Source organism: Saccostrea cucullata, unplaced genomic scaffold (genome assembly GCF_032062105.1).
Source record: "Saccostrea cucullata isolate Sc308-1 unplaced genomic scaffold, CSIRO_AGI_Scuc_v1 ctg1607, whole genome shotgun sequence".
In the NCBI taxonomy this organism is placed as follows: domain Eukaryota; kingdom Metazoa; phylum Mollusca; class Bivalvia; order Ostreida; family Ostreidae; genus Saccostrea; species Saccostrea cuccullata.
In genome coordinates this window covers 116-72,204 of record NW_026918816.1, presented here as the reverse complement: position 1 = coordinate 72,204, position 72,089 = coordinate 116, and the positions used below count along the sequence as shown (strand labels likewise).

The window sequence follows — 72,089 nt, the reverse complement described above, 5'->3', positions numbered from 1 at the left end:
CTAAACTTATATAATGTCATTAATAAGGTACTAGTATTCTTATATATACATGCAATAGATCTCGCTTCTTCTTGAATATGTATTTAGAAAAAAAAATCAAGTTTAGATACGTTTTGTTACCTATTTTTCTATTGATTCACGCTTATATGATTTAAAAAAAATAATAAGTTGTGAAATTCCATTCAACTCCTTACGTGTACTGTATATATTCAATTATTTAAAAAAAAAAGATTACTTCCAGCCACTTGCATAACGCTAATTTATGCGGTTTTCCTTGTGTCACAAACAGCTTCTCTAAGATAAGAGGTATAACTCTAGATTTAATTTGGTGCAAATTCTAAATTTTGCTAAATTACTATGACGCTATCTACTAAATGTTGTCTAATTTTTGTGAACTTATTTATGTTGGTGAAAACAAGGGTTCACTTCATAAAAGATATTCAAACTATTTAAAAACTTTGTTAAAGGTTAAAGGTTCAGCGGGTTTTAAAATTCAATAAATAAATAATCATCTTTATCTTTACAACTGATCCTACAAAAACCAAAGTATAAAACCTCAGCAATGTAAACAATATTTGTATTCATATTATAGGGTTATTGGACTCATGGCTCGTGTATTTGTTCAGCCAACTTGTGCCAATATTCACTAATATAAGTTCAATAATTCCTTTATTATATATCTAAAACATTTCCTCATATTTTTAAGTATCAGTATTCAAATTAACGCCTGTGCTGGACGTGTTCAATATCGCGTCAGTCTGATGACCCCCGAGCATTATGATTTGCTTTCTTAGGTTTCAGAGGGTTTAATATGTACTAAAGTTTTATTAAGTGTTTCATTTTGGTGCAAATAATAAAGAAATCTTACCGAGATACCACTTTCTATATTTAATTTAACTCAAAACTATTGATGAACACACATTACTACTGTTTACCTCAGTGAAGAAAATACAATCTAGCAAAATGTGTATCAAATTAGATCTATCTTTTAAAACGTTTATAATTCATGATTTGATAACGGATTTTCTAATAGGTGTTGCAATGCAGCTTGAAATCAATTTAGATCCACGGGCAGACCGCTCCACCTGAAGAAAACACCAAGAGAATAACAACTATTAAGTATGTAGTGTAGAAATCATTTTTTTTTCTACAAGTTAAATACAAGGTTTTCAAAATAAATAGTTAGTACATATTTTTAATCCACAAAGCTATTGCTCCAAATGTGTATCCCTTCTCGCGCAGATATTGATTGATTGAGTCTGGCAAGCTTTTTGAAAAGATGTTACTTGTGTCTAATTTCATGTCACAAAAGGTAAAAGGCTTTTATGAGACAAGAAGAATAACTCTTCCTGATTTTTTTTTTTTTTGAGAAGTTTATTTTAACTTTCACACAAATTACACAAATATGGAAGAGACGAATACATAAATACATATGCAAATAAAGCAAAAAACAGAAACAAAAAAATAATAATAGAAGCTAGTGTGAAAGTTTATGTGGAAAGAGAGGGGGGGAGAAAGGGGGAAAGAAAGAAAGTGAGCGAGAGAGAGAGAGAGATGATAGGGCACACACTTTATTGAACAGCTAGCGGAAAGAAAATTTTAAAGTTTTTCAAATATTTCCTGCCAGTGTCTTTCAAATTCATCATATTTACAATTTTTTAACAAAAGAAATTTTTCTACTCTAATTCTTTCAGTAATAACATTTTTCAAAGTCTCAATGTTTAATTTTATAGTTTTGGCATACTTACTAGCAAAAATATATTGTTTTATGATCAAAATAAGTAGATTTTCTAACTTGTAGGAGTTTCTGTTTAAAAATTTACCAAATAAAATTGATTGTCTATCAAAACAAACAGACTTGTTTACTTTTTGCAAGATCCATTCTTCAATATCTAACCATATTTCTTTTACAGCAGAACATTCAACAAAAAAGTGATCAATAGTTTCAATATCCTTCTCCCAGAAGGAGCATAATGGTGAATCAATAAGTCTTAATTTAAAAAGATGGCAATTAGTAGGAATTATTCTATGAAGGATATGGAAATAACGAACAGTATTCAATCTCAACGTCCATTAAACAAATATACAAAATAAGAGCGGAGCAAACACGGACCTCCGAAACATCAGAGATGGGATCAGGTGCCATGGAGGAGTGAGCATCCCCTGCCGACCGGTCACACCCGCTGTGTGCTCGTTGTCATAATCAGGAAATAACGGAAAAAATCCGTGGTCAATTCAGTGTATAAATAATGGACTAACAATTGGTATGAAAAACGTCAGTCAGCATTATATTCAATGATAAATTGTATTTGCTGACAAGGTCATTGTATCGACCATAGAATTTACGAAATGATGACTTTAAACGAGACTGTTGATATCTATGTAAGATTTGGAATTGTAACCATTGAAGTTTTGATTCTTGGGTTGTTTTGAAAGGTAGCTCAAAAATTTTTTCCCAGTATTTTTCACTAAATTCTTCCCCATTTACACTCCATTTTATAACTGAAGTTATATTGCCCTTTTTATTTCTAATAAGAACATTATACATATCGTTACACCCTTTTTTACTCTTTAAGAAAATTTCAAGGCTGGATGGAAGCATCGTTCTAGGCATTGGCTTTATTTCATAATTCTTAAAACATGATAGTCTCTTTCTAATTGCTGTTCTTAGTCCGGCATATTCAATATAGTTTGTATTTACCTTCAAGTTATAATGAATAAAATCAAAACTGTAAAAGTTTCCATTTAAATCTAAGAAATCATTGATAAAAACAAAGCCCGAATTTAAGTAACTTTTGATGAAAATTGACTGGCCACCAATGGTAACTCCTGGATTATGCCATATGTGTTCTTGGAGAGGACTTAAATCTGCTATAGCTTTAGCCTGATTTACTTTACACCAGCTAGAGAAAACATCTTTCCGAAACTTATTTTTCGTGGTACTACTCAGATTCTTAATAAAGTCAATTCCAAACAGCCAAAGATGATTTATACTTATTCCCAATTCTGCTTCAAGTAATTTTAACCCATTTTGCACTTGAATACATAACCCGCCTTACCCAACTAGATTTCTGAAGTAACAAAATTCTGATAGTCTATCATTTTCAAGCCCCCAAATTTATGCTCTTGAATAATTACATTTTTCTTAACTTTATGATTTTTATTATTCCATAAAAAATTATACAAGTCTTTTTCGAAAGCACTCATGACATCATCATTAGGGTTTGGTAAAGTGAGGACAAGATGATTTAGTTTAGGAATTAATAATGTTTTTATTACAGTCAGTCTTCCAATAGGAGTAAGTTTGAGAGCTTTCCATTGTAACATGTTTTTTTTAATTTCTTCAATTTTTAATTTGTAATTAATATCTACCATCTCATGTAAATCAACAGAAAACTTAACACCTAGTAAATCAAAGGATGTAGTACTGGGATCAAACTTCCATCTTGAGTGATGAAAAACATCTTTTGAGAATTTTTTACTTCCAAGCCAGACTAATTTAGTTTTAGAAAAATTTATTTCTAGACCCGAGATTGATGCAAAATAATCTAACACTGTTGTAATTCCATCCAATGAGCTTGCAGAGCCATCAGGAATAACAGATGTATCATCTGCATATTGTGACAACTTGTATTCTTTACCATCAATAGTTATACCTTTAATATCCTTATTTTTTTCTAATTAAAATACCTAGAATCTCTGCACAAAGTAAAAAAAGGTACGGTGAAATAGGATCACCTTGTCTACAACCCCTTTCAGGGTAAAAGTACTGAGACACTATCCCATTTCGAATAACACAGGACTTTATATTATTATAGAAACATTTTATCCAATTTCTAATTGACTGACCAAAATTGAAGAAACAAAGTGTTTGATTTATGAAGTTCCATGAAATGGTATCAAAGGCTTTTTCAAAGTCGATAAACATTAAGAGACCAGGTATATTTCTTGACTCTGCTTGGTGCATAATATCATATATTAATCTAATATTTTCGCCAAGAAATCTACCTTTAATAAATCCTGTTTGGTCCCCATGTATTAGCTTATCTAAGAATTTTTTAATTCTTTCCGCAATGCACCCTGAGGCTAATTTATATACAACATTTAAGAGGCTAATAGGCCGCCAGTTTTTTAAAGATTGTTTTGGCTTACCAGTTTTTGGAATACATGTTATTACCCCTAATTTGTTTGGTTCGGAAAAAGTTTGTTTTAAGTATGAGTCATTGATTGCTCTTGTAATAAATGTGCCAATATCCCTCCAAAAAAATTTTAAAAAATCACATGTGAATCCATCTGGACCTGGGTTTTTATCATTTTTCATCTGTTTAAGAAAGTTTAGAACCTCTGATTTTGTTATAGGACCCTCTATACTTAGAGCTTCTTCAAAAGACAGCTTTGGAATATCATTATATTCTGACAATTTTTTGCTGTAGTTTTCATTTTCAACAATTTCTCTTTTTTTATATAGATTTTCTGTTAAAAGAGAATTGTTAAATTTCCAAAATCCTTTACCTTTAATAAAGTCATTAATTTTCAAAGACATCACAACTGGAGAATGGTCGGATCTGTAACTGTTTTCATATTGAACACTACTAACAGAAGGGAGCAAAGATTCAGATATAAGAAAAAAAGTCTAGTCTAGCCTGTTTTAAGGGTGTCTTTTTTCTCCACGAATAGCGCCTAACTTGAGCGTAGTTTTTACGAAATATATCTTTTAGATTCAAATTTTCCATTAAATTTATAACTTCCAGTCTCGCTTTTGGATTGTTCAAATTTTTATAGTTCATGGAATCTAATTCCTTATCTAAAACTAAGTTAAAATCGCCTGCTATGATTATTTGTTGCAACATGTAGATTTTTTCAATCTCATTCATCAAATTAGAATAGAAAACGGGTGTATCAGAATTTGGCCCATAAATATTTACAAGTATAAAGTTCATACCCTCAATAGTACAGTCCATTATTATGTAATTTCCATTTTCATCGCTTAAATGTTTGTGGATATCTAATTCGCAATTATTATTAAAAAGAATAGCAACACCACGCAAATTAGACTTATACGAACTTAAAAATGCCCGATAGCCCCACTGTGTTTGGATAAATTTTTCGTCACTTTTAACGAAGTGTGTGTCTTGCAGAAAATAAACATTATAGTTCTTTTTTCTTAAAGTATTAAAAACATCTAATCTTTTATTTTTATCTCCAAGACCCTGGCATTTAACTGTAAGTATATTTAGATTATTTATCTTTTACCGTAATCGTACAAAAACATCAATAAAGAATCGAATGAATGCCCAATGTAAAGGAAAGATAGGAAAAGGGGGATAGAAACATGGAAGAGAGATAAGGGTGCATATTTACAAACAAGGTGAATGACACTAATTGGCATCAGTCTATTGATCGTATTTACTGATGGAGAAAGGAAATTTGTCAATCTGCATTTACCAAATTATGTTAAATTAGATTTTTTTTAATTTTATATGACTGAGGTTGCAGTATAAGATTTTATTTTTCATGATTTCTAAATGCATTACTTTTGGGAGAGAAAAAGGTGATATTATTAAAACCAATTGTACATGAAATGTTAAAGATAATCACAATCAAAAACATTTTAAACATGTTAAATGTGTATGAAATGTGTATTACAAAATTTACAATCAACATGCCTATAATTTCATTTTATGTTTTTTTTTCCAGGAAACCCTGCACATTTGCACCTGTACAGAATGCAGTTCATGCCATATGCTGTTAGAGTAAATGATGAGAGATGTTCAAACCAGTTTCAAAGAGTCCTAAGTCTGAAATCATGGTGCTTTTATTAAGGAGATCAGTGTTTGTTTTCTGTGCATTGTTGACATTTGTAGAACTGTTCGGTTTATGACCATCTCTCTGACAATAACTCTGACATTTGAATTTCAATTTGAGCGTCGGTTAAGAAAGCCAAATTATATGCATGTAAAACATTATACAAGTGTAATAAAAATATTGATAAACTTAAATTTAAACAAAGTTCATGTACATGTATCTGTGATCTTTGCATTGAAATTCATAAATGCTGTACATGGATACTTTTAATGACTGTCTCATGGTAATGGAATATTAAATTGTTAAACATTGTTGAGGAATCACCTTGAATAAAAATATTGTGATCTTGATGAAGTACATGTATTTTTCCTCATTTAAACACTGAACATTTTAAGATCAATGGTCAAGGTCAAATTCAAAGTTAACTGAAGAATGTGTTATAAATGCTGTAAGTACTGTGAATTCTTATGCATGTTTTATAAGATCTAAGGAATATGTGTGGAGCATTTTAATATTTCTCAATCTGACACTGATTAACATTCAAGATCGAATGCCAAGGTCAAATACAAACTTGCTTTACTCAAGAATGAGTTATACATGTAAATACTGTGAATTTCTGAATTTCTCATGCATGTTTTATAAGATCTTAGAAACATGTGTGACCTCACTACAATATTTATTAATGTCAATCTGTCAAGCAATATCAAATTTAGAAAATATATTCTATTAAACATAAATTATTAAATTTTCACACATAAAAAAAATTGGAAATTGAAATACATTTGTACGGTGCTGAGCTGACCATAAACTGATGAGAAACTGAAGTTAAATGAAAAAAATTAACATTTAGATTATCTTGAATTTAGCAACTATATATTTTGCATGTTTGAAAAATATCACATATAATAGATGATGAACTGAAATTTTAAAAAAGAATAAATTATGAATTTAAATAAAAAAATCACACAATTAATATTGAAATTATAAGACAATTTCACATTTAAAATGTTTAATATGTGAAAGTCAAGATATTCTAGATTTACATTTTGACTTGTCTTTTTGGTTTATGGTCTAGTCATATCTTCTTTTTCAGAATTTCATACAGAAAAACCTGTTACACAGGCACAGTTAGACTATACATGTACATGCATGTTATTTTCATGATGCTCAGTTAAATAGGAAAAAATGAAATTTTACATGAAACATATACTTAAACATTATTACCGTATAGGCCTATGATTTTTAAAAATAATTAATTATAACACGCCGGACGCAAGTCGCGATCCCGGGTCTCCCGATCATTGTTAGAAGGAAAATTAAAACACTAAGTATATTTTTCCTTAATTCCTCTGGTAGGCCAATTTCTTTACATATGTTTGCAAAATCTGTACTTGTCCACGTGTAATTACGATCTGTTTGTTAACATTAATTTTTAACATGGTAATGATAATTCGTAAATTTAATTTGTGCGGTCAGTCAGGAATTATGGAATGCCGATCTCAATTATTTTTCTCCATTAAAGTATACAACATTTGAATGAATACCATAACTGTATTTGATTTTTTTCCTGGTAATTCCTTTTTTTCGTTTTGTCAAATTAATTCCTAAATATTAAAAAAACTGAGAGTTGCAGGATAAAATAGGATAGGATTAGACTGAAATCACAGGATAGGATTGTGGATGCAGGATTCACGATAGGATAGGATAGAATTGTCAACTTATAGGATAGCAGCACTGTATCTAGTTGAAATATATAATTTGATATTAAAATTAAAACCCTTCATGTATTTCAGCAAAACACCTTAATTTTGTAAAGGAAATAATAAAAACCACATTAGAATGTTTTAAACATTGACAGACTGAGATTTTAAAGCCCAATAGTAAGGTCAACACCTTTGTGTCTGATTTGCTACTTGAACAGATATTAGGAGTAAATTCATGCAATGTAGGTCATAATTAAATTTCATTCAACTGAAGTGTTGATTTCAGCAGAGTATAAAGGGGTATAATTCATACAATATCTACTGTCATAATCAATATAAATTATTTTCTCAATCAATCATGTACGAATAAATAGACGAAAAAAATCAATTGCACCGTTTTGATTTCTAGATAACTTTAAATTAATGTCAATCCCTGTGTTTCATTGAATAAATAAATCATTCTCAAACAGTTCTGAATGTGTGTGAATGTTTGTATTTAATCTTTTCGAATAGAATTTTGTTTTATTTTTGTTTATGTCTGTTTTCTTAATTCATTCAACAAAGCTGCACGTGTAATACACAAATATTGATAGAAATCGGTTAATACCGTCGCTGTAAGCATTTAATATACGTGACACTCTTTATTTTATGAATGTGACACCCGTTTTTTTCTTTACGTAGATAATAAACCTGCTGAATTGAAGTTTTTATATTCATATAAAGCAGAATTTGTGCAAAATCTTATGCGTGAAATAATGAAAACACGTATTGTGGCCTCCAGCTTAACATTCAGATATATCTACGACGTAAACAATGGTAATTTCCATTCCTACGTAGATACGATATTTTCAGATGATCTTGAGACAGATGTGTTTCATACTTGGATATTTCACTTTGAAAATCTATCAAGTTTTATGATGACTTTAACTTCTCTATCGTCAACTTCCGTTACTTATGCAGCAATATACCTTCATCACCTGCATGTGGACTGTATATATCTCAGTTGATTCGATACGCAAGAACATGCTCTACGTAAGAACAATTTTTAAAACAAGGTAGATTATTGACAAGCAGGTTGATGAAACAAGAATATCAACAGTAAATAAAAACTATATATAAAATACATATAAAAATGGTGACAGAGAGATTTTTGACACCAACTGGAATCAGTGGAATCAATTCTTTTTTTATAAAATGAAATAGTTTTTTTTATTTATGTAAAGGAATTAACATGCCATCTCTCTCTCTCTCTCTCTCTCTCTCTCTCTCTCTCTCTCTCTCTCTCTCTCTCTCTCTCTCTCTCTCTCTCTCTCTCTCTCTCTCTCTCTTACCCGACATAACCGACTTGTGAGGAATTGGGCGCATGGAATACATTGTGGGGAAAGTGCTTCCGTATTACAATTTTATTAAAATAATAGACAATTTTTATGGAAAATAACTATATTACTATAGACTCTCCTTTATAATCCTAAAAATTACGTATCTGTCGTCTCAGTATGTAATCAAAAATTATGGGGAATGTTTTTTATCACTCATTCTTATGGGGAACGTCATCAGAACTCCTCTGGCTTTACTGTTGGATTTAACAATTATATCATTCTTGATGTTTTTGAACATTTTTCTCCTAATCCTCTACTTATTCGTGGATACAGTTTTACATAGACATGTGGTATTTTGATGTATAGTCTGTTTAAAATCGCTGAATAAATTTTTAACACTGAATAAATGACGTCACAATATTTACGAAACTCGTTACATTGAACATCGAGCCCGATTCCAATGTTGTCCACAAACATGCAACGGTTTCTATATCGAATCTAGGAACGGACTGGAAATTGATTAAGTTCATTTATATTTATGTAATAAAAGTAAAATAAAAGGGGAATATATCAAGGATGACAGATAAACGCTGTTGAGTTTTTCTGCATTATTTCCAACTATAACGAGACCTTCATCATGTTTATATTCTAGGATACAATGACATTTTTCAGCGGGATAGGAAGTGTGCATTAAGTTTCATTTATTATTTATTTAAAATAATTTAAAGGTAACAAGTCATCATAGATAGTGAATTTAAACCCATCTACTCCTTCCTTCCCATTTTTTTCCGATCCAACATTTCCACAATTTAAATAAAATAGTTCTTGTCTTTAGCTGAATCGTTTCTCTCTTTTACAAAATGGTACTCTAGTTCATTTCTCCTTTAAAAAACATATTTGTAAGATAATAAACGAAGTCCTCAATTGATCGATGAATTAGAGAGATCAATAAATCGTTTAATTCAAAATTATTTGTTAGCAGCATTTGTTGAGTTCAGTATATCAATTCATTTTCCAGCTTAAAAATTGTTTCATAAATTTTCAAAGTCAGAAGTTATATTTTTTCATTCAGTAAATCAATCTGACATTGTCCCCACGTTACGCAGTTGGGCGTGTTCGTTTGTGGGTGAATGGGCGTCGGAAGCAAATTGAAAGTGGGATGGCTAATCGAAAGTGGGGGATGGGGCTAAACCAACGAATAAAAGTAAACTAAAAAAATAATAAACCCCATGCAATTTTCAATGCTTATTTTATGTCAACCTTTGAAAAAAGTGTGTGTGTGTGTGGGGGTGGGGGGGGGGGGGGGCTGAGCCTCCCTAGCCCCCACCCCGGTTCTGACGCATATGGGTGAGTGACGTAATTAGCATCGTGGGATCATTATCGAATACAGTTCTCTTTGCGAGGGGATACTCTTCCTTGTGGTGGCCTTGTCTTTTGGTTTATAGCGCAAGGACAACGACATCATTTATTTCGTTCTGTGTATATAAGTGTGTTTTTTTTAAATTTTATAATACTTACCATGTGCATTGTACACAACAAGACCTTCCAAAATACAAAATTAGGCTTTACCTCAACCTGATTCTTAGAGTTTCAACCAGAGAGACCTAAGTGCATGTATGGAGCCCCATTATTAATGGGAAAACAGTACTTTTAATTTTCAAAAACATAGGATTTTCCCGTCAATTATGTCAAAATATTATTCTATAAAAAAAATTAAATTTTTCTTACGTACCGAGACGGACCAAATACAGTAAACCGTATATAGAGAAATACACAGCTCGCAAGATAAGAAACACAATTTACAAACAAAAAAAGAGACAAATAAGTATTATTTTGAACAATACATATGCAAGCACTATGTCAGAAAGATGTTTCCCTACTAGTATCTCTAACCTTCACTGCATCCTTTTCATTGAAGATAGGAACCAAATACTAGTAACAGGCCGGGGGGGGGGGGGGCATTCCCTGCCCTCACGTGGAATCTTTCAATGTTAGTTTGATAGTTGATAGGATGAAGGCCTTACTGTAGTGATCAGTACTATATTTGATTTGCATATGCATTGTGTGACACTTTTGTCCAGTGGAGTGATGGTATATACCTTATGCCTACATGTATCTTTATTTTGTGGCGAGGTCAAATACGAAAAGGATCTCATGACCTTTAATGACCTTTAAAGATCAACAACCAGTCTCTTAATAGTGGCCCTAAAGTCATTTTTTGTGAAGCCAGTTACAATATGATGAGCGGTGTCGATATTGTAATGTTAAATTTTATTGACACTTATGGTACTTATTCACTAAATAAATTAAATTAACGCCTTTAAATAGAAAAGAAAAATGCATGAACAGTTAAGCTTCGTTATCTCGAAGCTGATGGGACCATCGATCGGCTTCGAGCCGTCCGGGGGTTCGACATATTCAGGGTTATAATTCAAATGGACTTCAAATAAACAGGAAGAAATTTAACATGTCAAAATCCTCCTTGTTTGAAATTTCATTATGTATTCTACCACTTTATATTCCATTTATCAATAGATTGTTTTTAACAACGTATACTCTTTATAATTCTCAACATTCTATTATAAACTTTGTTATTATAAATAAAAGTATTATCCTTCTATTGACCGATTAAATCACGTGTATATACAATGTATTTAACCGGATATCATCTATGCATTTAAGGATCACTGTCTTAGTATAGTATGCCAGGGCATTAACGACTGTGGGGAACGTGGGATAATCTGCATGACGGACGAAGTATGTTTCCCACTATTGTTGATGTCCCAGGCATGCTATATTAACTAGACAGTGATTCCTTATAATTTCATTGAATTGTGAAATAAAACTGTAGATTTAGATTTTTAATAAGTGGACATAGATTTAAATTACCCAAGGACCCCCATGCCAATTTCAATAGTCCTTTGCCACTGAATTAGAAATGTGAATATTTAAATTTAAACCCGTCCAGGATAATGAAAATGTAATTTTATCAGATTGATACATGTAAAATTGGTTTAAACAAATTTATTTTAGCATAATAAAATCAAACGCAAGAAATCCGATCACCTTTGTCTAGCTTATAGATAACGACAATAGGTTGTGAATCGGGTCCTTCGTTGGATAGCTTTCCAGGTACCACGATGGTGTGGTTTGTAGTATCTGACTAGCTTTACTATTATAATCAACATTCATTTGTTCTCTCAAAAACCAAATGTATGGTACAAGAGGTACATATACTAATCTCAGCGAGATGGGTAGATTACATATACTAGTATACATATTTACAATAATTATGAGCGAGAAGAAATTACAGGAGGACAGACAATGTCAAAAAAATTGGAGATATATACACTTTACAAAACTTCTAAGTGTTCACTTTTATAAATGTATTTATGTATGATATTTTCAAATTATTACAACAAATGAGTCCTCTCAACAATTATAGAAAGAAAAATAAATATAACCGATGAAAACCAATGATACATGACGAATCTTAAAAACAATAAATCCTTACTTTGTGGCACGTGTTTTGTATAATTAGTAATTTTTTGTGAACATAATCACAATTTAAAAACTGTTTTCACTAAAAAACACAAAACATTTGCAAAATAACCATTGAGAAAGAAGGGAGAGCCGTTAGAATGTTGATATCTGGACCATCTATGCACCACGTTTTACTTACTTTTATTTCAGTGTTAAGTTGTCCTTGATATAACTTTTAAAAATTAACAATCCGTATCAAATCCCATTTAAACAACATTTTTTGATAGGCTGTCCGTCTTTTTCATCGCCAATTTATCACAATTTGAAAGTTTTTGACCAAACCTTAAGTGACTTTGTTCTTCGTCTGAGGCCAAACTTTTGCGTCACACCAGATTTAAACACAGTTATTAAGCATGAATTTACGAAATTCTTAATTGTTTGCATTTTTCTTTAAAACTTAAAAAATGTTTGGTGAACACTTAGAAGCTTGGTTCAGTGTATACACAATTTTCGTAAGAATGCTGGATCAGTACTTGTCATCAAATAACAGAATCTTATAACATTTGGATGTACATACAGTGTTTCTGCAACAACAAAATCTTTTCGAATACTACATAATGCATTATATTCCAGTAAATATTGAAATCCGTCTCCTATCTGATTATTATTACACAAATTGCACACTCTTTCATTTCTTTCAACATTATTTCATCTACCCATCTCTATTGGAAGATGATGATAACTTGTTCTTAATTTTGAACTGATAGTTCTAAATTTTCTTGGTAAAATAGTTGAGTATTTTTCACATTCAAACTTTGTTTAAAAAAATTTATGTGTAATACCTTTACTGAAATTATTCAAATCATTATATAATTTCTGTAAAATCCGGTCTTTGAGCTTTTGAGCTACAAGGTTCGGGTGCGCGTATCATTACCACTACATTTAAGAAATTTTCATTACCGCTTCATAGACATTACCGAAACAAAAACGTTGTATTGCCGCTACATATAGAATTACACATTACCGCTACATTGTCTCTTTCGCTAACCTGCCACTTATGAGTGTACAGATTGATTTATTTAAGTATAACATATACAAGCATAACATTGGCGGATCCAGAGGGACGGGGATTGGAACCGCGGCCCCTGTATTTTTTGCCAAGTGGAGAGAGAGAAAGAAAGAGGGGAGATAAACACGGTTTTCGATAATAGATATTTGTACGTCTAACTTATGTATTGAATATTAATAGACAGATTCTCACACATTTAATTTCCCCCATTCACTTCACTATTACTTCTCTATGAGAAATTGGTAGAAAATAGTCTACTTATTTTTATATATTTTATATATGATATGTAACATGCGAGGTTTAATTTGATATTAGATTCCCGCAATCTGTGGCTGTATTGGCTATATATGTACCGTTTTTTGATCAAATATGTTTTGAAGGAACTAACTTGAAATTCTTTGTTTTAAACCCCAGCCGCACCCACCTCCAAACAAGTTTTTTTTTCAAATTCCCAAAGAAGAAAGTTCTTTGTACTCTTCGGAAATGCTGCAAATCCATTCAATTTTAAGGCTTCAGTATATAGTTTTTGAAATGTGTTTTTTTTATTCAGACTGGGGGTACAGTATCTTTTCAAAGAAAAAGGGGACGTAAACAAAGTTATTATTTACCACAACCTTAGATCTTTCCATACGTGTGTGTGTTTGAATATTTGCTTGAGAGTAATAAGGAAGGGTGTGTGTGTGTGGGGGGGGGGGGGTGGTGGTGGGGGTAATTTTAATATATATTTTATTTAATAAAGCACTTCAAATTTTTCAAATCAAGCACTGTTCATGGATAAAACACTCAGTCTTCACACTGTCTTTATACAATCAGTAAAACCCCAGTAGCATTTCCAACAATCAACAGCCGACGAGTTTTGAAGCAAAAATGAGATTCTTCGGGTGACAGTCGTCAGCTCATCGGCCGTTATCTTGGCCGATTTTGACTTCTTTTTTTGTCGGCCAACCAATTTTGTGTCCATCGATCGGTCCAAGTTATAATTTTTCTGCGTCATTGGCCAATTTCTTCAATTGAAGTTATCCGTCGACCAACCTTCGATCATCGTCCGACCATCGGCAGTCAGTTTATTAAGTCGGTCGTCCGTCGTTCGACAATAAGAGTGTTCAAAATTTCGCACGACTGTGAAATCAAACTGTAGCTCAGAGCTCAATGATAGGGCGACGATTGGTCGACTTGTGAATATTTAACCTCTGAAGGATACATAACATGAACAAAATTTTGATGCATGGATTGATATATTTTTGAACGAAAATAACATAAACAAGTTGCTGTCCTTTAAAAAAACTACAATACGTGGACCAAATGCATGTGTTTCTAAACGAAATTCAATTCAAGACAATTTCTAGGTTAAGTGAATATTCATGTAGGTTCGTTCACTTCTTTATAATGATCTGTCTACTCTGACTGATCAAAAGTACTTACATATAGCAAAATTGTTAAATGTTATCTCCGATTGGCCTAAAAAGTTTTGTCATTTTAAAAAATTGGGCTATTTTAACCCATAACGGCTGGGACTTTACATCTAATCTGGATTTATTCAGAAGAAATCTATAATTGGAAAAATATATCTGATGATACACGTGAAGCACAGCTCTGTAGTACGCAGATTTTTTTCAGAGCCCCCCCCCCGCCCTCCTCCACATGGAAAACCGTTGCCACAAGCCTGTATCAAGCTGTATTTGGATTGCTGTATAGATAATTATTTTTGCAAGGCTTGATGCACAAAACAAATGCCGAAGAAGACTACTTGTAATTCTATCTTTTCTAAACCTAGAACTATTCGTTGAATGAAGTTCTTAATTCAAGGTGTTATTCTATATTCTTATAGCCGACAAGACCAGAAGAAACTAGAGGCACTGTGAGCATGAGCTCACCAAACGATACCCCGCCTCCCATATGGTTATAATGGCAAAGGTCATGTTTTTGAGGTGGCCGGAAAACCCAAAATGTGTGTCAGATCAAAAAGCAAAAATACGAGATGTACAAAGGCAATGTGTAATAAAGATTCTGTGAAAGTTTCATAAAATTTCACTCAGCAGTATAAGAGGAAATGCGGATAAATGATGGGTACCCCAAAGCGTAACAGACACTCACAGACGGACGGACATACCGATCACTGTTTACCCTCCCACTTTTCAAGGGGAGGTATAATTGGTGTCCCGAACAACGGCTTAAATGTGACCTAGGCATAAAGCTTTGACTGTCATTTGCCAAACCTACTGCTGTATTGTAATTTCCCCTATTTCATGTAAACTGTAAAACGTGCCGAATTTTTTGTGAAAGTTTTGTGATTGGAACTCGTACTTCACACCATGCTTGGCTGATTCGATGTGTATCGGTGATATTTTAACCTATAAGAAGTAGCGGTAATGATCGGTTGAAATTTTGAAAAAAATTATAGCGATAATGAGTTGAAATTTTTGGCGTTGTAGCGGTAATGTTGAGCTCCCCAAGGTTCAATGTGTCGACTTTAATTACACAGCTGATTCCATAGACAACTAATGTCATTTTTGTAAATGAGAAATAGCAGATGACCAAGAATATGTCTTTGGGGTACACGAGCTTTAAAGGTACTAAGACACAAAATTGAAGTTACATGTCTAGAGAATTTTCTCAAAGAAGATGGGCGAACAAGGCGGGCAGAATGCCTATAGTGTCAGATATTAAGAAATCATATTAAATATGTGAATTGATCATTTAAATTAACTTATAATTATTGAAATTTTTGAAATTATGAGAAAAAAAAACTTTTCTGAGAGAGAAAACAAACCTCGTAAAAAAAATTTCTTTCATAAAATTATTAGATGGTATTCGTGGGATTCGAACCCCTAGCAATAAAAATTCGACGTATCAATAGCATACTGCTTTGATACTAATGCGTTAAAGCTGAACACTTCTCATAAATAGGCACTGTCAGACGGGTATATAAACCGTTCGCTTTCGTTACACCCGACTGCACACTCGAAAATCGCGGCCGACATGTAGTATTCCTTTCGTGGTCTTAGATTTTTTGCGTTTATTTCTTGTTTTTAGGTGCATTTTCTGTTTGTAAATAATATATTGACCTGCATTTTCCTTGATATTTTTGTCCTGTTTCGGAAAAAATGCGTAAAATTTGATAATTTCATCGATATTGAGTAGCACGCTTTGTAAGATGTACGTCTGCACTCGTCGGATCTCTACAGTGAAATACATTGAACTGACTAGCGATCTGCTCCTTATATACGAGTTGTAGGGATAGCGTTGAAGAACGGGAAATATGGCGGACTATGCCTATTTACGAGTAGTGTTCAGCTTTAACCACTATACTACACCGCTCATGGCGATTTGAGGCATTTAAATCATGTTTGTAATATGACCCGCGACTAAATGGACTTGAAGTATTTGTCGGAAAGATGCTAAAGTTGTGTCATAAAAGTATACTTTTAAGGTATAGTGGGTCTTCTCTCCATGTTTTTGAAAACCAAAAAATGTGTATTTTATTGCACACTTTTAGGATCATCTCTCAAAAAAATGGAGAGAAGACCCACCCATATTGAAAAATTTTGTTTAAGTATGAGAAAATGATCGTTTTTGTTCTTTTTAGTGTGTGTAAGCTTTTTCATAGGCAAATATTTTCAGTCTATGTAAGATTTTTGTAAATTGTAGAGATTTTACATAAAGTATACTTCAATATTAGATGAGATATGACATAAAATGTGGATATAATTGAGATTAATTTTTCCCCCTTCTTATCTGTCGCGCTATAGGCATTCTGCTCGCCTTATATGCCCATCTTCTTTCTGTATATTATCACTACATATATATTCAATTGCAATTTAGCTTTTCACATGAAAATACAATAAAAATCTTATATCATCTCAGAATTATTGAAACTTCGAACTTGTGGACTGGTTTGATTGACATACATGTATCCTCCCTTACTCACATTTTTTTAAATTTCATTCTTAATAATTATGAAAAGTGGCAATTTTGTTGTGTATTAATGTGTATTAATGAAAAATATCAAACTATTATCCCGAAAATTCAGAGTAGATATGCTCGAAAGCAAAATTCCCTCAAAGTACATTGTCAGTCCTTGTTCATTGGTGTGTACCGACTTTACCAACTGAACACACCCGGTGAGTCGTAAACTTTAACGATAACAGAGCTCGTTCAAGGATGAATTCAATCTACTATGAATCTTAGATCTAGATCTGTCTTGACCCCCACCCCTTTTTTTTATTTGTCTGATCTGCTTCTAACATGCATTAAAGTATAAATATTGCGGTCATACGAGATTGATCGCCGGTTGCAAGCTAGCTCAGTTGGTAGTGGACTTGTCTAGAATATTTCGAGGATCCGGATTCAAATACTATATCGCAATCTTCTCCACCATAATTTTTTTTCCTTACTCGTTACATATAACTTAATTATGTCAAACAAAAGACAGTTCAATGGAGTGGAAAGAAATTGTGTTTCAACATCGATCTAGTCTCCCTTTAACAACTAATCAAATAGGGATGGATATCACCAAAATTTTCGTATTTTTTCAAACCATAATATCGCAATATTTTTACAAGCCGGTTTTACAATGATTTTCAATTAATATTCACATTTCTCTCTAAAATGTACGGAAAAAACAACATAATTTCATTTTTTAGTGTAAGCAACTTTGGATGCTACATGTACGATGCCATGTTTTACCTTTTAAAATTTTTACACTTCTATAGATATAATGTAGAAGATTCAACAAATAAATGAATAAGTTCTGGAAATTATAGCTACATGCATGTACCTACAATGTAAATACCGGTTTCTTGGTCTCTGTAACACGATCGCGACATATCAATATTGTAAAGTAGGCTCCCCCTAAAATCCTCCCTACAAAAATCTCACACTAAGGTCAATTTTCCGGGGGGAGGGGGTGTCCTATTCTGTGTAGAAGGTGTAGAGTACAGTTTCCTCGACAGCCACCACTCCACCCCATCCCACCCCTCCAATAAAATATGCTTGAAGGGGAGAGGGGCAGTACAATGTCATTTCTTTAAAATGGTGACCAGATGCATTGAACATACGTATTCGAAGAATGAAAACTTTAAATCTCATTTTTCTCAGCAACTGTCAAGCTATAATTTATCTTTAGAGTTGATCAATATAACTCAGTGAAGAATAACAGAATTGATAAAAAAAAAAAAAAAACGGTAGTCGAGTTAATAAAATGTTGTGCGATCTTGACAACCTGGACATTGCTAAGGAGGTCTCAGTGAGATTTTCAAAGTTATGTATATTGAGTTTATTAAACCTAAATTGCATAAACGTAGAATTCATTAAAGTCAAAGGATAAACTTGCGTGAATATTGAAGAATGAGTTTAATATGCATAACCAAGACGTAAACGAATGGAGGCATACTAGCATCGTCTTACAAGTGCATTTGAAATAATTATGTTCTTTTTTGTCCCCCGCTTTCGCGAAAGCGAGGGGACATTAAATCTCATTCGTCTGTCCGTCTGTCCGTCGGTCCGTCTGTCTGTTCTTACGAGAGGTACATTGTGGGGTAAAATTAACGTATTTTCCAGCAGTGTGGGGTTTTTTGGGTACTGTGGGGTTAACCCCATAATGAAGAGGTCTAATTACGTTCAAAATTACTCTATGAGGTCGAAAAACCTAAAATTAGATTTAACCTCACAAAGACTTTGTCCAAATTTTGGACATGTCCTTAGCCCAAAACGCTCAGACATTCAGAAATATGCTGTTTAGAGGAGTTCGGTAATTGAATCGAGGAGTTCCGAATACCTGAGCATGCGCATATATTTAAAACTAACTGCGCATGCGCAGATTACGGAAGTAGCTGTGTTTGGACACTTTGTATTAGCAGTGAGGAAATTCGGAAACACAAAAAGCAAATGCAGTAAGTCTTACTATTTTGTTGCACCACATTGAAAAAAAGCTTTGTAAATTGTTTGACATGCTTCATACGTACATTATGCAGTTGTAGAATTTATTTAAAGTCAAGGAAAGGACATCTGTAGTGCACATAAACACATACCTATTGAAAACGGGCTTTTGTGAAAAAAATTATAATGAATGCACTGATAGTTCTTTTTTTAATCAGAGGTCTGCAATGAAAATCGACCGATACCCGGGGGTCGGGCTAGTGGTTTTCTGCATGAAGGTTGCCCCGTTGGCCAGTAAAAAAAGATAATATTATTTATACACATGCAATACGTGCAAAGCACGTGTATTTTCACTCGTTTTTTGCTATAAAAATCCAAACCATTTAAATTTTCCATATAACATGCTCCAACTGTCAATAAATCTCCATAATTTAATCCGTATTTGAGTACTACTTGGCTTATTTACTTCCAAAAACGATCGTGTTTTTTCTTAATTCGAATTTTCTCTATATCTATGGTAAATACATGCAGATATCTCATAACATAAATACATGTGATTCTTCCGACGGGAGACAAAATCTCTGGATTTTTCACGCCTGTTCCGCCCCTCCCGATTAATTTTTAAATCTTCCGTGTTTAATTTTTTTCAAATTGAATATTTTTGGCTTTAATTTTATCCTCTTTCGTAGTATAATTGCTCTCTCTCTCTCTCTCTCTCTCTCTTGAATTCATTCTAGATATGTACCAATTGTTTATCTACTCTTGACACATTTACATGTACTTGTAATCGTACCTTAATCTATAGAGAGAAAATCAGAATGGAAAAATGGAATTAACAATGTCACTGCAATAAATTTTCACAGCAAGTAGGCTTTGTAGGAATCAACATGGGGTTGTATAATTAGGTTGTAAAATTTAGTGGTATATCAATTTGATAAATGACAATCAATGTTTATAAATGAGTGCAGGACATTTTAATCAGTTGTTAAAATACCCATTATGTCACATTTTTTTCACATTCGCTTGTGTAATTATGTGCCCGATAATAAAATTCACCTATTAAAGAAATTAAACAAATTACCTTTAGATACGTATATAAAATTATATATCTCTGTTTGTGTTAATGGAAAAAATATAATTGTCATGTAAGATCAATTTGTACTTATTTTTCAAGATCGACGATTGAAAATTTAAAAGAATTAAATCACAATTAATAGTTTTTCCATAGCTAAACTTAAAGAAATTCAGGCTTAAAGCTACATTTTGTAATTTACAATATTAATTCATCATTACTTTGAATATTTACAGTGAGAGTATGTGACTTAGCTAATACAGGGCTATCAGTATTTTCACACCTGTTAGATTTTGATTCCGTGTAGAATTTTTGTCAAAACAAATGTTTTGTATACCATGATTATCTCGTGAATTTCACTATCAGGAGACGATCGATAGGGATTAGTTACACTCTACTGCACTTGACACCTGTGTTGTGTAGAATGATTTTAAACTGCGTAAATACAAATCTTTGGTCAATTGAATAATTTTTTGTGTGTGTCTGCATGTTAGATAGAAATTCTGACAGCTTTATAAAAATAATATGAAAAATTTACCAGACTCTAAAAGCTTCAGCAAACTAGTTGATCGAGGATTAATTGAAGGGGGGGGGGGGGGTTACACTGCTGATCATTACCTGAACATATGATAGTGAAGTTTTTAAATGGATTTTATTGACACTTACTAAAATAAATTTTCATACTTTTAATTCACCATTAAACTGTCTTTTAATTAAAGCTTGTGTATTTTTTCTTATTAAAAAAATAGATAGTAGTAAGGCACATGTATTTCTTCTTGAAAGATACTGTAATTCAATTATCATATATTTGAATGTAACAAAAGAACACTCTGAGTTCCCGAAACTAGTCAAAAATATGTCGGACAATTGTCTTGTAAATATTCAAAATTTACCGGACAGTTGTAAAATTTACCTGACATTAATTTTTTGTATGTAAATTTAACATATTATAGGATTGGAAATTGTGTCGATATAATAAATAATATGTGTAAATAAAAAGATGGCAAATACAGATTAAAAAAAAAATGATTAAAATATTTTCTATAAGGCCTGTGTATGCAGGATTTGACGTCGCCGGGCGTGTGATGACCAACGCTTAATTCATCGTATAAAATTATTATGTCCTTTCTGACAGATTTTTAAAAATTTTTTTAAAAATAAAATCTGCAACATGACAACTCTTGGTTGATTTTTTGGAATTAGTGGGAAATATATGTTGTTTTCCAGGCTTTTTTCTTTGGGATTTAGGATTTTGGTATTTTATGTGCCAGGAAAAATATTACGTTAAATATCAAACTCGTTTTAAAAAGCCTGGAAAACGTCCGATATTTCTGACTAGTTAAAATTTATTATATAACCTCCACACAGTTAAAAATATGTACTAATGATATAAAGATATGCAAATTTATCATGAAAATGATGATTTAAGTGAATTTGTTGTCGTTTTACTACATTCAAGTCAGTCCGCTATTTTTAAAAAGGGGAAAAACGCGCATGTATTTTAAATGCTATCGAATACATTTAAAAAATCCAGAAGTTGGTATAATATTATCATGCTAATAGATTAAATTATAGAGAAAATAATAAATGGTAACAAATTGTCTGTAATCAAGCAGAAATAGCAGGCAACTCTTGCAACCCTGCAAATTCGTCCTTCAAAACGAAAGTAGATTGTTACATTTTTTTACTAGTCAGAACTACAGAGTGCATATATTTATCAGAGGGAAAATATTTGTTTGACAGTGTTTTTAAAACTGTTTTTCCTCCCAGACTTATGGAAATTATTATTTTAATATGTAGCTTTTTATAGTAGACAATTTTACACATTTTATTTAAACAAGATCTGGCGCGCCCCTGACGTTTTTTTTCATTCCTTTAGTTTTGCATTTGTTTATTGTCAGGACAATTGAATTAAATGATTTTGTTAAGATTATATGTAAACGTTATACAGTCTGTAAAAAAAAAACCATATATACATTTTTTGATAAAATTAAGATTTTACCGGTCCGGTTTTGAGTTTACGGGGATCCCTAGTGACCGGTGCGTTTCAGGGAACTCTGAACACTTATGAATGTATGAAGTTTAACTGTTTTGTAGGAACAGAAACATCAGTTTTAGCTAGGCTGAAAATGAAGTGCATGCTCCAATTTGCAAGGGTCTGGGGGCCGCCCTGAGGCCTTGAGTGGGTCCAGGGCAAAGCCCTGGGTGGGGGCCCAGGAGGCGAAGCCCCCGGAAGCTCCTGGATTCTGACGATTTAAACACTCATAAAATCATAAAAGAAAGTTTAAATACATATTTGACAACGTTTTACCATTATAAATAAACCCAAGGAGCAATTATAATTGTAGAGAGACGATTTAAAAAAAAAAGACTTAATTTTTAAGTAATACAGGACATGCTATCGTAGATTGGCTAGTATAAAAATTTTCGGCGATGTTTTTTATCCGCAAAAATTACGAAAAACAAGAATATTACATAAGGTAATAAATAAAATTAAAGTGGCTCAGAACAATCTACTTATTAATTCATCTTATAAAATAAATATTTTTGTAAATTCAACCCTAAAACTTAATTTCATTTGAGAAAATGAAATGCTCAATTTTTCACGGTAGCTGCCATAATGGTTTTCGAACTTACAGTGTCAGTGACTTTATTTTTTTTTTAAGTAGTAAAACTACGCAAGTGTACATGTAAAGAAAATTAGAAGAAACATAACTTTTGATACTACAGTTATAATTTAATTTGTACATGACTGAGAAGGAGTCAAGTCATAGAGTCTCATTATTTTTTTTTCAAAATGATGTGCATGCTCGAGCATACAAGCATACATGGTAGCTACGCCACTGAACATGCACAAAACCTTAAAAATTTGGAATTCTTCTTTAATTTGATATTTTTTAAATAAGCATGGATTAATATATATATACACACATACAAAGGTTTTGTGAAATTGACATGTTTAATTAAATCAACTGTAGTGGTTATTGCTGTTTATTTATTGACCGACTGGCTACTTCTTGGGCAAACTGGAATAAGAGGCCACCTGTCTTAAGTGGCTAGTTTCTGGACTTCCCAAAGCTTAAAACAAGTTTGACTGTATTTTTTCACCTTTTACCAATATAAGAAAGTAGTTCACAGTACATGACAACTATGCTATAAATAAATTTCGATGAATTTTAATTAGTAACTCGGAATTTTTGTATGTGTTATAAATAAACATTTGCTTCTGTATTCCTTTGTAGAGTTCAGATACCACTGAATGTGAACATCAGTGGAACTTTGATGATCTAGGCCACTCTATTGTTGCAGCAACACCAGCAGGCGTCGGACATTCATAAAGTTGAAAGAACAAACCTATGACTTGAACACACAATTTGTGATCTGAATATAGTTCACAAATTTAAGGAAAGCAACTATTAAAGACATCCAGATCGGTGGTTAGTACATGTTATAAGTGCCCATAAAATCAAGACAACAATATTATTTTACAATAAATTAAAACATAACCTGTAAAAAAATTCAACATTATCATTTAGAAATATATTTTACTGTTGTTTTTTTTTTTTGACAGGTATACATGAAGTATGAGTTAAAGACTTTTCAGAAGAACAAGCACAATCCCGATTCATTTTTGCCATTGCCTTCTCCAAATGGCGACATTCAGGACCTGACTTACTTTTCAGAAAAAGAAGATGAATCGATTTTTGAAAGTTAATCTAAAAAGATAACATTTACATTGGTCGTGGATTTGAATTACATTTTCTTGATGGGCAACTAGTTTCAAGTATTTGGATGTCTATTCTCAAGTTACTGCAAACCTTAAATTAACTTCTTGATCATTAGTTAAATGTGAGACCGTGTTAACTTGAAGTAATCATTTTTTGAATTGAGCTATGTAATCTCTGATTACTTATGTTTATGAGTAGTGTTCAGCTTTAAGACAAAAGGATCTTTTATGAACATTGCATTCGGCATGGCGAATTTCTATACATTAACAGTCATAGTTTTCGTCTTTTTTAATTAGCGATCTCATTTTAAATGTGAGAAATAATTATTAAACTGAAATGTACATTTATGTTGTTTGATTTTAATTTTTTGAAAATTATAAATCAATTGCATGTTGGTTTTTTTTCATTTTATTTTAGGGGATGGGAGTGGGGGTGCAGCTCTAAGTTTGAGTATATTTTCCAAAAGGATGTACATCGTTATTTTTGTTTTAAGATCAATTTTAAAATGCAAAATGATGAGATATTAGACTACACTTTTTTTCTTAAAACTTCATTTTAATTAATATATTTTGTTTAAAATAAGTAGCAATAACATGCAAGTTTTAGAGTTATTTGACAACTCACTATATACTTGGGTTTTTTTTTTACATCTATGAAGATTGTCTCAAATTTTGAGGTTTTTTTTTTCTGTGTTCTACATTTATTGACATGTTTCTTATCTGTGTTCAACTTGTCGAGTAACTGAAAAGTTTGATTAATTTTCTTTTTAAAAATCAGGATCATCTCTTTTATTTATTATTATTAATTTACAATGAAATTATGTATGCTTTTGATGCATAATGTACACTTCAAATTCATGCACCAGCAGATTCAAAGGAAAAATTATCATTAGAAATAAGCAGTAAAGATAAAGAGATTATCCAATTTAAAATAGTTTGAAAAATATTTAAAACAAATTTTCGAGTATGTTATCAAAATAGGAAAAAGTATTATGAGTATTGTTTGGTATTTTTAATAGTAAAAAAAAGGATATGACGTACTGGCAATCGCATCATCTCACTCAGGGTCTTTCCGTCAGAGTTTGGAAAAACAAACTCGAATGTATTAACATCACCTGATGTTAAAGGTTTTGCTTTTCTTGTTTTTTTTCAAATATAGGATAGAGGAATTAAGAAGTCCCTTTTATAGTATATTTTATGTAATATCATAGCATTGAATAAAGTCAAACTCCATATTCCACAGATAAAAGGTCTTCATGCATTTATTTCGAAGATCATGAAAGGGGGGGGGGTTGTTGTTGCCATGGCGTCTAACTAATACATTCGAGGTCGTTTGTCAGCTAGACAGAAAGGCTCGAGAAGTTGCGATTGAACATAGTGGGGGTACTTGTTCTTTTATTACCAGTCCCTGGTAGAGTTTTTTGATATTAGAACATACTTGGGGTTTTAAAACACTTTTATTCATATGGTTACTGGTATCTGTTACATGAGAACACAGCGGGGTTGTTTGTTTAACACTCTGAGGTTACTAAGATGTCTGATATTTTCTATCAGAACATATTGTGGTTCTTGTCTAACACTTTGTGGGGTTAATGTTATCTTTTATCTATATAAGAACATAATGGGGTTGTTACACGTTATGGGGTTAGTGTTGTCTATTATCTTTATGAGAGTACATAGTGGGGTTGTTGTCCTAACACTTTATGGGGTTAGTGTTGCCTACTATCTTTATGAGAGTACATAGTGGGGTTGCTATCCAAACACTTTATGGGGTTAATGTTGTCTGTTATCTTTATGAGAGTACATTGTGGGGTTGCTGTCCAAACACTTTATGGGGTTAGTGTTGTCTATTATCTTTATAAGAGTACTTAGTGGGGTTGTTGTCCTAACACTTTATGGGGTTAGTGTTGTCTATTATCTTTATGAGAGTACATAGTGGGGTTGCTGTCCAAACGCTTAATGGGGTTAGTGTTGTCTATTATCTTTATGAAAGTACATAGTGGGGTTGCTGTCCAAACACTTTATGGGGTTAGTGTTGTCTATTATCTTTATGAGAGTACATAGTGGGGTTGCTGTCCAAACACTTTATGGGGTTAGTGTTGTCTGTTATCTTTATGATAGTACATAGTGGGGTTGCTGTCCAAACACTTTATGGGGTTAGTGTTGTCTATTATCTTTATGAGAGTACATAGTGGGGTTGCTGTCCAAACACTTTATGGGGTTTAAGTGTTGTCTATTATCTTTATAACAGTACATAGTGGGGTTGCTGACCAAACACTTTATGGGGTTAGTGTTGTCTATTATCTTTATAACAGTACATAGTGGGATTGCTGACCAAACACTTTATGGGGTTAGTGTTGTCTATTATCTTTATGAGAGTACATAGTGGGGTTGCTGTCCAAACACTTTATGGGGTTAGTGTTGTTTATTATCTTTATGAGAGTACATAGTGGGGTTGCTGTCCAAACACTTTATGGGGTTAGTGTTGTCTATTATCTTTATGAGAGTACATAGTGGGGTTGCTGTCCAAACACTTAATGGGGTTAGTGTTGTCTATTATCTTTTTAAGAGTACATACTGGGGTTGTTTGTCTTATAATATATGGGGTTAGTGTTGTCTGTTATATCTATATAGCATAGTGGGGTTGTTTGTTTAACACTTCTGGGATATTCTTGTCTATCATCTTCATGTGAAAACATGATGGGTTAATTTACTTTGATGCAACAGTTATCCTCAAATAAAAACATTTTTTTGCATTGTTACTGCTATGCAGTTGTTGAAAAATGTTATTGCTATATCCGTTCTAAGTTCTTCTGATAAACAGTAACAATTTTAAGTACTTATAATTAGTTGCCTGTGAAGTTGACTTGATATTGAATAATTAATTTTTAACCCCACAAACATAGATCTTTAACCCCACAAACATAGATCTTTAACCCCACAAATATAGACCTTTAACCCCACAATATACCATTTGTTTGAATTCCTAATGAAACCTCTCAAGTCACCACTCTACTATTAATAACCCCACAAAGCAAAATGATAACCCCGCACCTTCCGTAAAATGCACAATGTACCTCTCAACTGTATAGCTGTCCGTCTGTCCGTCAGTCTGTCCGTCCGTCACAAAAACTTTAACCTTGCCCATAACTTTTGATTTAGTGGAGCTATGATTTTCATATTTCATATGTGTATTCCTTGTGACAAGACCTTTCTTTGGGTACCACCAAATTTGACCTTTTGACCTTGACCTTAGAGTTTCAACTACTTTTACTAAAAAATTCAAAACTTTTACTTTGGCCATAACTTTTGAATGGTAGGTACTAGGACTTTCATATTTCACATATTTATTTTTTGTGACAAGACCTTTCATTGAATACCAACAAATTTGACCTTTTGACCTTGACCTTGGAAATTTACGTACTTATGAAAAAACTATATCCTTGACCATAATTTTTGAACGGTAAGGGCTACGGCTTTTATACTTCACATATGTTATTCTTGTTAGAAGACCTGTTATTGGATACCAAGAACTTTGACCTTTTGACCTTGACCTTGGAGTTTTAACTACTTTTTAAAAATTATAATCTTGGTCACAACTTTTGAACGGTGGATACAAGGACTTTTATATTTCACACATGTATTCTTTGAGGCAACATCCTTCATTGGATACCAACAACTTTGACCTTTGGACCTTGACCTTGGAGATTTACGTACTTCTGAAAAAACTTTAATCTTGACCATAACTTTTAAACGGTAAGAGCTAGGGCTTTCGTATTTCACGTATGTAATCCTTGTGAGAAGACCTTTCATTGCATACCAAGAACTTTGACCCTTTGACCTTGACCTTGGAATTTTAACTACTTTTTAAAAACGTTAACCTTGGTCACAACTTTTGAACGGTAGAAACAGGGACTTTCATATTTTAAATATATGTATTCTTTATGGCAAGACCTTTCATGGGATACCAAAAACTTTGACCTATTGACTTTGATCCTAAAAATAATATCTTGCACACAAAGATACCGAAAGCGGGGGACCACAATTCTTTGAATTTGCTTGTTCTTAACAAAGTATGATTATATTAACAGCAAGACAGTTAAATAATTTTTTTTTCGTAACAAAACCCAGCGCAAATTAAAGAAAATGGGGGGGGGGGGTAAGGGGTGCAGATAGCCTTTAGCGTCAGATATCAAGAAATCACTTTTGATATGTAAATTGCGTATTTAAATTTACTTTTCATTATTGAAATTTATGAAATTATGAGGAAAAAACATTTTCTGAGAGAAATTATATCTCATAAAAAATTTTCATTTTATAAAAATATTAAATAGTATACGTGGGATTCAAACCCTAGGAATAAAATACCGAAATATCATACTGCTCTGAGACTAATGCCTGCTCACATTTCTCGGCCGGTGGCCGTAGACCGGTGGTAATCGTTGGTAATCCGTGGTGTGAGTGATGCCCCAACATCGGTCCACATCGGTCTAGTAGTCCGGACTTACAAAGTCCCAGCGATGCATTGCTAATCATTAAACAATGTCCCAGGGTAATTGGCCGATGTATGTTACAGCGCTTATACATTGGCGAACATCGTTTGTACGTCGGTCGACTATGGGCAATTGTTTGGTCGAACATTGACCAATGATTGGCCATTTCTGTTGCCCACCAATCAACCCTCCGATGATTTTAGATTCAACGGAGACTTTACGATGCTCGGCCATACATCGGCCAATCCTTGAAAGATGTGTTAATGATTAGTGAAGTTTCGCATTTTCGCGCTTCGCCGTCGCATCTGCGCACTTTCCTTTCTTCGCAAATCGCATTTCGCAACTTCGCCCTTGCAACTTCGCACTCTCGCATTTAAGGCGATGGTGCGAGTGGCCCCAGCGGAACACCATAGCAATTGGATCAAATACCATGGACATGTGTTTAAATTAAAAGAGAATATTCAGTCAAATCATTATAACCTTTGAAAAGCGTATTTTGCTTCTTTCCGAACACCAAGGACATTATTGGACAATGAACACCCCTCGAATGTATGTCGCTTAATATAGCCTTAGGCTTTACGCTCCCTTGTTCCTGGACAATACCACAATAAGATTAAAAAAAAACAAATTCAGACTCAGTGATTTCAGGTTTTCTTCATAAAAGAATGGAAAAGAATGAAATAATTTTCTTAAATGGATTTATTAAGCATGTTGGAAAAAAAATGTGTGTGTGTGTTGGTGGAGGGGGTGTGTGTTAGGAAAGTACATTTGCATTCTGCAACGAGTACAATAACCCTGTTTGCTTACATTTTTCAAATATGAATTACGTGTCACCAGTGTGCAATACACATATTTACCCTACTTGGTGTAATAGCTGCTCTCCGAAAAATATATGTCGAATTTACAGACCTGTATGTCAATATAATTATTTTTTCGGAGAGCTACAGTTCTGCAGCTAAGTTTGTAGGACCTTGATACTGTAAACTTTGAAGGTTGTATTCATTTTTCCGTACACAAATTAATCTAGTTTGTTAATGGCATTCTTGTTTATGTTGTGCATAAAACATCGTATTGACCTTGAGAACGACAATACATTTACGACAATACAAATCGAACTTAATGGGACCAAAAAAATTGAAACATTTTTGGATTAGAAATATAGGCATTAAAAACAGAAAAAAAGAATTTCTGACTACCACCTGACATAACTATGGTATTGGAAATATCGGTGTGCGTTGTTGAACATCCCCTAGAGGATTTTTCTCTCGTATGCATGGAGACACAACCATTTGTCGATAGAGGGCAGTGAATTTACATAAACATCTATACATGGCCTTCAGGGCCATTTATGAATGGGAGTCTTTTTGCGTGCATGTCAACACTTACTATGAGGAGGGACCTCGATCGGTTCATACGGTATCATCCGAAGGACCGATCTCCGCGTCCCGCAGTGGATTCGAATCCGCGACTTAAGGACACAGCGCCACGCGGAACACTTTTTGGTTAGAAGGAGAATACATACATTTTCACTTTACGATCCATAGAGCTCCGTCTTAACACAAACACTTAACACCCATGGATCACTCACTTCCCAATTTTGGAAGAGCTAGGGGGCCCCCTTTTTAAAAATTACGAACCTAGATTATATAAAGAATTTTAACCACTGTGCCAGGCCAGTGTAAAGATGTGTAATGATTACCATAGTAATAATGAAATGACGGAGTCATTTTCTAACCACAAAAAACCGAAGAAAAAAAAACAATTTTTAAGCGGTTAGCTTCGCTAGCCGCTATATGGCATGTGTCGGCAACCGGAAACCTCCATAAGGCGCTACCTATCGACATCGCTTTATCGCACGTAACCTTATCCTTCTGCAACCAAAACCGGAAACTTCCACAAGGCGCTACCTATCGACAACGGTAACTTCAGCAAAGCGCTTCCTATGATTTGTATACTAACTGTTGGCGTAATACGCCCCCTGGTGAGAGATTGACAATATGCTGTGTATGAAGAGTGGCTATCATAACGATTATATCGAATTCTTATTAGTATTTAGCAAAGCATTGAAAATAGTACTTCAAAGAACTGAGAATTAGGTCCTTATTACATGTACATCGTGCGATCGCGATTTATAGCAAATGTTAGTTTATTTTTGAAAGTTAAACGATACGGTTATCATTGACAACACTTAGAACACTTACTTTAAAGAACTGAGAATTAGGTCCTTATTACATGTACATCGTGCGAAAGCGATTTATAGCAAATGTTAGTTTATTTTTGAAAGTTGAACGATACGGTTTATTATACAGCAGGTTGAAGGTTATTACAGACTGCAAAAACATAAGCAAATCTCTCGATCGAGTTTGAATTTCCTTGCCAATGTATTAAGAAACACCATTTATTAAGTTAAGTAATAGGCCTACCTGAAAAACGCTTTTATAAAAACACCGAATGCATCTGTAAGTTTGACACTTTTTGTAACGTTCTTATGGAAACAATAGGATTACCTCCACAATGTAACGTTTGTTTTTCTTCCCTTTTCTTCTCTGTCTAATAAACAGATTATAAAAGCTCTGCTCCCAGGGATAAATTCTCTACTCCGTCTTTAATAATTTATAACAAACGATCATAAGGGATCACTTACTTTTAGTTTTGAAAAAAATAATGGGGCACTTAAAGTAGTAAAATAAATTTTTAAAAAAATAGAGAAATATATATTAATTTTAATCAGCATTGTGATCCTCTTCTAAAAATCAACAGATATTATTTTAACAGAAGAATGAGGTATGGAAAATTTTGGCAATTAGCAAAAATTTAAAATATATTCTTAATGCTTATTTATAAGTTTTGAAAATTTGATCAGTTCCTAGGGAACGTATTATTAGCTGTGTAAATACTTTTAAAATTTGAATTTGTCCAATTTGTCGATTATTGTTTTTAGCGGGTGTTAAGAGGCACATTGATAGAAACGAAATCAGTGTATATTGTTTAACCGACATATTGAAGAAAGTGACACTGGTAACTTCTTAAGTTACACTGATTTTTAGTTTACATTTGAATTTTTAAATACTAGTATTGATTGATCAGACAACTTTCCTTTTCACGTTTTATTTGAGAACAATATTGCATGAAGAGTATATGGCAAATATACATTATATATACTTATCTAGACATATTGTGCAAGACTTCTTTTGAATGATTCTCATATACCATTTACTTTATTCGAACATTTACTTGTTTGAAAAGTCAGTAAAGTACATTCCATAAAGTTTGATAATCTTGTTTATTCGCCAGTCTTCCCGTAGAAGTAGTAGTTAATAATATTACTAAACGGAAGTATTCAGTATCTGTATCAAAATTCAGAATGATCAATGATCGATTTAAGAAGAAAAGCTGACACCTGAAAATTCAAGAGATGGGATCCGTTGCCCAGAAGAAGTAAGCATCCCTCGTTGACAGGTTAATAATATAGCCGCGATGAGCCTACACAACTGAAGCTCTCTGATATCAATTCATTTACAAAGTTTCTGCTCAGTCATCCTTTTTTCTCTGACTAGCCAGCTGTAGATCTACACTACTCCAAATCCATTAATCTAAAGAATTTAACTTGTCTTTTTTTTAGTTGTTTGCTAAATTCATCTTCGCTAGTCAAGGGTTTCCGATCCGATACCTACTCTACAATCCTTGGCAGATTTAGTCCTATCAAACGGGAACTTTAATTGCGCCGCCTATCCCCGTTATTGAGTTAAGTCCCTTGAAACTGTATAATATTTGTCCAATGAAAATAGCTGTAACATATGTAAATCAATATGACGTTTGAAACAATATGGCGACCTCCATGCAGCCTGATGTAGAATATATCCTAACAACCTCATACAGCTGTGGGCAGCGAGAACACCTCAAACGTGATAGAAGATATCGTTCTTCGTGGATTTTTTGTGAAAAGTTGACTTTTTTTCTACATGTTGCCGTATCAATGAGCTGTAACATTTGATTGGCTTAAATTGATGCACCTAAAATGCGGAACACGGACTTATGTGGTCCTTTCAATAATTCTTGAAAACATATATAATCAAAAGAAAAATATTTCAAATTAATTACTCCCTTGTTTTTCAGCATAGATTACATCCTAGCTTTCATCCCGTGTAAATATTACTCTTCTTTTGCATAAAACACGAACAGAGACTTTAATTCAGCCGAAAATCGTAGATTAGTAAAAACCTTGCGAAGATTCGGACTTCGCAGCCAATTAAATTCGTTTGCGCGAGTTCTAAAATGTTCCGCTAAATCTGCCAAGGGTTGTGGAGTAGGTTTCAGATCGGAAACCCTTGGCTAGAGAAGTTTGCTATAGTAGGCTTTACAATTACCTAATATCAGATTCAATAGAGCATAAAAGACAATTAAATTTTCAACATCAACATAATTGTTTTCATCTAGAGAACAATTGGATGCCATCAAGAGAGAACTTTTAAAAATGCACTTCCTGTCTTTCAAACTGAAGAAATCTTATGTCAAATTTTGAAACATGCATTTCAATCTAATTAAAATTTATTTATATGTTCCAAATCCGCTTCCGCTTCTGACACATCTAACATCCCATTCGGGGTCACATCAGAGCGACCTTTCGATTATGAATACATGTACAAGTAAACACAAAAACTTTGGCCATGTAAATTCAAGCCGCAGTAAACAATTCTCAAATTAATTCCGTTGATTAATTGATACTGTCTTACGTTGAATTAAAGTAATTTTGGAATAAATTTCATGTATATTTTGCAGTCTGGCATCTTAACGTGGATAATGCAAACGAAAGAGCACAAACTGTACAAGATACCCCACACGTCATACATAACACAGCTTTTGCAATGCATATTTTTTTTACTACAAAACTCCTCGGGTGTTTTGGTTCGGTGTTGAAAACAAGAAACCCATCTGAACTATAAGCCAGGATTTCGGAGGAACCATTTTCTTTGGCTAATCGAAGATTCACTCTTACATGACCCCAAATACTAGTAGGATGTTGTTAGATGTTTGAGAAGCAGTAGTGAATTCGGTACATCTAATTTAAATTAGATTGCATCCATCTGTGACACCAGTTTGGAATGTTATTGGTTTTACTATTAAGTAAAGTATTACAAAGCAGAATGTCTGGGGGTTTTTTTCTCTGATGACATTGGACAAAGATATGCATACTTAAATATCATCATTTTATGCACTTTTTCGATGCATATTAGATGAAAGCATGCTAACCGCTTTTCAGTACTTTCAGTACTTTGATTTTTGTATGCACTACTGTATCTAAAAATTTTACCCCTGTTGAAAATTGACATTTTTTTTCCCCAATAGAGTGTTTGAACTTCAATGTTTAATTCTCCAATATGTCCTCATTCACCAACAGTGGACGTACGTTTAAATAAATCACCATTACATTTGTATATTTCTATATTTCAAACACATTGAAAATTGCAAAATGCCAAATATTAGTTATATTGGTTGGCTGTCTTTTATTCCTTTCAAATTTGGATGTTTGACTGATTATAGACATTGATAGCTAAGACAAAAAAGCGGAAAGATATGCAATGTTATATAATTATGTATATATTTTGGATGATATAAAATCCTGTTAATTAGGTAGAATGTATCGAGAAGGATATTAATAATATCTCGTACGAAGACATACTTTTGGTATAATATATTATGTATTTCCTAATGAAAAAAAGGTGAAATTAATGAACACTGATTCTAAAATATCAACAATCTATTGGAATTCCCATGGGTAACAATTGTGCTCCATTATCAGCAGACCTGTTTTTATATTCATATGAAGCAGAATTTGTGCAAAATCTTATGCGTGAAAAGAAGAAAACACTCGACATTTAGATATATCGACGACGCATTGTCAATTAACAATAGTAATTTCCATTCCTACGTCGATACAATATATCATGGTGAACTTGAGATAAAAGATACCACAGAATCTGGCTCATCTGTTTCATACTTGGATATTTTACTTGAAAAATGTGTTAATGGTAATCTAACAACCAAGCTATATGATAAACGTGATGACTTTAACTTTTCTATCGTCAACTTCCCTTACTTATGCAGCAATATACCTTCATCACCTGCATATGGCGTCTATATAAATTGATTCGATACGCAGGAGTACCTAGTATATTCTCTATGTATGAACAATTTCTAAAACACGGTAAATTATTGACAAGCAAGTTGATGAAACAAGAATATCAGCAATCTCGTTTAAAGACATCATTTCTTTAGTTCTATGGTCGATACACGGCGGGTGTGACCGGTCAGCAGGGGGTGCTCACTCCTCAATGGCACCTGATCCCACTTCTGATGTTTCGCAGGTCAGTGTTTGCTCTGCTCCTATTTTGTATTGTTTTATAGATGTTGATATTGAATACTGTTCGTTATCTCCATATCCTTCTTCCATCAGTTATAAATACAAGTTGCTGTCCTTTAAAAAAGGACTGCAATACGTGGACCATATGCATGTTTTTCTAACCGAAATTCAATTAAGAAATTTTCTAGGTGTAGTGAATATTCATGTAGGTTTGTTCACATTCTCCACAATGATCTGCCTACTTATGACTGATTGTAGTCTCAAAGCAAAGTTGTTAAATTTTATCTCCGATTAGCGGCCTTAAGTTTTGTCAGTTTCAAAAATCGGGCTATTTTGATACATATGCATGTAACCGATAATGGCTGCGACTTGACACCTGTTCTGGATTTATGCGGAAGAAAAACAAAGATCTGATGATGGTTCACGTGTATCACAGCTCTGTAGCACGCAGAAATTTTTGCCCCCCCCCCCCCACACACACACATTAAAACCCGTTGCTATATATAGACCTCTATCAAACGGCATTGGATTGCTGAAAAAATTATTTTGCGAACCTTGAACTAGTCGTTGAATGACGTTTTTCATTCAAGTTGTAAAATTACATGTATTTAAGTTCTTCCTACTTTTTAAAATGCTTGTACAATAGAATCAAAGTTTAGTTTGTACATAAAAGGTATATGACTGTATAAGAGGGAAATTCGGATCCGCCAATGACTATGTAAATGCGATATGTGGATTTAAAAGCGCGATTTGCAAATAATGGCATTTAATTCGAATTCAAATTATTCTAGGTTACCTAAGGTGTTACATGGATAGTTTCGAATAAAGTACCGGTCAAAAAATAGAAAAAATAGTGAAACCTGAGGTTTGAATACATATTATAGGTAATTTTAGTGCTAAATATTTTATGGGTGCATTTGGAGTGAATTGGTGGCCTTGTTTATTTTATTGAAATATGACACTTTAGTGTCACTACTATATGGGATATGGTAGAAATATAACTAAGCTCAAAACTCGACTGTATGAATTGTAGCTTGAAAACGAGGTGGTTGAGCCCATATCTCTTGCTGTTCATTGGTATGTACAAATGTTCTTCTACACTTTGTGTGGTAGCTTAGGTATGTGGAAGCAGATTTAAAAAATAGCGCGATTTGAAATTTTGAATTGGCATCTTTAGGGTTCATTGTGTAAGTTGTACATGTTTTATTCCTAAAAGCTTCAAATATCTCAAGGGACTACATCATACTATTATAACATGTAGAGGGAATTTAAATTTTTTCAATGCACATTTTAAAAGCAGGTCAATATTAAGTAAACCGTCAGTCAAACGTTTTGATTGCAAAAAAACTATCCTCTGCCACCCCAGCATTTTCGCGCATGCGAAGCCTGTCGTTTGCCCAAGGCATCCTGTTAAACCTCGCTTATATATTTACTTCGTGGACCCCAGGGTCCACGCAATGACATATATGTCTGCAATATATTCCTTTTAAAATTGTTCCTATACAAAGCAATAAACGAAAAAAAAAGTCCATCATATCTATTGTTATACCTTTAAAAATTTGTTCTTACATAAATCTAAACGAAAAAATTCTAACATTTTTAATGTTTTGCTGAGCGGGCACAAAAAAAATCGATGTTGGACTGTTGAGTGAGATGTTGGACCGCTTACGCCACAGAATGGGTGGGGCTTAATCTCATTTTCATTCGTTAAACAGTTAACGTTAAATCACGGAATACAGTATAAAATACATGTATGTCAATAAAATAAAATGAAAAGTATAACAAAATAATTATTGACAGAGTTCTCGGGCTAAATGCGTTTTGTCGGACCCTCGAACCAAACTGTGTGCTTTCAGTCTAACAGCCTCAGACAGACAGTTTGGTTCTTGGGTCCGACAAAACGCATGTTGCCCTCGAACCCAGTCAATAAATGTGTAATGATTTGCTGAGCAGGCATAAAAACATTCGATGTTTGACCGCTTAGTGAGATGTTGGACCGGTCGATGAGATGTTGGATCGCTTCAGTCACAGAATGGGCGGAGCTTAATCTCATTTTCATTCATTGGTGTTCAGAAGTGACGGATCGGAGGTTACATCACGGTAGATAGTACAAAATACATGTATGTGAAAAAAAATGAAATTGAAAGGTATAGCAAAACATTTATTGACTAAGTTCTGCGTTTTGTCGTTCTAGCATCCTCAGACAGACAGTTGGTTCTTGGGACTGACAAAGCGCATGTTGTCCTCTAACTCCGTCAATAAATGTATAATATTTAACTTATTTAATTTAACTTTGACCTTTTTCATAAATATGTAAAATTAACATAAATAGTTAAGTGCTTTTCTTTGTTTGCTAGTACGGAAATTAACGTCGGAGCTTTTGCAGAAAAAAATATATAAGAGGTATATAATATTTTCTGCAACAGCTGCGACGTTGCCCAAACTCGAAAATCCTATTTCGTGGGGGTGGGGTGGGTGAAGGGGGGGGGGGGGGGCAACTTTTTCGGATACCAACTTCTTTCAGTATCTTCTTCTTTTGCATACAATGCTATATTACCCTTATTTCAATTTACTGTACCACAAAAGGGGGAGGCAACCAGCCTATCAATGAACATTTGCAATAGTAAAAGTTATGTTGGGAAAAAAGTGTGGGGGGGGGGGAGGAGCCAACCTTCCCTTCTCTGTTGCTACGTGCCTGTATTATTTATAAATAAGGAAAGATGACAATAGAAAAGCTAAAGTTATTCGTTTGGCATAAAATTTACTTTTAATTTGGTCTTAAATATAGTTAGTACTGGTATAGTCAGAAGAACGTCCAAATATGAATCAGACGTGGCAATCATATACATGAAAGAAGGACATAAAATTTCTGCATGTCTGAAAAATATCGTGCGTGTATTATGTGGATTCAATTTTATTTATAAACAGTGGGAATCTCTTTGAGAAATTCTTTTCAAAATTTACTCGTAGAATAAAGAAGATTCCATGCATAATGTACATTCAAGTACGTGTACATGTATGATAACATGGTCGTCTGAGAATTGGATACAGGCATATTTAGAGGAATTTTTTAAATCCCATTGTCATATTGTAATTTTTTGATTACCGGGTGGTAGTAAATTCAAAAATTACAAAATGACACCACTTTAAAACAGTGCTTCAATTGTGAAACTAATGTAAAAACATTTCAATACAGTCTTGTGTATTTTGAATTTTTGATGTAGATAAATGTTTTCAATTTTGACCTTCCTAGTGAATATAAGGATATTTCATTCCTAAATTGAACTGAAAATACAGTAGATTGAAAACAATTTCAGAAAAGTTATATCATCTGCATCCGAATTTCGCTCAAACGAACATATTCAGGCACTAGGAAATTGAGAAGGGGCTTGCCCTCCGGTTTTTGATGCCCGCATAAAGCGGAGCGGATCAAAAACCCTTGATTTGAGGGGGTGATAGAATCAGGAGGGGTGGAGTATCCTCCCACTTCTATTTCCATGATCGTATTTTTTTGTTGTTGTTCTTTTTTAACATTTAAAATGTTCACTGGAAGTCTGATTGTCCTTTTCATGCTACCCCCAAACGTTTTAAATTTGATACAGAAGAGTAAAAGGAAATCACCCTTACATCACAAAACTTTTTGATCCAAGATATTTCTAAGGTAATTTGTCATTTTGCCTCTTAAAATACACCTTTCATTGGTATGCTTCGATATTTATTGTTTTTCTACATTTTGCCAAAAAAGATTTCAAATACAAAACTTATACTGGTTAAATTAAGCTGATGTTAGCTCCGATGGTCTCATTGGGTTTGCATGTCTCTGACTTTTAAACAAGAAACTTGACATGTCTGCTCCATCAGTTTTAATCGTTGAATCATATAAAACTTTCATTGATGTTTTTTTTTCTGTCATGACGATCACTGATTTTTTAAAATTGAAAAACAACGCTCTCCTTGCCCTTTTGGGCTCGATAAGCCCTTTACTCCTCTAAATTCTGAGTCATTGCCTTGACCTTAAAAAAAAATACAATGATGGTATAATGTAATATTATCAATATACGAGGGATATTCGGAAATTATTGAGACATTTACATTTACTCCATAAAGGACAGAACTTTTTCTACGGACATATTCAATGGGGTTATTATTTGTCTTTATTTATGCATAGAAAAAAGTAACCCCCCCCCCCCAATTCCGGAGAAAAAATTTCAAAACTAGTTCAGGAAGTTCTTAATATAGTTTTAGTCCATCCTCGCAAGCCACTGGTCCTGAGTGAAAACATTGCGTTTTGCGCAGTTTGGGGGGGGGGGGGGGGATTTCTCCACTTTTAAGCATTGATCAATCAACTACCATTCACTCACTAATTCTAGACACATTCTTTCAACAATCTGTTTATATTATCCACCTCTCAACTCTTTATAGTCAGGGACGTAGCAACAGTGGGGGCCAGGAGGAGGCCTAGCCCCCCCCCCCCACTTTTTTCCCCAACATTACCTTTACTATTGAGAATGTCCACTGTAAAGTTGGTTCCCCCCCCCCCCAATTCTTACCACCGTATAGTGATATGAAGGAAATGTAGTATTGTATGTATTGTATGCGAAAAAATTGGAAGTAAAAGGAAGTTGGCCTTGGAAAAAGTTGGGAATTTTTTTTTTATGCTTGTCAACTTTTACAGGTAAGTAAAAAAAAATTCTCTGGTTGCCCCCCCCCCCCCCCCCATCACTTTCAAAAACGATGCTACATGCCTGATAGCAGTCTCTACAGGCGATAAACTCGCTTGAAGTGTATTTTCAGCAATTTAACAAACGATTCTAATCAAATCAGTTTACCACTGTAAAGGATTTGGAGGTGGATAAAATATACAGATTGGTTACAGAATGTGTCTAGAATTCGGGAGTGAGAGTTAGTTGATTGAACAATGCTGGAAAAAGGAGAAATTTCCCCCAAAGTGCGCAAAAAAATCTTCAGCCGTAAATGGTACCTTTTTTTTTGCATTACGGGATCTGTAGCTTTATGGACAAGACTAATATTTAAAACCACAACGCTACAGTTCTGCAGCTAGGAATTAGGTCACACCAATAAAATTTATTGTTCGTCGGACCCGCGCGCTCTTATTTAAACAAAACTATACAAATAATATAAATTTGAAATTCCCGCACCATTGGAATTCTTTGCTGTTTTCTGTTATATTTCCGCTCTATTTATCGTACTTTTAATCTACTTACTCTGCAAATCAGAAAAAATATAATTGTCCGCTCAATTTTTTTCACGCCCCGCCTTAAAATTTTGCCTTCAAAAAAGTAATAATATTATTTAACCGCTACCCCGCTCGTACTTTTTTCATCAAATGTCCGACGGACAGTGTGGCCTTATTCACATGTATTGACTTTTACTTCCTTTCCTTTTTTTCTCAAATTTCTTCTATATAATCTACTCATTCTAGTATATGAATGTATTGAGATGTACGACAATTACATGTACAATGGAAGTTAATCCTTTCATTTTCAAAACAAGATGGAATGGAATGCAACCCCCATTCGAATTAAATTCATGTCTATTAAGGACATACACAACGTACCTTACCTACTGATAATTTTCCAAGATATTCTAAATTTAAACTTATAATATCATTAAATGTTCTTGGACAAAAAATCAGCATGCGTTTCCAGGGGTTTTGAAAAGATATCGAATTTTGAAAATTTTTGCATTATTTAAATAAAAATGTACAAAAATTATAAAACATGAATTTCAGATTTTTTTCCATCAAAAATTGTTTAAGAAGAGGTGTACAAATCCATATATAGACATTAAAAATATTGCACACAGGCCCTTCATTTAGTGGAACTCTTCAACTCCAAGGCAGAATCAAAACAAGAGGCCCACGGGCCTTATAGGTCACCTGAGTATCATGTAACAACTTTCCAGCGATTGTATTTGACTCGTTTTTAATCCAAAAGCCATGAAATTCACAAATTTTGAAGGAGGCACCATTGAATCAAAGGGCACATTTCAAAATTAATTCATTTTTAGTCAAAGTACCTCAACTGGTACCCCTGACCCAGCAGCCCTGAAATTATCTATTTTGAAAGAGGCCCCTTTCTTCATTATAAGGCCAGCATTTTTTTTTAGGTTTAGTTATGAACATTTCAATAAAAAAGTCCCGAAGGAGAAGGAAATAAAAATTTTTTTTTTGATAAATCAATTATTAACAATTGTTCAATCTTTTTTTATGTATTCTAAATAGGCCCCTTACCACTGGACACATAATGCTTACAATAGGAAAGTAGAACATTTAATTGCTTATTTCATCATCTGCCAGTCTGGGCCAGTTATATAAATTTTGTGATGTTTGTCAAAATATATTTCTAAAAATCAATTCTTTAAAAGTCTTTCAATATATCTTCATTTTTTGAATATGTGTTAAATTGTAGACATTGTTCTAAAATTTACTTGAAGCCTAAAATTATAATTCCTATCATGAAACAGACAGGGAGTATTGAGGAGAAGGGTGAACTTTTTTTTCAATTAAGTGTAAAATAATTTTTCTGGCTGATGCAGATGATACTACACGCCTGTATATATTTGTATATTCTTGCCTTTTAATAGTTTTTTTTTTTTTTAATTTCTTATTGTTTATTTCTTCCTCAAATGGACTTAACTTCTCCTAGTTTTATTCATTACATCTGATGCATAAGCAACATTTTCTATTGAATTTTTTGACTTAAGCTATAACAGAGACCTAAACAATGTCGCTGGCAATATGCAATAGCTACCATGGGCAGTTAAGTTTAAAACCTGGGGGAGGAAAATAATTTACAGACAGATACTTTTGAAACTATACTCACCAGCATGTCATTGTTAAGTCGTCAGCATTTTATTTGTCCTTTGAACGGGTGAAACGTTTTGAATGGCACTCGTATCGATGAATTTTACACTAAACCAAGGTGTCTTCTCAGTTCTAGCTTTCTCAAACCGGAAGTGCGAGTTCGTTAATTTGAAATGTCGATCCCGACTCAAATTTGACATCGGAAAGAAATTTTTTTTATTTTTTTCTGAAAATTCAAAACCTTTACAAAACTTAAAATAAAATAAATCCTGGCCTTAAATAGTTTAATTAGATCATTAGTATATTAACCAGGAGCAAAGAAGAAGATGTTCAAAGAATTCAAACTATATATAATCATTAGAGCCCCACCCTAAAACAAGAACCCCTGACCCTATAAAATTCACAATTTTGGTAGAGGCACTTTTGCTCAAATAAAAGTTATTTATTCAATACCCAGGAGCAGAGAAAAGATTTTCAAAGAATTATTATTTTCACTATGTAATCAATAGATTTTTTTAACACCAGAACCCCTGACCCCGGGGCCATAAAATTCACAATTTTGGTAAAGGCAATTAACTTGTACTTAATTTAATACCCAGGAGCAGAGAAGAAGACTTTCAAAGAAATAATGTATTTTCACTACCTACATATTTAGCCCCGCCCTAGAACTAGAACCCCTGACCCCAGGGCCATGAATTTCACAATTTTGGTAGAGGACTCATTGCTGATCACAATCATGCAAACAATTTGACTGCTTGATGTCCAGGAGTAAAGAAGAAGATTTTTAAAGATTGCATTAATTTTAGTGGTTTTGGCACCCCTCAGGCCCCAGGGGGGCAGGGATCATGAAATTCACAATTTTTGTTCCCCTTCACTTATAGATGCTTTGTGCCAAATTTGGTTGAAATTGGTTCAGTGGTTGCAGAGAAGAAGCTGAAAATGTACAAATGTTAACACACGACGCACGACGGACGACGACGGATGAAAACAGATAGCAATAGGTCACCTGAGTTTACTCAGGTGACCTAAAAAGTTAAAACTACGTTGCGTATGACCTTAACATGAAAGTCAAGAAATTTTACTGAAATTCTAAAGGACATTATGTACTCCTTTAATTAATATACTATTATATGAACCTTTCTCCTTCCACAGAAGCCAATTTGGATATAAAAGCATAAAGTGTACACTTAAACTTGTTTTATTTTCTTCCTTGCATGGTCATTTCAACATAAAAGTATTTGTACATACATTTTAAAAATTTGTATTATGACAAGGGATAATTTTCACTGAGTGATTAACAAATTCTTCAAAATTCTAAACAAAATATGATAAATCTTCTACAATTGTTTCTATTAAAGAGCTTAACATTAATGGACTGAAGAAAATAATGCATTCCTTTTGAAAATAAAATAACCTAACAAAACCTGCTTCAGCTGTGTATTGTATATGAATATCCATCCACTGATCTCCAAGTAGACATGATTGAAGAATTGTGGTTCTATGAACTATCATTTGGCAAAGAAAAATTCTGTACATTTTAGTTTTAAAATTTGGTCATTTTTTGTATAATTTTATAAGGAGCTCTCCTTCTAAAGGAGATCAATATAGTCTAAAAATGGCCACAACCACCAGCCATATATAAATTTCCTTCTTATGAATTCTGGCATGTGGTAATTTGAAGAAAAAAATGAATTGAATCTAAATGATCTAGGCCACACTAATGAAAATTTTTGTTCGTCGGACCCACGCGCTTATTTAAACAAAACCATACAAATAATATTAATTTCAATTTCTCGCACCATAGGAATTCTGTGCTATTTTCTGTTCCATTTCCGCTCTATTTATTGTATTTTATATCTGCTTACTCTGTAAATCAGAAAAAATATAATTGTCCGCTCAAATTTTCACGCTCCGCCTAAAAAATTGCCCAGCAAAGAGTAATAATATTATCATTTAACTGCTTGTACTTTTTTTAAATCAAATGTCCGACGAACAAGAAATTAAATTGGTGTGGCCCTACATAACTTTTTAAGCTTTGTGAAAAATGGTAACACTACATGATTGTATATATAAAAAGAATAAAATTACATGTACATGCATTAATATAAATTATAAGGCAAAATAATCCATCTTTAGATCTATGGTATTGTTGATATAATATTCAGACATAAAGTTCTTTAATTTTCTTTATGACTAATGCCTTCATTTTTTTACTTCCTTAATGTCAAATCAAATCCTTTAATGGTAGTGCTTTGGGTCATGTTGCTGTGAAGATACATCGGAAATATGCAGTTTTCTTCTTCTCCCTGTCGTTTGGAGTTTTAAGGTACCGAGATAATACCTGAAATTAGAAAACATCATTTCTGAGCATTTAAAGCAATGTAATCAAGCAAATTCAAATAATTGTGGTCCCTCGCTTTCGGTGTCTTAGTTTGTAAGGTGCTATTATATATAGCATATTGTGTTAAATATTAATTCCCTATCATATATTGTCAATTCCAAAGCAATATTTTGAATTAAGGTCAAATAAAAAGGTCAAGGATTATAATCATTCCAAGGTCCGAAACATCTCGATCTTGTCTCACAAAAGGGACATCAAAAATGAAAACCAAAATCAAAAGTTACAATGAAAACAAGAGGCCCATGGGCCCACATCGCTCACCTGAGCACATGGGCTAGTTAAAAAAACACAAGTCAGCTCAGTATTGAAGTTTACTTGTTGGGGGGGGGGATGAAATTTATTGAAGTTTACTTGTTGGGGGGGGGGATGAAATTTTTTAATACTTGAGAACTCGCTTGATTAAAATTATATGTTATACATGTACTGCTGAAAATTCACTTCAAGTGAGTTTTTTAACTGTAGATATAACTAAAAATGGTTGGGAGGTGGATAAAATATACACTATTTTATACAGAATAAGTCCAGAATTAGGAATGGAAAGGTAGTTGATTGACCAATGCTAGAAAATGGAAAAATTTTCCCCAAAAGTGCGCAAACAATGCCCCGTAAATTCCACCTTTTTTGCATTACGGGACCTGTAGCGTTAGAGTCAGACAAATTATAAAACCATAGTGCTACAGATCTGCAGCTAAATTTTGCCATACTTGAAAAGAAGATTTGTCCTACATATTACTTGATCTCCCATTGTGACCCCTCGTTAACCCTCCCTAAACCCAAGAGATCATGTTATGAACAAACTTGAATTAACTCTGAGGATATTTCCATATTAATATCACAATCATAGCTTTGCTGATCTTGAGCAAAGGATTTTAAAAAAAAATTCCTATATATTTCTATATAAAAATTTGATCAGCCAGTGTGGCCCTGCCCTACCCCCGGGTGTCATGATTTGTACAAACTTGAATCTACACCACCTAAGGATGCTTCGACAAGAGTTTTATCTTTCCTGGCCCAGTGGATTTTTTAAGATTTTTCCTATATACTGTAGAAGTGGAAAACATTACGGTGTTTTTAATTTCACTATGTTCACGATTTCTGAATTTTCCGCGAACTTTAAACCATCGTGATTATTATTTTACGTCATTTCTACCTAGAAACAGTCATAGTACCCGAGTTACAAACGATTTTGAAATTAAAACCACCGATTTTTCCAAACCGTATATATTCTATATTCTATGTAAACCTTTGATCAGCCATTGTGGCACCGCCCTACCCCGGTGAGTCTTGTTTTCATTGTAACATTTGATTTTGGTTTTAATTTTTGATGTCCCTTTTGTGAGACAAGATCGAGATGTTTCGGACCTTGGAATGATTTTAATCCTTGACCTTTTTATTTGACCGGGGCTCACCTGAGCACATTGTCTAGGAAAAAGCACAGATCAGGTCAAAACTGAAAAATTGAGAGGCGGGGGGGGGGGGGGGTCGCTTGGTTATGATTTGAACAAACTAAAATATACATTAAGGGGGTTGATTCCATATAAATATCACTAATCATGGCTTTGAAGTACTTGAGAAGAAGATTTAAAAAGATTTTCATATATATTCTTATGAAAGAGTTTCATCGGCCATTGTGGCCCCATCCTACCCCTGGGGGTCATGATTTGAACAAACTTGAATCTACACTACCTGAAGATGATTACACATGAGTTTCATCTTTCCTGGCCCTGTGTTTCTTGAGAAGAAGATTTTTAAAGATTTTTCCTATATACTCCAATGTAAAACTTTGATTGGCCATTGTGGCCCCACCCTACCCCTGGGGGTCATGATTTGAACAAATTTGAATCCACACTACCTGAATATGATTCCGGGTGAGTTTCATCTTTCTTGGCCCAGTGGTTCTTGAGAAAAAGATTTTTAAAGATTTTTCTTATATACTCCTAGGAAAACTTTGATCAGCTATTGTGGCCCCATCCTACCCCGGGGGTCATGATTTGAACAAACTTGAATCTACACTACCTGAAGATGATTACACATGAGTTTCATCTTTCCTGGCCCAGTAGTTCTTGAGAAGAAGATTTTTAAAGATTTTTCCTATATACTCCTATGTAAAACTTTGATCGGCCATTGTGGTCTCACCCTACCCCTGGGGGGTCATGATTTGAACAAGCTTGAATCTACACTACCAGGGTCTGACAAATCCCATTGCCCGACGCCCGGGGCTAGTGAATTTTTAAGGGGGGAGGCAAGTGAATTTTTTTAATAGGTACATGCCCGTGGGCAAGTGACTTTAAAAAAAATCAATAAATATTTTTAAAAATGTTATAGGACAGGAGTCTGAAGTTCTTATCGTCAAAAAAAAAAAAAAAAAAATCCGGAAAGAAATTTTCCTACCTTCAACTAAAATACACCATGATGGCAATATGTTTTGGGGGGACACACTTAAACTAATAGATCTGGGCTTGGCCTAAAAAATCTCGCAACAAATTCAGTATTCGGAGCGTTTTACTATTTATTCAAGTTAAGAAATCCAATCTGCTTGACGACTACAGGCCGTTTCTGGCCCTTTTTCCACTTTAACAGCTCATCCTGGACTCCATGCCACTAAACTGGAAGTAAATCTCGCAGTGTATATTTGACGTCTATGAACATGATCATGATGATGAAAGCTTGTTCAAATGAAATAAAATAAATAATTATTCAACATATTTTGATTCAGTTATTTTAAACATATTTAAGAAAACTTTAAAAGTTATCAATTCTTTTTCTTACTTGTAAGACGATATGTACCAGGGACAGATAATTCTATTTTTACACGGTGCCAAATTTAAATCATTGAAAAGCCAAGTCAACAAAGAGCCAAACAGCTTGTCTTACCGACCTGATGAGGCATTATTTTGTTTTAAAAATATATTTTTTTTTAATTGATCACATATGGAAACATAATATTGTACATGAAGATTTACATACAATTTTTTTCTTTTCTTCAATTACGTAAAATATTCACTGCGGTGTTCACTTCCAGTTTAGTGGCATGGAGTCCACTCCATACTCCACTAATCAACCTCTTTCAAATGACACCAAGGTCAATGACTTTGTGACCTTGACTGTGACCTTAATGCTAAAAATAGCTTTTTCCAAACTTTGTTGCCGCCGGGCGCATAGTGTTTCACAAACACATCTTGTTTTTTTTTATGGTCTACTTACCCTCTATACTAGTACTGTGTGTACATCTGTCCTCCACATTCAGCTTAAGTACAGGATCTTGGCTAGAAGTTGACAAAAATTCAGGATACCTGTAATTTAAAGAAATATCAGTAAGAATGTGCTGCAAATCACATATTCCATATAATATCAAATATGACACTATACCGGGGCAAAAAAAATATACATGACTGTACTCATGTTTCCTGTCACCTGACCTATCCTCCATTTTACTCTCCGAACCTCATAGTTTTTTTTTTCACGTTTTCATTTTTTTTGCTATTTTCCCGAAATGTTTAAATCGGCCAACAATATTAAATGTTTTTTACAGATGAGTTTCAGAAGCGTTTTAATACAAAACTTGGGCAGACCTGTCAAAAAAATTATTGAACATACCAATGAGAAGTATGAAAGCCCTAACACCAACTGTGCAAAAGTTATAAGTTATAACTAAGGTTGAAGAGTGATATATTTTTGTAAAAGTGGTCAAACTTCAAGGTCAAGAGGTCAAATTTGGTGGTGGTGGTACCCAAAGAAAGGTCTTGTCACAAGAAATACAAGTGTACAGCAGTGAAATATGAAAGCCATAGCCCCACTCACTCCAAAGTTATGAGCAAGGTTAAAGTTTTTGAGGACAAACAGCCAGATGGACTACAGGGCAAAATCTATTTACCAATACGTCTTATTTCAACTATGGAAGAGTTTAAGATTTTAGTGCGCTCCTCTGTAAAAAAGTTGCAGAGTGTACAAATCTTTCAGGATTTCTGGGACAAACGTAACATAAACATGTAAACAATATGTTGGATGTCGATGAACAAATCCTAACAAAAATCAAATGAATCATTTTATTGTTGTGGACTTTATACATGTTATATGCATGAAGAGTAGAAAGGACAAAAATATCAATTTTTATCTATTGTTTATCATATGTATTTAATTATCATCTAAATATAATTCACATGCTTTGGAAATGTATTTTATTATTGGATGATAAATGAGATGGGAGTCCGAGAACATAACAAGGGATAAGCCTATAGCGCAACAAACATGAAGGTGAAAAAATTAAATCTCAATATGTTATGTCGCGACTACCAATGAGTACCTCGCAGTTATCTAACTTACCTCCGCTCTTTTGCGAGGGAGTCAAGAAAAGTCTAAATTTCTGGGGGCAAATGACATTGTTTACATTAGTGACAATCGAATGATTCGAACAATTTAATGCCAAAATCACGATGTTTTGCCAGATATTGAATTCCAAATAGTAGATTGTCAAATAAGGAAAGTTAAGAATATTTTATATACTGAAAAATGTGACGATTTTCAATGAAAATTTAACTATAAGAGTCCGCTTAATTAAACATATCTTTAAAAATGTGACAATTTAGGATTGGCTCCTCTCAAAAATGTATAAGGCTGGTTCAGCGATTGTAAGCGAGGTATTCCACCAGGATTTTTTACTTATCTGTCCTTATAAATGCTACAATTTCCTTTTCAAATGATCTTGCATTAATTGTATTGAATAGCACATTGCTCCCACCCAACAGATGATTCCTACCTCCTTCATGAAAGAGTTCAGCTAAGTTAAGTAATCGCGATATCAAGTATTGTATCAAAATTTTCCGTAATATTTCATCTAAAATTTAAGTATACTTTATGTAAATCTGTCAAATCTCTACAACTTATACATATCTCATGAAGATTGAAGTTTTTGGCCTGTAAAATATAATACACACGCGAAAAAGGGCATATTGAGTCATTTTTTCACACTTTTAGTGTTGTAAAATTGGACAAATTTACTATTATCAAATTGAATGAATATTTTTTATATAATCAAACTTATATAATTATATAATTGATAATTTTAAATGTTATAAAAGGTTAGATTTGTTCATCCTTAGAAATTTTAAAAAGACAATGCACACAGGAATTATACTTTTAATAAATTTTGTTTACTGCTGATTAAGTGATTGTGTGGTGAATAAAACCTATTGATGAAATACGGGTGCTAAATCTAGTTTTGATAATATTTTTTGTTTCCAGTATATTTCTATGATTTTGGCCATATTGCGCAAAAAAGTATGTAAATTTCAAAGTTTTTGACCAATTTTTAAACATTATAATGTAAAAAGGCCCAGAACTTTTGAAAAAAATGTTTTTTTATTGATATACTGTTTATATTCATGTTATATGCATGAAAAAGACAGTAGCACCAGTCAATGGTTATCAAAAATTTTAATTTTTGCCAATCTTATTGGACTTTTCAGCTGAATTCAATTTTTCATATAAAATTTAATAATTTTTAATTGTTAGCTGCTTTATAGTCATATCTAACAACACTACACACTTTTTAAATTAATTTTATTATTGGATATACTATTTTGATTTCCAAAATTGCGATTTTTAAAAAATAATTTTATGATAAAATCTTTTCGAAAGTCCACTAGTTATGTCATACACAAACATGATATTAAATGCCAATTTCAAACTTGTGCTAGCATAGTTTAGCTGAAAAAAAAAGAATGCATGTTTTTATTGCTAGGGTTCAATCTATCAGATAAAAAAGTTAAATTTCTGGGGGCAAAAAATTGCGACATTATTCTACATTAGTGACAATCGAATGATTAAACATATTTTTGCCAAAATCAATGTTTTGCCAATTATTTGATTGAAATAAGGAAAGTTAAGAATAATTTTATATACTGAAAAATGTGACGATTTTCAATGAAAATTTAACTATAAGAGTCCACTTAATTAAACATATCTTTAAAAATGTGACAATCTAGGATTGGCTCAAAAATGTATAAGGCTGGTTCAGCGATTGTCTAGCGAGGTATTCCACCAGGATTTTTTTACTTATCTGTCCTTATAAATGCTACAATGATCGATCTTGCATTAATTGTATTGAATAGCACATTGCTCCCACCCAACAGATGATTCCTACCTCCTTCATGAAAGAGTTCAGCTAAGTTAAGTAATCGCGATATCAAGTATTGTATCAAAATTTTCCGAAATATTTCATCTAAAATTAAAGTATACTTTATGTAAATCTGTCAAATCTCTACAACTTATACATATCTCATGAAGATTGAAGTTTTTGGCCTGTAAAATATAATACACACGCGAAAAAGGGCAAATTGAGTCATTTTTTCACACTTTTAGTGTTGTAAAATTGGACAAATTTACTATTATCAAATTGAATCGGAAGAACACAATCACTTATATAATTATATAATTGATAATTTTAAATGTTATAAAAGGTTAGATTTATTCATCCTTAGAAGTATTTTAAAAAGACAATGCACCAGGATATGGATATAATAATTATAACCTCTTCACCATGCACGTTCTCATTTTGTTTACTGCTGATTAGAGTGATGTCCCTTTGGTGAATATAAAAGTTAAACCTGCTCGGCTTGAGAAATACGGCTTGAAAAATATAGTGATCTATCGATGATAATATTTACAATCGATTGTCGCCAATCTGGGCCTTTAAACGACGATTTTTCGATAGTCAGCGACTATCATAACAACACTACACACTTTTTAAAACAATGTTTTGAAATGTATGAGTGGGTCTTCACTCCACTTTTTTTTTCAAGTTTATCCTCAAAGTTTGCATACAAAATGAAATATACTATTTTGATTTCCAAAATTATGGAGTAAAAACCCAATAAACCTTTTAAAAAATTATAATTTTATGATATAACTTTTGTATCTTTTCGAGAAAAACTTGAAGTCCACTGAGTCAATGGTCATATCACAAACATGATTTAAATGCCAATCCTCATCAGGACTTGTGTAGCATAGTGGTTAGCTTGCTAGTCTCAGTAGAGAATGCTACTCAGGATTTTTATTGCTAGGGTTCAATCTAATGGATACATGTACCACATTTTTATATCTGTGATAGTCAGTTGGTGAAAAAACTGCAACAAAAATTGCGTACAGATCTCGAGACACGTGGATATATAGGAAGTTGACATCGAATTTGCATAAAAATGAATCTCACTACCAGTATATAATATGCCTCGACAAAGAGTGTTAAAAAATTTCAAACTTCTTGCTACCATAGTAGTTGCTGAAAAAAAAAAAGTATAAAAATTTACACGCACAGATAAACAGGAAGTTGATGTGAGATTTCCTAAAAAAATAATGCCACCATTATCCCTCAATATGTAATGCCTATAGAAAGATAGACAGACATGCTAATTCCAATTTACTCCCCAAATTTGATTGAGAATGGGTTAAAATAATTGTATGTTGTTATTGAATATTCCTCACAGTTGACTTGTAGGTAATACTTATCATTGCTGACTTGTGGGGAATATTTCTCACTGTTAACTTGTAATACTTTTCATTGCTGACTTGTGGGGAATATTTCTCACTGCTGACTTGTGGGGAATATTTATCACTGTTAACTTGTAATACTTTTCATTGGTGACTTGTGGGGAATATTTATCACTGCTGACTTGTGGGGAATATTTCTCACGTAGGTTATATTTATCATTGCTGACTTGTGGGGAATATTTCTCACAGTTAACAATTTTAGGTAATATTTATCACTGCTGACTTGTGGGGAATATTTCTCACTGTTCACTTGTGAGGAATACACATGTATTGACCATTGCTTTACCCTTAAAACTTTGTTTCCATATAAATGTTGCCTTTGAACCCAACCAATAAATGTACACTTCAGTGTATATTGCTGACTTGTGGGAAACATTTATCACTTATTGGGAAATGCATTATTTTATTATACATGAACATTACAGATAAAAATTATTTTTCAACAAATAAAATAACTATCAAATCTTAAAAAAAATCAATCATCAATATTAATAATTGTATTGAAACTACATGTATTACTAATCTAATGTTTACAAGTCTTTTAAATCAAAGCACATTAATTTTAAAAACATTTGTTTTCCTTCACTAGATTTAAAACAAATTGCAAATTTTAATTTTCTCAGGTAAAAAAAAATGTTTTCAATTCAAAAATAATAAGTATGTTGAAAAGGATAAAAAGTCATAAAATCAGGAGACAGTATATATAAGTACTAATTTAATCATTGATGGATTTAATTGGCCAATGACTAATTATTATTAACCAAATTTTGATTATATTTTGTAAAATTTTCTGATTATTGTTACACAGTTAGCATGGTTAGCACACATGTATATTTTCTGACAACTTCTCAGCATGTTCATGAGGCTTTTAACCTACTTTGAAATCATGAACAAGGACCAAATTTTTTTTTTATTTTAGATATACCGGTTTATATACTTCTATGTACATGTATTAGGCTTCATAACATACATGATATCAGCATGCTTTTTTTTTTATTATTTCTGTTTTTAGAGCAACGGAAGTACTGTAAACCAACTTTTATTTGAGTGCAAGAAATATTTGCCAGTTTCATGACCTACATTTACTAGTGAATAGTAAATTATTAATTGCCCTGAACTATTAATTTTGCTTTATATTTGTAGAGAATGTTTCCTTTCATTAGTCACGGAAATTAATCAACACAGATTAGATATGCAAATAAAAGATGACACAAATAGGGTACATGTGTACTACCTGGTAGTTGGTTTACAGTACTGCTCACATATAGAGTTCAAAATGAGATTTTACAGCTATCTTGACTTACCAATACTAAATCCTTCTGTTTCCATACACAAATCCAGACAAAATGCTTTCAGTTATAATACTCTAGTTCTTTACATCCTTCATGTCCATGCAAGCGTGTCTGTTGACTTTGACTCCAAGTCTCAGTCTCTAACATTTTCAAGAATAAAGTTGTATAATTTGCTCTTGTGGTGAAAACCCGAAAACCTGCAATGATAATTTTGCTTTCAGTTCAAAGATTTCATTGTATATTTTTTTTAAAGTGTTCATATCTTTACCTATAATTACAAGACAGGTATATCTCCACATCACTCAATAGTAATTTTTGACCCCATGCGGCATGCCAAAATTAAGACTTAATGTATGCCCTTTCCTGAACCATATTGTTAACAGTGGGTAGGTAGGTATGAAAAATATTTTACTTTTTTCCTTCTTGTGACATGGCCCAGAGAGCTTTCCCTTTTAAATCAACCGTACAATAACTGCGAAACAGAACACTTTCTCGTGGATGTTTGATGAGCAGAAACTGTTTTATATGCAAAAAATCAACGATACAGTACAACTTATTTTTAGGAATGACAGAAAACTGAATCAATACCTTAAATGATAGTCATTGAAATTGCATGATAGTGCTGTTAGTATTTATTTAAATTTAATTAAAATGAGAATAGAAATTTACAGCGTAAAGTTACCAGAGGCAGATTAAAAATTTTTAGAAAGGAGGAGTGGGTGCAGAAATCAAATGGTTTTCTTAAAAAAAAAAATAAAAGACCAAAATCAGGAAGCATTATCAGACCCAAAACTTTGAGCGCGATCGTTATATGTAAATAAATTTAAAAAGGTATAAATTCAGTTAAGCAAATATAAATAATTATGAATAATAGATATTGAATCTTAAAATCTCAACATTACCTTTCAATTTTATAACCAATTTTAAATTTTTAATATGCTCGCTATCATAAAAGCTGATCTAATTGTTATTACTATGTTTCTCCATTTCCTCCAATTCGCATTATTTTGTATACCACGCCCAATCATAATTCAATAGTAATTGAGGTTTTGAAAAGGATTTTTAGTTATTTTTTACATATGATTTTGTTTCTTATTTATTCCATCAGCATCTAAACCCCAAGGCCAAGGTTTGAATTGTAACAAATTTTAAAAATAAAAGGTGATCTTTAATTAACAATAAGTATTTAATTAAAATGAATTTATTAGACATTTTAATTGGGCCTAAATAAATAAGTAGTGTGTTTTCAGCATGTTTAGTTCCCCGCCTAACTCTAAGAAGTATAGGAGCCGACCCTCAATATTTTTTCTGCTAATATCTTTCCATGAGTAAACTACTGTATGTATACTTTAAAATGCAGGCTTCATATTTTAGCGGCTTTGGTGCAGACAACAATGCACTAATTCATGAATACTGCTAAGAAATCATTTACATATTGATATATACAATACACCGCACATACATGTGTAGCGCTAATTTATGATTATGCCAACCCAGTGATTATGCTAAATTTTGAAAGCACCAAATTATATACACATATTACAGTATTCGGAATTCCAGTTTACAATTAGAAATGAAATCCCAATCTTGATCACTTCCATGTTTGAGAAATGCATATCTTACACATATTAATCAGAAATATTTTGACAGTGAAATCCTGGGGGAAAGTGGCAGCGTGCCTGCCAAAGTGGCAGCGTGCCTGCCATAAAATGTTAAAATAAAATAAAAATGTTTTTCCTACCTACCTACCCTATCTTTTCTAAGGTTAAAATAGGAAACACTATCTATTTATCTTGGCCTTAGCAAAATAAAAAAAAAATACTTATGATACATCGATAATGATGGTCTAAAATCATGAAAATATTTTCAGTAGGGCAATCAGGATGAATGTAGAACAGGGTGCAGGTGAAAGATAATGAAGGCAAATGGACACTATGCAAACCAACGCATGCGAAGAAATATATACAAGTAGGAAGAATGACTTGATAAAAAAACGATAACTAAATCAAGCTTTTTTTGGAAGAATTAAACATGTTAAATAATCTAACCAAGCTAAGAAATTTTAGCTACGTAAATCTATAAATGTACTGATTTCAATGGACCTTTTGAAAAGGTGGAGTTCTCTGTGATACATTTCTGACACTGAGTCAGTGTGTGACTGACATCGTTTATAAATACACGTACAGTTTAAGTCAGATTAACTTTTACAATTAATTCGCCCACACAGGCCTCACTAAACAGCTAAAGACCAGACAGTCGCACCGTCTAGCATAATTTGTATGGGCATGAGGAGGATAGTCGCGTTTCACAAAAAATGGGGACAAGCCTTAAACGCTTACCATATCCCGGGGGTGCTGAATTCATATAAATCCGTAGTTTGTTCTTACAGGATAGCCATTAGGCCTATAAACATGATACAATTAAAAAAAAAAATAACCGAGGTCTAGGTCGGGTCAAACTTTCCCAAAGTTTTACGTGCATTCATTATTAAATGTTACTTTACGAACGTCTGTAAGAAATAACTGCATGCATGATTTACGTAGTTAAATTAAGTTTTCAGCCTATAATATCTTTAAAATATGATAAAAAATCTACTTACCACATATTCTCGGAGCAGCCATTGCCCGCAATAAATTGGTATCATATGGGGACCAGTTTAAATTCCGCTGCGTTCCGAATGAACATTTCCCAGCATCCTCAAACATTCGTTTTACGGTGCAGTGAGAAAATTACTGCGAGTCAATTTTACGGACTTATGGGGATTTTTTCAAAAATGACCACAAATCGAATAAATATTATCAGTAGAACACGTAGAATTCAAAAAACCCCATGACCATATTTGTGGGGAACGAGAGAGTTCCCCACAATTCTGAACTTTCCCCATAAGAAAGGTCCTTTGTCAGGTGTGAGTTCCCCACAAGTCGGTGAGCGCGAGTGCTCTCTCTCTCTCTCTCGCTCCTCCCCCTCTCTCTCTCTTTCTGAAAAAAACAATCTGTAATATAATAAATTGTGTATTATTTTGATTTATGAACAGATTGTGTAAAATAAATAAAGAATTAAAAAAAAAAGAATATCAACAGTATCGTTTTAAGTCATCATTTTGTAAATGCTATGGTTGATACAATGATATTGTCAGCAAAAAGAGACAAATGTTGACTGACGTTTTTCAATTAAATTGTTATTCCGTTATTTATACACTGAATTGACGACGGATTTTCCGGTATTTCCCGACAAGGATCACACGGCGGATGTGACAGGTCAGCAGGGGATGTGCACTCCTCCATGGCACTTGATCCCACCTCTGATGTTTCGGACGTCCGTGTTAATTTTGCTCCTACTTTGTGTTGTTTTCTTGAGATTGAATACTGTTCGTTATCTCCATATCCTCCTTTTCTCTCTCTCTCATTTAGACAAATTAAACATGATTTGTCTAAAAAAATTTGTTTTAATCTGTTTCGTTATCAAAATTTATACAATGTCATTAATAAGATACTAGTATTCTTATATGTACATGCAATAGACCATCCTCTTTCATAAATAGGTATTTAGAAAAAAAATCAAGTTTGTATATGTTTGTGTTACCTAGTTTCCGAATGATTCACACTTATATGATTTAAAAAAAATAACTTGTGAAATTCCATTCAACTTATAACGTTTACTGTATCTATTCATTTAGTTAAAAAAAAAAAAAGATTACTTCCAGCCTTTTACATTAGGTTAATTTATATAGTTTTCCTTGTGTCACAAACAGCTTCTCTAAGACAAGAGAGATAACTCTACATATAATTTGGTTCAAATTTTTTTGATCATTTTGATTGTCAACTAAATTTGGTGAACTTTTGTATGTATAAGTTCACTTCAATTTTTAGCCAGACGCAAATTTAGCAATTTGTCCATAAATAACTGTCATTTTATTTTTCAAAGTTATAAAGGCATTTTTGAAATGCACACTAAAGAAGCTATTACAAATAAAACGCAATCAATTTCTAGCAATATTCCATTTTACCATATATGTATCACAAAATGCCAAACATGACCTGTCTACTGAATATAGGTGGCTTTGTGAATGGTGGTTTAATGTTGGTAAAAACAAGGGTTCACTTCATTTACATTTTGATTAACTTATTTAAACACAAGAGTCAACACAGTAGTTAAAGGTTCAGCGGGTTTTATGATCCTTAATAAATAAACAAACATCTTTATCTTTACAACAGGTCCTACAAAAATCAAAGTATATTAAGCCCCAGCCAATTAAGCCACATTACGCATATATTGTTTATATGGGTGAAATAATTATTTTTATATGTTTTATCAATATTATAAATATATACCATATATGGTAAAAATAATCAAAAAGAACGAAATTCAAAATTAAAAAAAAATGTAAAGATCGCCAAAGTGGGGGCAATACATGACCTTAGGATTACCATATACGCCTTATCCATTAGGCCATCGCCGCTCATGATTAGCATTGAAACATTAAATATTTAACCTTTATTTTATACAAAATTTGTTTGGACAATAAAGTATCACAAAATTTTGTTGAATATTTCCAAAAATCTTGAATTGATTTATTATAAAATATAAAACTATTTTATATTTTTTGAAAGACAGTATATCACATTAATATTTCTAACGCCATTGATTTCGGCTTTTAGATTGATGTAATGTGATTGAGTTCCTCGCTCTGTAATTCAAAATTTATACATGTATGCATTTTAAAATCATGATTGAAAATAAATTAATTATAGATAAAACACAAAAATCTATCAAAAAAGAAAGTAAAAATTTTCTATTATAATTTTTAATATAATGCGGGATATTAACCAATGTTACTTTCTGTGTCAAAATTTAACAATCCTTGCGTAAATTTAATTATTACGTTTACAAACACATTTTGTTTATCATATTCAGTTTCAATTCTTTTTGTATCAAAATGTGTATCAAAATAATTGATTTTTTAAAATGTTTCATAACTTTGAATTTGTTAACATTTGCGTTAAATAAATTTTGTAAAAATAATTGATCATCAAAATCTTCAGTGTACGTCGTGTGTGTATATTTTTCTGTTAGTTAATCGGGGACGGGGGTCTCCAAATGATTTAAAACACTGATCATCTGTTAATATTAACTATTTCTCAATGTGTTTACATCTGCAGTGTTATGTTTATGATTTTTTTCTAAAATCGATTTTGAAATAACAATCACTGAAGATTTTCATTTTGATACTTAGGTTTTCAAAAAAAAGGATAACGAATTAATTAAAATTATTCATGATGTAAAAGCCATTAAAAAGTTTTTATGGTTAAAGTCAATCTTTAAAAAAAACTAAAAAGTGTATATATTCTGTGTTCATGGATAATAATAATTTTAAGGCAGGCATTTTTGGTATTGAAAATTTAATATTTCACAAGGACTTGCTTGTGTAGTAATTTTTAATTTTTAAAAATCATATACACAAAAATAAAAACAACGCATTTTAATAATTTTTTTTAAAAATAATATACGGTTCTGATAAATCTCTTGTTTTACTTATCAAAATGATTAAAAAAAAATTCATAAAGCCCCTGTGGCTATTTTTAAGATAAAGTTTGCATGTTTTGAAATTATGATCAGTAAAAGTTATCAGTTAATCAAATGGATATTAAAATAAATAACATTTAGTTTAAAGAATTCATATAAAATGCACTAAAAGTTTAATGAACCATTAAATCAGCATATATGCCTTAAATTAAAGAAAGTTTGGATATTAAAACCTTTAAGTTTTCAGCTTAATGACTTAATGGTGGCAAAATAACTTCTTTTAACACAAAAATAGCTCTGCTATTATTTCTATTGCTTAAAGGTGGTCTTTCGATTCAGTAATACATACCATATATGTATTCATGGGTTTACATTTATATATATTACAAGTTAAAGCAAATACCATATATGTATTCAAGCTCTTCAAGCAATACATACCATATATGTATTCAAGATCTGTAGCAATACATTCCATATATGTTTTCAGTTGGACTGCAATACATAAATATATTATTCAGCAAACACACCATATATGTAATTCAAGTGAAAAGGTTAAACAATATATACAATATACGTTATTTAGCACTTTATATATATGTTTCAAGTATAAAATTGCAATATATACAATATATGTTTTCAGCAATACATACCATATATGTATTCATATTACATACCATATATGTTTCAGCAATACACACCATATATGTTTAAGTATAAAACCCCAGCAATATATACAATATATGTATTCAGCAATACATACCATATATGTATTCAAGCTCTGCCCAGCAATACAAATATATGTATTCAGCAATACACACCATATTGTTTCACTATATAACATATTGTTTAATACATACCATATATGTATTCAAGCTTTTATTTTAACAGCCAGTTTGTGCATTATATAAGTTGAATAATTCCTTTATTATATATAAAATATTTCCTCATATTTTTAAGTATTAAGTATTCAAAGTAACGCCTGACACGTGTTTAGTAATATTCATTCTGATGACAATGATTTGCTTTTTTAGGTTTTAATAGGTTAAATATGTACTAAAATTCTAATAAGTATTTCATTTTTGTGCAAATGATAAAGAAATCTTACCCAGATGCCACATTCTTTATTTAATTTAACTGAAAAATATTGATGAACACACATTACTACTGTTTACCTCAGTGGAGAAAACACAATCTAGCAAAATGTGTATCAAATTATATCTATCTTTAAAATGTTTATAATTCATGATTTGATAACAGATTTTGTAATAGGTGTTGCAATGCAGCTTGAAATTAATTTAGATCCAAGGGCAGACCGCTCCACCTGAGGAAAACACCAAGAGAATAACAACTTTAAGTATGCTGTGTAGAAATGATTTTTTTTTTCTACAAGTTAAATACAATGTTTTCAAACATTTTCAAATAGTTAATATATATTTTAAACCACAAAGCTATTGCCCAAATGTGTATCCCTTCTCGCGCAGATATTGATTGATGTAGACTGGCAAGTTTTTTAAAAAGATGTTACTTGTGTCTAATTTCATGTCACAAAAGGTAAAAGGCTTTTATGAGACAAGAAGAATAACTCTTCATGATTTATCTCGTCAGGTTTTACTTCAAGAGTTTTTCATAACTTTATTTTTAAGAAAGTTTGCTGTTTTGATTTCAATAAAGTTATCAGTTATTCAAATCTGATATCTATAATAAATTTCAGTCAAAAGAATTCATACACACTATTTTTGAACTCCAAAAATACATATATGCCTATAAATTGAAAAAAGTCAAAACTAGAACCTTTACTTTTTTTCTCTAGAACATTATCATGTTTACACAAAATTACTTTTCCTTTATTGAGTATATTGACACATTATCATGTTTACACAAAATGGCTCTGCTATTATTTCCATTTTCAAAGAAAATTGCTGAAATTGTTTCCTGGATTAATTATTTATTTACGGTTAAAGACATACCCAATGTATTCATTTCAAACTAATGTCAAGAGGCCTTCCAATTGTAGCAGCATCCCTGTTGAGTTGGATTGTTACAGGTAAAACATATTGTCACCTTTGGAATAATGAATTAAAAAAACAAAAAAAAGGGTTATTTACTTTTAAAAAAATAAAAATAGGTAATAGTTTTTTTCTGAAGGAGAAATATATCAATATCTCCTCTTGACGTTTAGCCTTTTAAAATATGCTCAATTTTTAGTCATTTTGGTAAGAAAAATTGTCTTATCGTCTACACTGAAATAAAAATATAAGGAATGAATCTTATTTTAACCCATGTTTTACTATATAACATTTTTTAAGCCGTCAGGTATATTTACGTTATACACGTAGTGCATTATATAAAACAAACTTCACTCCTCAAACGCTATCATTGACATTTTAGCATATTTACAATGACTTGTTGGTGTGAATTGAAGTACATGAAACATTATATAATTTGAAAACATGAAATTGTAAGAATGGGAACATCTTAAAGATTTAACATAATCTGTTAGATGACGAATATACCATTGTATTATTTATATCATTTGGCAGTTTTGATCGCCATTAATTCGGAGCCTTTGACATGTTCCCCTTTTCCGGATAGAGGTTTTGAATTTGTCAATGTGAGTGGTGCTTTCATTTCCAAAAGATAACGTCCATGTTGAATTCCAGTAAAAATGTCATTTTCAGCAGGGGGCTCTATTGGAAAAGTTCAGAAATATATTAAAAGTCAGGGAACAGGGGGATTCTATGTATGGAATTGTTTTGTAAATTAAGGTCATATTGACCATTATGTAAAATGAACCTATATAAGTGTTGATAGATTTGTATAATCTAAATATTGATAAATTAATTTGACATCGAATATCTAAACACAAACATAATCTAAATCTCAAGTTAAACACTCGAATATTTGTTATTTTAAATTGAATCAACCACCCCTAACCCCCCCTCCCCCCCCCCCCCCCCAAAAAAAAGGAAGAAACTCATACGAATTTAAAAATAGATATGAAAGATAACTCTTACATTAATAATTGTTTGGTTTCTCTTTTCTTAAATCAAGTTAAACTTTATTTATTTCAGTTTATGAATAAGTCAATGAAATAGATTTTAATCGTTTGTTAAAAGTAAAGTTTACAAAGATAGATCAGATACTATAAAAACCCATTGTCGCTACAATGAATCAAGAAGCCTTCCTCTCAAATAAAGACTTAGACACTCCAAGTTATTTTCGATATCAATCTGCGGCTCTTTGAAAAAAAGCTATGCCAGATTAAAGAACAACAACAACAGCAGCAACAAAAAATGTTTATTCTTAAAAATGATTGCATTTCTTTTTTCCACATTTGCAAACATGATGAAACAATTTCTTCAAGCTAAACATTAATTATTTTACTTATTAAAATTAGTGCATCAAATCTTCAAATGGTGATTTTTATTTTCATTTTTGTCATCTCAATAATTTTTTTTAAACCTGCCAATTTCTCTCCATATGTAATTTTGGAAAGTTTAAACATTTTAAACTGAATGATGGTAGTAAATCTTAATTTCCTGATATTAAAGAGATCTGATCAAACATTTTTACATTTATAAAATATAAAGTATATTTTTCATATAACTACTCGTATTTTAGATTTAAAACTTGTTTCTCATATAAGGAATGTATGGCACTCCAAATTCACAAAAAATGAGATAATCATAGTTTCACAATCGATAAACTAGGTTTATCGATTGTAAACTATAGTTTACGGACTGTAAACTATAGTTAACAACGTTTATCTATATTTCACATCTGTAAACCATAGTTAACGCGATAACCTATGTTTCACAACCGTAAACTATAAAGGTTCTCTGATAAATACAGTTTCACGATTTGTAAACTATAGTTTACAAACCGTAAACTATAGTTAAGGATCTGATAAATATTGTTTAACGATTTGTGAAACTATGATTAACAACTCTTAACTATTGTTTACGATTTTTTAGTTTACAAACGTGAATCTATGTTTATCAACAAAATATATTGTTAACACTTTATTCAGACAGATAAACTTAGATTAGCATTCATAAACTATACTGTAGTTAAAGACCGTTAAAAATAGTTTTACAGATAGTTTTAACTATAGTTTACAGTCGATAAACCTAGTGCATCATTTGTGAAACTATGTTTATCTCATTTTTGTGAATTTGACGTGCCATAGGAATGTATAAGCAAAAAGGCATTTCTTTTAAATTGATACATCAGATATACATATATAAAGCCCTTCACTTATGTTAGAAGTTCAAATATAAAATCTGTCTCTTATAAAATGATAATTATATATAAACTAATACACACTTTATCTGTAAAAGTGCTTTTATGGATTGACACTTTGAACCTCTCTTAAACACAAAAAAAAGATTCAATTGTTTTAAACAATACGTATTTTTGATATTGTAAAAAAACCTGAAGTTTGAAATACATTTTCAATCAGATGAAAATACTATGCTTGCGAAGTAAGGACTATATTCTAAATTCATTTTCTCTCTTACAAGTTTTTGCAGATTTCATTAAGCATGGTGTTAAAACTTCAAAATATAAATATATTCCTAATGCAAAGGTATGTACAGCAACATGAAAAATGCATTGTTTAGGTTTTTCACGTTACATTTTACAAATACCAAACATTTCATATTTTAATGAGACCGAGTCTAAACACTGTATTTCTGCCCGAGGGATTTTGTTGTCTGTTATTGTTTTAAGACTAAAAAAATCGAATGCTTACCGTCCCAATTTCTTTTGGGGTCATCTCAAGTGTCAATTGTTACTATTGAACCCTATGGGAAAATGTTGGAAAAGCGCCAAATAATTCATTTTTTTATATTTTGTTTAATTTTTGCACTAGAGATTTCTTTTTCATTAAAGTAGATCTAAGTTGGTCTAAAAATCAATTACGAAACTTATTTTTTCAATATAGCCCAATTTCTCTAAAATGACCGCATTAATGCATATCAGTGCAGATGAATTATTGGCACACAATTTTAACGGTAAAATAGCAACTTTTGGATCGCTGGTATGTTTCTTTGGATGGTCTGTCATCAGATTTAAGTATAATATCCATGGACGTCCTGAGTACACAAACGCCATTCTCCAGTGTCATGCTTTTCTTACAAAATCAGAAAATATTGACGTCGTTAAGGCCATTTCAACATTTTTTTTTCTCATTAATTTCGTAAAAATCACCCTTTTAGACCAGTAAGGGTTTTTAAATAATGTTTATTTTGTAATAAAATAAAAAAAAATGGCTTAGGTGTACTGTTGCACTAATGACTGCATGAAATAAATAAGCTGCGCCAAGTCATGCGCACTCGGTTAGACTCGGTCCCGTTAAATATGTACGCAGGCAATTTATCAATATATAACACAAAAATACACTGAGAGGTTGCATTCAGAACTCTTTAATGTGCAGTGTTTAGAGCATCCTTAATGTTTGACCTCTACCATTTAGTTTCCATTCAGTGAAACATAAGGAGAAAACGAACAGTTATCAAGATCCATATAACAATACAGAGTAGGAGCAGAGAAAATATAGAATAATTTCACTAACCTTGCGGTTATCTTATTTCTATACTAGTAGTTAAGTTAATCAAGGAAGGTGTTAAGATTATACAAAAAATCATGTGTCCTGACCTCTGTTTCGTGTCCTTGACATTATCTTGTACATGTAAGATTCCTTTAGGTTCCTTATAACATAAAATATATTTCTGCAGTGTATCAAAATTGTTTATTTCTAATTTCACTCATAAACATTATATTCCTTTGTTATTCAAATTGAAATAAAGTTTGGCTTAGGTTTGCTTATGCTCGTTAGAAGATATTCTATTGTTACACATACCACGACGCAAAAAAGAGAATACTTTCCCTTAAAATGTCTACTGAATTTGGATACAGCGGATCAAATTTTATAATTTTTAGAGCATTCAGGATGTAAAGCAACAACTCATATTGTATCGGTGATGTTTCAAATTTGAAGATGATATAATTTTTTTCTTGTCCTTTTCTGCAGAAGTTGATCTCAACGGTTCATTTGCATTTCGTGCCAATGTTTTGACATTTGACGACAATGAAAGACTCATTTTTGATAATTGGACACCAGTGACGTATCAGAACTGGAATCCTAACGATGAGGGCGAGACAGCAGTTGACCCAATCTTTGGCCTCCTTTTGACTTATCATAACGACGGCAGGTGGCGCTGGGTGACTGAGAGAAACTACACGTACTATACAGGAGAAGACGGACTAAAACTTCCCTTTATTTGTGAGGATTCTCCATTTTATTTGGAGCATGAAGAGTGTTCTGTTACATAATGATTCATTCTCTTTTAATTAAAATAAACATTTGCAACCATTATCTTTTGTTATATAATTTCATTAAGCATGGTGTATAAAGTTCTAAATCATTAAATGGAGTATTCTTAAGTTAACGTCGGATCGTATATTCGTCTCCTCGGAAGTCATCTAGATATATCCTCGGATTGTATATTCGTCTCCTCGGAAGAGATTAAGATTTATTTTCGGATTGTATATTCGTCTCCTCGGAAGAGATCTAGGTTTATCCTCATGTTTTAAATAAACTATGAATAGCATGTACACAAAGACAGACAGTGCATTATATTGTTTCGTTATTTTTCCAAGGAAACTGACTGGGATCTCCTCTCACCTACATACAAACATTTTATCACAAAGCGTTGTTTTTAAAATTTCTATCCGTAATCCAAAAAATAAGGGGCAAATATATTTTCCTAGGACGGTCGGTCCAGTTGTCTGTTTGTTTGCTATTTTTTCCTGATTTATCTGTAAGTGGTAAATCAATTAGCCCTGACTACAGCCTTTAATTGGTTTGAGCTATGAATTTCATATTTCACAGGTTTTTTTCTTTATTTTGACGGTCAATTTCGAATTTGGAATTTGAGCCTTGGTCATATGAACTATGGCTTTAATATTTCACTGGTGTATTCAACGTGTAAAAACTTTTCCTAGGGTAAAAGTATTTTTGACTTTGATCTTTATGTTTGACTCACTTTTAAAGAAATTTTCAAAATTTTATTCTTAGCCATAGCTACTACACAGTTAAATCAAGTGATATCATACTCCTCACGCTTATATTTTGATAAGACCTTCTCTTGAGTACAAACAGTAATGACCTTTAACCTTGATCTTATGGATTTGACCTACTTTTCAAAAACGTAAACTTTGGTCGTATTTACTGAATATTTTGTGCTAGGGGTTAACTATTTTACCGGTTCATTTCTTGTGGTAAGAGCTTCTCTTGAATACCAATATTTTCTTTTTATATTTTTATCCTTTTATTTGGACATCAGACTTTGACCACCTTTTGAAAAAACTTTTGTGATAACTTTTGACTGGTTGATTTCGTGACTTTTATATTTCACCTGTGTATTCTTTCTGAAATTCTTTTGGGCATCATTAATATTGACTCCTTGACCTTGTCCAGTTTGACCTACTTTTGAAAATCTCTAACTTTGGTCATAATTACTGAACTGTTGCTGCTTATATGGTTTTTATTTTAGAAGGTAGACTCATTGTGAGGAACGTTTCTTTTGGTACCAAAACTACCTTTATATTGACCTTGGTGTTTGACCTGCAAACGACAACATTTATCATAAGCCTCTTTGTTTCACAAACTTTTCTTGAATTTTTATCATTAGCTCCTAAAACTTTTCCTATTGATTTAATAACAAATTTCAAGTTGTAGTCTATCAAATTTTTGGATATACTAGTATATAAACCATCGTATACACATTGCATAAAGGAGAATGACTTGTCACACATATTGAATCATTTTTTAAAGATGTAGTCTCATAATTACAAAAGTTTTAGCAAACATATTGATTAATGTTAGCTTGCTTTTTATTTGCAAAAGCAGTTGCAAATATAAGATAACATCTTTCAAAAAATAATGAATCGGTGCTCATTTTTTTTTTCTAACTCCTTGTCTTGTTTTGCAAATTTGATTTTTTTCTAACTTACTTAAATTATCTCTAGCCTAAATAATGAATTTAAATGATCTCAAATTTTGCTTTTAAGATTTGTGACGTCAAAATAAAACGCGTATTACAAATGTAACCTTTTAATCCCCGATCTGTGTTAGAGTGTTTTGAAATAAAAAAAAAACAATAAAACATTACAGTCGATTAAAAAATATATATACATCTTAAGGATACACCAAAGGTTTACAAAGGGCAAAATTTAATTTGCTTGTAATTCTTTCATTAATAAAGATATCATATTAAAAGTAAATATCATTTGAAAGCTTGTTAAATTTACTATTCAATGATCTTAATTTAAATTTTCATTTTTATCTTATCTAAAAGTTATTATTTTAATGTAAATATTGGTGCATTTATATTTTATAAATCAACTTTTTTGTATTCCAACTTTCAAAGTCAAGATTTTGCCTCAATGTAGATTAAAGATTGAACTTTAAAACCGTATCTCAAATTTTTGATAAATCTTCTTATTCAAAAGTTACATTCATTTGTCTTTCAATGTTACCAATTTATTAGCCCAATTCTACACCCCCAATAATTCGAGAACTGAGCAAGATATCAAAAATCCGAGATACGGTTTTGTGAACACACATTTGTGACGCATTCTGGCCAGTTTTCAGAGAAATTGGTCAATAAACAAGGGAGCTAAATCCTTTGAAATAATACCACCAACTGTCTGATTTACTTTACAGTATTTGTGGAAAACCCAATAATACACAACGAGTCTGCCAAAGCTAGAAATATATGACATTTTAGATTCAGCTTTGGATTTTCTCCATATTTCCTAAAATATTCACAAGAATAGGTTCTATTCTTTATTTAGGTTTTTAATGAAGTAAAATAGGTTCAATTCTGAATCAAAAGATAAAATTGCAAGAGCTAAGCTCCACCTCCTATTTCATGGTCATTAGTGACCTGTTATCTCCTTCAAGTTAAAGTTTAATTACTGATAGCCACTGTGTGGCTAGTGAAGAAAAGTGGTCACAGTGATTTATTGCTCCTTTCAGTAACAGGCAGTTACAGAAGGCATTCACATGTGTTAGTGTTTATTTTGATTATTGTTAAATAATTAAAAACCATTCAATAATAACAAGAATGCATTATAAAAAATTGTTTTTTTAAAAAATCTATTGGCAAAAATTAAAAAAAACCTTTGGTGTATCTTTCTTTATTACAATGAAACTTGTTTTATCCGACATGCACGGGGAACAGATTAAAAATATATGTGTTGGAATAAACAAGATGTAGTATTGCAGCGTGTAAAGATCATTGAGATAATTATAAATGACAAATGAAATTAAATGGCTGAAATCACAGTAAAGAGTATTGCATGTGTCGGATTAAACAGGTTCCACTGTAATAGGTTTAACAAAAAAGTAATCTTCATCCTAATTCTCCGTCCAGTTATCTCCATTTATCAGTGTTTGGAAAAAAGAACGAAATTTTTCTATTTTCAAATTTATTACAACACATATAAAATACATCTTTTACTGAATACATCCAGTATCGCTTTACAGAGCCGTTCAACCACCTTCTTTTACTGTTTGTTACTTGATGTTAAATATTAAAAAAAGAACTCAGCGATAAAAATTAATTTAAAATCGTCTCTTGGGGGTTTCCGTAATCCATGGATGATCTTTCGTCTGTTAAAAAAAATAAATTAATACTTCACAGATAAATGTATGATAACATATTTTTTTTATTAAAAAAAACAACTTTTATTACTGAAAATTTCAGAGTGATACAAAAAGAAAAAAAAATGGATATTAAGATGTAATGATGTTTACCTAGTGACGTCTGACCATCATGGTGGTCCCCTTCACTGACGTCCCATTCGTTACTGTGGGGTACCATGGTCTGATCCAGGACTCCGAGGACCAGGGACCGTTTAGGAAGGCGTAGTGACAGGCGTTGAACCACCAGCCTCCTCTACGGGCAGTAGCACAGTTACCAACATCCCTGTCGTTATCTCTGTCTGGGGTACTGAAGTACATCCCAGACAGATCGTGGTAATTAGGATCACCGGTGTTCAACATACTGTCTCCTGTAGAATTAAAAAAGAAAAATATACACGGACACTTGTTTAAAATAGATCAGTAGATTTATATCCACTATACTCGTCCTGATCTCTGTCTGGGTGGAGAAGAATATCCCAGACAGATCGTGGTAAAATAATACCTGAATTTAACATACTGTCCCCTGTAAAATCAATCAAAAAGAGTCACAAAGTGAATTGATTTATATATTTTTAATCTTATTGTCGATAATAAAACTGAAATACTTCTAAGATAGATAGCTTTAGGTGCTGGGAAGAGTGATAATATTTATTTAGTTCGGTCTTAGAATCCCTGGTGTCTATCATACTGGTACCTGCAGAATTAGAGAAAATATATAACAGAGATAATAATTATTAATTAACATCTAATTAATCTTAATACTGAAGTACGTCTGAAATACACAGTTTAAAGTGTTGTTTCTTGTAAAGAGAGATAAAAATAATACAAGACAAAAAACCTGCAAAATTCACATAGCATCCTTTCTAGTGTAACAATAAACAACAGACGTGTTTCACTTTTTAAGCATGGTATTATTGGGGGGGGGGATAAAGGTCACTAGAAATTTAAGAAAGCATCACAAAATGAAATATTAATATTTTTCGGAGACTGTGTATCTAATCAGGTATAACATGCCATACTAAGTAAATCATTAATAACGAGATAAAATATGGTGCATCTGTGAATGTTTTAAGATGCTAGATTTCCTATTAAATAAATGGAAATGTGAAACGGGTTTATGTCTTTAAAATTTGGCTTTCAAGCTTTTTTTATTTGAATATTTATCCGATCAATTTTTTTTTTATCATCAAATTTTCGTAAAATTAATGACGCGCTGTAAACTTCCTATTCCGTAGTAATAAAAAAAGTGAATCATTGGAAATCAGACTAACATGCTCTGTAAACTTTTTCCGTATCAGTTAAAATGTGAATTATAAAAAATCAGGAAACCCAAGCTGAATAACAATGTTGAACAAATGTTATTATTGGATTTATTTGTTTAAAAAAAATAACATAATTTTCCTTGTACATAAAATGTATAATTAGAAATTATATCTACTTGACAATAACACATTCAATATCTGCTGAGTATATAAATTGTATTTGCAAATGAAATTCTGTAATATTAAACATGTTTATTTAGCGTGGAATCAAAAAAAGTATACATAATATCAGAAAAAAACACATCTTTCTTTTTTTCAAGAACTTTATAATCTTTCAATACAGAAAAGAATAATTATGATGATATACGTAATTCGAACCTGATTTTAAGAACTTAACATGATTACACTGACCTAAAGTTCCCTCGGCAGGTCCTGCAAGAAAGAGTTGATATTTCCCTGCTTCGTCAGAGACAGAAAATCGATCGTACAGTTCATACAGCGTTGTACCACTCTGGAGAGTGATGGTTACATACAGGGATGAGGTGTTTTCTTTCGTTAATTTATGGATTATGTCATTCCCTGTATTAAGATATATTTGAAATCATCTGAAAAGTTTCTCGAATACAATTAATTCTTATAAAGTCTATATGAATCTACCGTAATGAAAAATCAAATTATTTTCCATAGCTGTAGACATTGCTAAATTTGGTCTCATTAGAATATGCCGCTAAATGATATTTTTCTTTTCTATTTTTTTTTTAATTATTTGAAATATCAATTAAACACGATATCTGAATATCATAGAACACACATTACCTGGTCTTAACTTTAGATCTTTATTACGCATTATAATTTTTTACTTGCCACAAGAATTTTTTTTATCTTAAAACTTTGAAGGAATAAAAAGTTCTTATTTGAAACCGATTTACACTTACCAATCCAGACATTCTGTTCTGGTGAACCAAAGCCATTTTTATATTCCGTCCTGGTCCTGTTAAATCTCACGGACCCGTCTACGCGTTTCCGAATTGCCTGTAAAAAAAAGCATACATTACATTTCAAGTTATTGCTTCGAACATTCGTAGGATCAATTTTTTATGATATAAACTACAATACAATCCTACAATCCTTAAAACCACCAAAACAAGGTGTGTTATATTAAGTACTTTTAATTATAAAATTAAAAACCTACCGTCCATCCACCGTCCATCGTGGTCATGTCGCAGTAGACAGTTATTGGAATGGTTAATGTTCTGTAGGGGTATATGTCATACACCCCTGTGATGGTTTGTCCATTTTCTCGAAGATCTTTGCAATCTTTGGGCATGCTAGAAAAATCTAAAAAAAAATACAAGAAACTTGATAAAAAAAATCCTGTCCCCTCGAGAAGGACCTAAAAAATCAAAGAAGCTAAGAGAATAAAAAAAACCCAAATATACATACCGTTATCTGAGTAGTATCTCCAGCCGGCCTCCTCAGACGTACCAGACGTTAGACTTTTCTTGTGGGTACGGCACTTCTTCAGTTTAGGATTAAAACCAAAAAACACACACTCCCTTTGACACATTGCGGCGCACTCAGTCAACGATTTAGCATCATGTTCCCCTAAAATGTCATTGTTTGACTTCTTATCATTAAATTCAAGATTCGCTGCATATTTCTTAGAAATAATGGTAGCTTTAGATAAAGCTAAGAAGCCTACAATTAAAGTGATAACCCACTGATTGCTCATTTTTTTTTGTTGCATAAAAATCTGCCGCGTTCTCGTGAATCTGTGAAATTCTGCTAAATGGTCTTTCAACAGCCAGATATATATATATCGTACCATAATCAATGTCTGAAAAGCGATTGGCTAACTGTTACGTATTCTATATTTCACTATTGTTTAAGTATCGATTTTATTGAAGTTCATATGAATTGCCATGAATTTTCATCAACGTTTATTTTGAAATTGCAATTTGAAATTTAACAATGAAAGGTGTTCTGTTTTTAATTTAGCTAATGCCTGTTATGTTATGATGTTGTACAATGTTTTTTTGTTAGCTATCTTTTAAATATGTAATTTTGATATATATATATTCCTTCATTAACTCAAACTGAATGAAATTGGAAATCAGCAATTTTCTAGAATTCAAAGTGAAAAATTATCTAACTGTAAGACATTATAAAGAATGAACATTAAATAACATGTCTAGTTTTTATAAGAAAGCACTCATCGCATACAGCGAATTTCAGTCAAAATTTGTGCCAGAGAATCGAGAGGAAATACTTAACCTCTCACTCTTTGGTAATAAACTTATACGATTCCAAGGGAAAAGCCGATATGTGGAATCATTTATTAAAAGTGGTTTATTAAAAATTAAAGACATTTGGAATTATGTTGTTTTCAAATTGAAAATTGTTTTAGATATAAAGACACCATTTTTAATAAATTAGTAGACAAAAGATGTTGGATATTTGAATATAGTAAAATAAAATCAGCCATTCCTAAACTGTTTTATCCAATACTGAAAAGAAACAGCTCAGTATCAAATAGCGAAACAAAACTCCCTTATAAATTGAATAATAATTTACTTATAAAAAGAGATACTAATAAAGTGGAAACTTTTGAAGATA

General features: G+C 32.3%; 1 protein-coding gene and 2 long non-coding RNA genes across 7 annotated transcripts; all 3 read right to left on the bottom strand.

Moving 5' to 3' along the window:
• Positions 1-42,917: 42,917 nt before the first annotated feature.
• LOC134271668 (uncharacterized) lies at positions 42,918-55,910 on the bottom strand. 5 transcript variants are annotated; one of them, XR_009993069.1, is made up of 5 exons: positions 55,573-55,910; positions 55,313-55,376; positions 52,986-53,170; positions 47,341-47,429; positions 42,918-44,076 (listed from the first exon to the last, which is right to left on the bottom strand). It is a non-coding gene; the product is annotated as an uncharacterized LOC134271668 (long non-coding RNA). The 5 variants fall into 5 exon arrangements; XR_009993071.1 differs by lacking the exon at positions 55,313-55,376 and having other exon boundaries at positions 55,569-55,909; XR_009993068.1 differs by lacking the exon at positions 55,313-55,376 and having other exon boundaries at positions 55,573-55,909.
• Positions 55,911-67,985: 12,075 nt separating this feature from the next.
• LOC134271637 (uncharacterized) lies at positions 67,986-68,702 on the bottom strand. Its single transcript, XR_009993060.1, has 2 exons — positions 68,323-68,702; positions 67,986-68,178 (listed from the first exon to the last, which is right to left on the bottom strand). It is a non-coding gene; the product is annotated as an uncharacterized LOC134271637 (long non-coding RNA).
• Positions 68,703-69,531: 829 nt separating this feature from the next.
• LOC134271629 (ryncolin-1-like) lies at positions 69,532-71,171 on the bottom strand (the record flags this gene model as incomplete). The annotated part of the gene is made up of 5 exons (XM_062753842.1): positions 69,532-69,545; positions 69,885-70,052; positions 70,409-70,505; positions 70,666-70,811; positions 70,917-71,171. Coding segments are annotated over 5 exons (680 nt in total), but the record flags the coding sequence as incomplete, so codon positions are not given.
• Between the last annotated feature and the right edge of the window lie 918 nt (positions 71,172-72,089).